Here is a 69,590-nt window from a genome sequence, read left to right on the forward strand (position 1 = left end):
AACCCTCAGAAAACACCCAAAAAGAAACAAAAATCCTGCGCAAAAATGGTTTATAAACCCCAAAAAAGCCTCGGAAAAAAACCCTCAAAAAACCCCAAAATTGGAACCCAGAAACCCCCAAAAAAATCCCAAAAATTTCCCCAAAAATGCCAAAAAAACCCCAAAAAAAGCCCCAAAAATGCCCAAAATCTGAGGGTTGGGTGGAGCCGCCCGAAAATCGGCGCTCGGAGGAGAAATACCCCCACAAAAAACCCAAAAAACCCCCCAAAAAAACCCAAAATCCGAAAATCCCCCAAAAATCCCCCCAATCCGCCCCCAAATGGCCCAAATCGCCCCAAAATCGCCCCGAAAAATCCCCCAAAAAATCCCAAAAAATCCCCAGAATTTCCCCTCCCCTCCCCCGCTGCGCCCCGCCCCCTCCCCAGACCCCAAAATTCCCCCAAAATCCCCAAATTTCCCCAAAATTCCCCCGGAATTCCCCAAACTCGGGGCCCCCCAAGGGCCGCTCGCGGCTCGGCGTGGTGGGCGGGGCTAGGACAGGCCACGCCTATAAGGGCGCGGTTGTGACCATATTTGTAGTTGGTGTCCATATATGGAGTGGTTGCCCATATATGGAAGAGGCCACGCCCGCTCTCAGTACAAAGGCGCCGCTTGTTGGGAGCGCGCGCTGGGCCAGACTGGGACAGAGCGGCTTTGGACTGGGACAAACTGGGACAAACTGGGACAAACTGGGAGGGACTGAGATGGACTGGGACAAACTTGGAGGGACTGGGGGGACTGGGACAAACTGGGAGGGACCGGGAGGGACTGGGGGGACTGGGACAAACTGGGAGGGACTGGGACAAACTGGGGGGGACTGGGAGGGACTGGAGGGACTGGTGCAAACTGGGAGGGACTGGGACAAACTGGGAGGCACTGGGGGGACTGGGAGGGACTGGGACAAACTGGGAGGGACTGGGATGGACTGGGGGGGACTGGGGGGACTGGGACAAACTGGGAGGGACCGGGAGGGACTGGGGGGACTGGGACAAACTGGGGGGAACTGGGACAAACGGGGGGGACTGGGAGGGGATTGGGGGGGACTGGGACAAATTGGGAGGGACTGAGAGGGACTGGGGATACGGGGAGGGACTGGGAGGTCACTGGGGGTCACTGGGACAAAGGGGCTCTGTACTGGGAGCGACTGGGAGCGAACTGGGATAGAGGGGACTTTGTTACTGGAGGGACTGGGGGAGGGTACTGGGAGGGACTGGGACAGAGGGGGCTTTGTACTGGGAGCGACTGGGAGGGACTGGGACAGACTGGGACAGAGCAGCTTTGTACTGGGAGGGACTGAGAGGGAACTGGGGGTCACTGCGACAAAGAGGCTTTGTTACTGGGAGTTGCTGGGAGGGAGTGGGACCACTGGGAGGGACTGAGAGGGACTGGGAGCACTTTGTTACTGGGAGCACTGGGAGGGACTGGGGGGGTTCCCAGTCCGCTACTGGTCCGGAACTGGGAGGGGGCGGGGCCGGGTCCCTCCCATGGCCATTCCCAGTCCGGTACTGGTGGAACTGGGAGGGGGCGGGGCCCGGGGCCATTCCCAGTCTGTTACTGGTCCGTTACTGGTGTAACTGGTCTGTAACTGGTGTAACTGGTCCGGTACTGGTCTGGTACTGGTGTAACTGGGAGGGGGCGTGGCCCGGGGCCATTCCCAGTCCCATACTGGTCCGGTACTGGTGCAACTGGTGCGTTACTAGTCCGGTACTGGTATAACTGGGAGGGGGCGTGGCCTGGGACCCTCCCCAGTCCCTTACTGGTCCGTTACTCGTCCCTTACTGGTGTTACTGGTCCCTTACTGGTGTAACCGGTCTCTAACTGGTCCGGTACCAGTAGAACTGGGAGGGGGCGTGGCCTGGGCCCACCCCCCGATGACGTCACTGGCTATAAATAACCCCGGGCCGGAGCCGCGCGGGGGGAGCCGGAGCGCCCGGGCAGGTACTGGGCAAACTGGGACGGACTGGGGGGGACTGGTATGGACTGGGAGGGACTGGGGGGGGCAGGGCCGGGCCCCCCCCGACCTCGGGGTGACCTTGGGGTGGAGGGGGCACTCCCAGTGGCTCCCAGTAAGTCCCAGTGGCTCCCAGTAAGTCCCAGTAACCACCAGTGACCCTCCCAGTAACCCCTGAGGGTCTCCACCAGTGATTCCCAGTAACTCCAGTTTGTCCTCCCAGTCTCCCCAGTGACACCTCAGGGGCTCCACCAGTGGCTCCCAGTAAGTCCCAGTAACTCCCCCAGTCCCTCCCAGTAACTCCCAGTACCTCAGTAACTCCTGAGAGGCTCCACCAGTGCTCCCAGTGACTCCCAGTAACTCGTTTGTCCTCCCAGTCTCCCCAGTGACACCTCAGGGGCTCCACCAGTAACTCCCAGTAACTCTCCCAGTAACTCCCCCAGTAACTCCCAGTAACTCCTCCAGTCCCTCCCAGTAACTCCCCCAGTCCCTCCCAGTAACTCCCAGTAACTCCCAGTTCCCTCCCAGTAACACCCAGTAACTCCCAGTTCCCTCCCAGTAACTCCCCCAGTAACTCCCAATAACTCCCCCAGTAACTCCCCCAGTAACTCCCAGTTCCCTCCCAGTTCCTTCCCAGTCCCTCCCAGTTCCCTCCCAGTTCCCTCCCAGTCCGTCCCAGTTTCCCAGGCTGGGCTGGGGGAGGGGCCAAGGTAGCGTTTCCATGGCAACGGCCCCGCCCCCATTTCCCGGTGCCCCAGGCTGGCCCAGTTTAACCCAGTCTGACCCAGTTTAACCCAGTCTGTCCCAGTCCAAACCAGTTTGTCCCAGTTCAAAATGGTCCAGGCTTGGATTTTCCCCATTTCCCCCAACTTCCCCCAAATTTCCCCCAAATTTCCCCCAACTTTCCCTCAAATTTTCCCCAACTTTTCCCCAACTTTTCCCCAACTTTTCCCCAACTTTTCCCCAAAATTTCCCCAAAATTTCCCCAAATTTTTCCCCAATTTTCCCCAAAATTTCCCCAAATTTTCCCCTTTTTTTCCACCATTTTTTTTCCAAATTTTCCCCAATAATTCCCCCTAATTTTCCCAATTTTTTCCAAATTTTTCCTTTTTTTCTCTATTTTTTCCCTTGAATTTTCCCCATTCCCCATTTTCCCCAATTTCCCTGAATTTCCCCCAATATTTCCCTTTTCTCTGGGATTTCCCCCAATTCTCCCCAATTTTTTTCCTTTTTTTCTTAGAATTTTCCCAATTTTTCCCTTGAATTTCCCCCCCATTTTTTCCTTTTTTCATGAATTTCCCCCATTTTTCCATTTCCCACAAATTTCTCCCAATTTTTCCCTTTTATTTTTTGATTTTTCCCAATTTCCCACTTTTTTTACTTCGATTTTCCCCAATTTTTTCCAATTTCCCCCCATCTTTTCAAAATTTTTTTTGATTTTTCCCATTTTTCCCTTTGGATTTCTCCCAATTTTCCCATTTTTTCCTTGAATTTTCCCATTTTTTCCCAATTTCCCTGAATTTCTCCCCATTTCCCCCCTTTTTTCTTGAATTTTCCCCATTGTTCTCCTTTATTTTCTTGAATTTTCCCCATTGTTCTCCTTTATTTTCTTGGATTTTTCCAAATTTTTCCATTTTTCTTGATTTTTCCCAAAATTCCCCCAATTTTTCCGTTTTTCCTGAATTTTTCCCATTTTTCCCAATTTTCCCCCAATTTTTCCTGTAGACACAAATTTTTCTGGAATTTCCTTCAAATTCCCCCATTTCCCCCCAAATTTTCCCCAAATTTTCCCCAAGTTTTCCCAAAATTTTCCCAAATTTCCCCAAATTTTCCCCAAATTTTCCTCAAATTTTTCCCCAAATTTTCCCCCAAACTTTTCCCCATTTTTCCCCAATTTCCCCCAATTTTTTTCCCAATTTTCCCACAAATTTTCCCCAAATTTTCCCAAGTTTTTCCCACATTTCCCCAAATTTTCCCCAATTTTTCCTCAAATTTTTCCCCAAATTTTCCCCGATTTTCCCCCAAATTTTTCCCAAATCTTCCCCAAATTTCCCTGAAATTTCCCCCAATTTCCCCCCAAATTATCTCCAAAATTTCCCCCAAATTTTCCCAATTTTTCCCCAATTTCCCCCGAATTTCCCCCAAAAGCCCCAAAATCGGGAAATGGCCAAAACTGGGAAAAAGAGGAAAAATTGGGCAAAGGATTGGGAAAAATGGGAAATTTTGGGGGGAAAATTGGGAGGGAAAGGAAAAAATGAGGGGAAAAAGCAGAAAACTGGGAAAAATGGGGGAAATTGGGAAACTGGGGGAAATTGGGGAAAAATTGGGGAAATCTGCGGGGAAAATTGGGAAAATTTGGGGGAAAATTTGGGGGGAATTTCGAAAAAATTGGAAAATTGCAGGAAAATTTGGGGAAAATTGGGGGGAAAATTGGGGAAAATTGGGAAAATTTCGGGAAAATTGGGGGAAAATTGGGAAATTTTGGGAAAAATTTGGGGGAAAATGGGGGAAAATTTGGGGAAAATGGGGGGAACTTGGGGGAAAATTGGGTAAATTTGGGGGGGAATTGGGGAAAAATTGGGGAAATTTGTGGAAATTTGGGGAAATATTGGGGGGAAATTTCAAAAAAATTGGGGAAAATGTGGGGAAAAATTGGGGAAAATTTTGGAGAAAATTTGGGGGAAATTGGGAAAAATTTGGGGGAAATTTGGGGAAAATTTTGGGGAAAATTGGGAAAATTTGGGGGGACATTTGGGGAAAATGGGGGGAAAATTGGGGGAATTTGGAAAAAATTGGGGAAAAATTTGGGGAAAATTGGGGGGAAAATTTGGGGGAAAATTGGGAAAATTTGGGGGGACATTTGGGGAAAATGGGGGGAAAATTGGGGGAATTTGGAAAAAATTGGGGAAAAATTTGGGGAAAATTGGGGGAAAAATTTGGTGGAAAATTTGTGCCCCAGGTGTGCCCAGGGTGAATTCAGGTGTGCCCAGGTGTGCCCAAGATGGTTTCAGGTGTGCCCCAGGTGTGCCCAGTTGTATCTCAGGTGTGCCTAGGTGCCCCCAGGTGTGTCCAGGGTGGGTTCAGGTGCCCAGGGTGGGCCCAGGTGTGCCCAGTTGTATCTCAGGTGTGCCTAGGTGCCCCCAGGTGTGTCCAGGGTGGGTTCAGGTGTGCCCAGGGTGGGCCCAGGTGTGCCCAGGTGTATCCCAGCTGTGCCCAGGGTGGGTTCAGGTGTGCTCCAGGTGTATCTCAGGTGTGCCCAGGATGGGTTCAGGTGTGCCCAGGTGTGCTCAGGTGTGCCCCAGGTATGCCCTGGGTGGGTTCAGGTGTGCTCCAGGTGTATCTCAGGTGTGCCCAGGTGTGCCCAGGATGGGTTCAGGTGTGCCCAGATACTCCCAGGTGTCTCCAGGTGTGTCCCAGGTGTATCTCAGGTGTGCCCAGGTGTGCTCTGGGTGGGTTCAGGTGTGCCCAGGATGAGTTCAGGTGTGCCCAGATGTGCCCAGATGTGCCCAGGGGTATCCCAGGTTTGCCCAGGGTGGGTTCAGGTGTGCCCCAGGTGTGCCCAGGTGTATTGTGGGCTGGTTTTGGTGGTTTTGGGGTCTCACCTGTCCCAGGTGTGGGATTGGGGTCCCAGGTGTGGGGTTGGGGTGTTTTGGGTGGTTTTGGGGTCTCACCTGTCCCAGGTGTGGATTTTGGGGTGGTTTTGGGCTGGTTTTGGTGTTTTGGGTTCTCACCTCTCCCAGGTGTGGGTTTTGGGGTGTTTTGGGCTGGTTTTATGGTCTCACCTGTCCCAGGTGTGGATTTTGGGGTCTCACCTGTCCCAGGTGTGGGTTTTGGGGTGGTTTTGGGCTGGTTTTGGTGTTTTGGGGTCTCACCTGTCCCAGGAGTGGTTTTTGGGGTCTCACCTGTCCCAGGTGTGCTTTTGGGGTCTCACCTGTCCCAGGTCTGCTTTTGGGGTCTCACCTGTCCCAGGTGTGCTTTTGGGGTCTCACCTGTCCCAGGTGTGGATTTTGGGGCCTCACCTGTCCCAGGTGTGGGTTTTGGGCTGGTTTTGGTGTTTTGGGGTCTCACCTGTCCCAGGTGTGGTTTTTGGGGTCTCACCTGTTCCAGGTGTGGGTTTTGGGGTGGTTTTGAGCTGGTTTTGTTGTTTTGGGGTCTCACCTGTCCCAGGTGTGCTTTTGGGGGTCTCACCTGTCCCAGGTGTGGTTTTTGGGGTCTCATCTGTCCCAGGTGTGCTTTTGGGGTCTCTGCTGTCCCAGGTGTGGTTTTTGGGGTCTCACCTGTCCCAGGTGTGCTTTTGGGGTCTCACCTGTCCCAGGTGTGCTTTTGGGGTCTCACCTGTCCCAGGTGTTCTTTTGGGGTCTCACCTGTCCCAGGTGTGGTTTTTGGGGTCTCACCTGTCCCAGGTGTGCTTTTGGGGTCTCACCTGTCCCGTCCCAGATTACGACTCTCTGCGCCTTGGGGGTCTCATCGTGGCCGGGATTTCCTTCATGCTCGGGATCCTCCTCATCCTCAGTGAGAGACACAAAATACCCAAAATATCCCAAAATACCCCAAAATATCCCCAAAAATATCCCAAAAGTATCCCAAAATATCTCCAAAAATACCCCCAAAATATCCCAAAAATACCCCAAAATATCCCAAAATTGCCCCAAAAAATTCCCCCAAAAATATCCCAAAATTATCCCCAAAATCCCAAAATTTCCCAAAAATATCCCAAAATCCCCCCAAAATCCCAAAATGTTCCAGAAAATTCCCTAAAATGTCCAAAAAATTTCCCTAAAATGTCCCCATAAATTCCCCAAAATCCCAAAAAAATTCTCCCCAAAATTCCCAAATTTTTCCCCAATTTATCCCAAATTCCCAGCAGGGACCCCCTGGCCCCTCCCAGTACAAACCAGTACCCCAAGTTTCCCTCCAGTCCCTCCCAGTATAACCCAGTACCCCCAGTCCCTCCCAGTCCATCCCAGTCTGTCCCAGTCCCTCCCAGTTCCCCCCAGTCTGTCCCAGTTCCCCCCCCTGACGCCCCTCCCCCCCCGGGCGCCGTTGCCGCTGCAGGTTCGACCAACAGCCCAAGTAACTGGGGATACTGGTTTGTACTGGGAGGGACTGGGAGGGGAACTGGGAGGGACTGGGAGGGGATTGGGAGGGACTGGGGGGGACTGGGGATACTGGTTTGTACTGGTTTGTACTTGTTTGTTCTCGGGGTGACTGGGAGGAGGGTCGGGGAGCACTGGGGGGGCATTACTGGTTCGAACTGTCTGGAACTGGTTTGTACTGGTTTAACTGGTTTGTACTTGTTCTAACTGGTCTGTACTCATTCACACTGGTCTGTACTGGTTCTAACTGGTTTGTACTGGTTTTATTGGCCTCTAACTGGTCCGTACTTGTCCGTACTGGTCTCTAACTGGTCCATACTGGTTTATACTGGTCTCTAACTGGTCTGTACTGGTCCATACTGGTCCCTGCTGGTCTCTAACTGGTCTGTACTGGTCCGTACTGGTCCGTACTGGTCTCTAACTGGTCCATACTGGTCTCTAACTGGTCCGTACTGGTCCGTACTGGTCCATACTGGTCCGTACTGGTCCATACCGGTCCCTACTGGTCCATACCGGTCCCTACTGGTCCATACTGGTCCATACTGGTCCCTACTGGTCTCTAACTGTTCCGTACTGGTCCCAGGACGGGGGAGCCGGATGAGGCCGAGGGCGCGCTGCGGCAATTGATGAGACGTGAGTGGGGGAGGGGCAGCGACCCCGAAACACCCCAAAATCCCCAAAATTCCCCCAAAAATCCCCAAATTCCCTGAAAATCCCAAAATTCCCAAAATCCCCAAATTCACCCCGAAATTCCCCCCAAAAATTCCCCAAAATTCCCCAAAATCTCCAAAATTCCCTAAAATTCCCCCAATTCCCCCCAAAATTCCCCTTCGAAAACCCCAAAATTCCCTGAAAATCCCAAAATTCCCCCAAAATTACCCAAAATCCCCCAAAATTACCCAAAATCCCCCAAAATTTCCCCAAATCCCCCAAAATTCCTCAAATCCTACCAAATCCCCTAAAATTCCCAAATTTCCCTCCAAAATTCACCTGGATTTCCCCAAATCCTCCAAAATTCCTGAGAGTTTCCCCCCAAATTCCCATAAAATCAAAACCAATCCCTCGATCCCTCAAATTCTCCTGGAATTCCCCAAATCCCCCAAAATCCGCCCAAACTTTCCCCAAATTTTCCCAGAATTCCCCAAAATTTCCCCAAAATTCACCCGAGTTCCTCCAAATTGCCCAATTTCCCCAAAATTTCCCCTAAATTCTCTCAAAATTTCCCCCAAATCTCCAAATTTCCCCAGAATTTCCCCCAAATTTTCCCAAAATTTCCCCAAAATCTCCAAATTTCCTGAGAATTCCCCCAAATTTTCCCAAAATTTCCCCCAATTTCCCCCAAATTAATCCCAGTTCCTCCAAATTCCCCAAATTTTCCCCAATTTCCCCAAAATCCTCAAAATTCCCCCAATTTCCCCCCAAATTTCCCCCAAATTTTCCCAATTCTCCCCAAATTTCCCACATTTCCCCCAAATTTCCTCCAAATTTCCCCAAATTTCCTCCAAATTTTTGCCCCAAATTCCCCCAAAATTCCCCCTAAATTCCCCCCAAATTTCCCCAAATTTCCCAAATCCCCCCAAATTTCCCTGAAATTTCCCCAATTTCCCCCAAAATTCCCCCAATTTACCCCAAAATTCTCAAAATTTTCCCAAATTTCCAAAAATTCCCCCAAATTTTCCCAATTCTCCCCAAATTTCCCACATTTCCCCCAAATTTTCTCCAAATTTCCCCAAATTTCCCCCAATTTTTTCCCCAAATTTCCCCAAATTCCCCCAAATTTCCCCAAATTTCCCCAAATCCCCCAAATTCTCCCCAACTCTCCGCAGGTCTCTCCACCCGCATGAGATGAAATTTTGGGATCCCCGAAATTCCGGGGGGGCCCCGACCCGGCCGGATGGAGCCGCCGAACCCAAAAATCCCCCAAAACCCCCAAAATACCCAAAAATCCCCCAAAATCCCCAAAAATCCCCAAAATCCCCCAAAATCCCCAAAAACCCCAAAAAATCCCAAAATCCCCACCTCAGACGGCCCAAAAATCCCAAAACTCCCAAAACTCCAAATCCTGACCAAAAAAATCCCCAAAATTTCCCCCAAAATCCCAAACGCTGACCCCAAAAATCAAAAAAAAATTTAAAAAATCCCAAAAATCCCAAAAAAATCCTCAAAATCCCAAACGCTGACCCCAAAAATCCCAAATCCCCACCCTAAAAATCCCCAGATTTGACCCAAATATCCCAAATCCTGACCCCAAAAATCCCCCAAAATTCCCTAAAAATCCCCAAAATCCCCCAAATATCCCAAATCCTGACCCCAAAAATCCCCAAATCCTAAATGCCCATCCCCAAAATCCCCAAAAATCCCCAAAATCCCAAATCCTGACCCCAAAAATTCCCAAAATTCACCCAAATTCCCAAATCCCCACCCCCAAAATCCCCAAAATCCCAAAATCCCAAATCCTGACACCAAGAATACCAAAAAATCCCAAAGAAATCCCCAAAATCCCCCCAAAATCCCCCAAATATCCCAAATCCTGAACCAAAAATCCCCAAATCCCCCAAATCCCCTCAAAAATTCCCCAAATCTCCCCAAAAAATCCCAAATCTCCCCAAATTTCCCCCAAAATCCCCAAATAAAGGAAGCCCCGTTCGGTCCTGGTGCCGAAATTTGGGGATTTGGGGGGATTTGGGGGATTTTTGGGGATTTTTGGGGATTTTTGGGGTCAGGATTTGGGATTTTTGGGGGATTTGGGGATATTTTGGGGATTTTGGGGGGATTTTTGGGATTCTTGGGGTCAGGATTTGGGATTTTTGGGGGAATTTTTTGAGATTTTTGGGAATTTTGGCGATTTTGGGGATTTTTTGGGGTTCTTGGGGTCAGGATTTGGGATTTTTTGGGGGGTATTTTGGGATCTTTTGGGGATTTTTGGGATTTTTGGGATTTTTAGGGGGATTTTGGGGCTCAGGATTTGGGGTTTTGGGGTTTTTTGGGAATTTTGGGGAATTTTTGAGGTCGGGATTTGGGATTTTGGTGAATTTTGGGATTTTTGGGGGGTCTACGGGGTCGGGATTTGGGGTTTTCGGGTTATTTTTGGGATTTTAGGGGAGATTCGGTGACAAATTTGGGGGATTTGGGGATTTTAGGGGAATTTTGGGCGAATTCTGGGGAAATTTTGGGGATTTGGAAGAATTTGGGGGAATTTTGGGGGATTTAGGGAAATTTGGGGGGAATTTTCAGCATTTGGGGTAATTTTGGGGGATTTTTGGAGGATTTTGGGGGATTTGGGGGGAATTTGGGGCCAATTTGGAGCAATTTTCAGAGGATTTTTGGAAATTTTGGGGATTTAGGGGAATTTTGGGGAATTTGAGGGGATTTTGAGGGGATTTGAACGAAATTTTGGGAATTTTGGGGAGGATTTCGGGGATTTGGGGCAAATCTTGGGGGACTTGAGGGGGAAATTTGGGGAATTTTGGAGGGAATTTGCGAGGAAATTTTGGGGAAAATTTTAAGGATTTTGGGGGAATTTCAGGAGGAAATTTCTGGGATTTTTGGGGGGAATTTGGGAGAAATTTTGGGGGAAATTTTGGGACTTTTTGGGGGGAATTTTGGGGGATTTTGGGGAGGATTTTGGGGAATTTTAGAAGAAATTTTGGGGAAATTTCAGGCATTTGGAGGAATTTTAGGGAGATTTTGGGGAATTTTAGGGGGAAATTGGGAATTTCTGGGTGGATTTTGGGGGAATTTTTGGTTTTTTTGGGGATTTGGGGAAAATTTTGTGACTTTTGGGGGGAATTTGGGGATTTTTAGGGAAATTTGAAGAAATTTGGGGGGAATTTCTGGGATTTTCAGGGGAATTTGGGGAAGATTTTGGGGGGAATTTGAGGGAATTTTTGGGTTTTGGGGGATTTTGGGAGGAATTTGGGGATCTTGGGAGAAATTTGGGGAAAAATTGGGGAAAATTTGGGGATTTTGGGGGAGTTTTGTGCCGATTTTGGGACTTTGGGGGAAATTTGGGGAAATTTTCTGGAATTTGGAGGAATTTTGGGGAAATTTGGGGGATTTTGGGGAAATTTGGGGATTTTTAATGGGGATTTTTGAGGGGGATTTTGGGGAAATTTGGGGGAAATTTGGGATTTTAGGTGGATTTTGTAGAATTTGGGAGGATTTGGGGTTTTTAGGGGGATTTTTGGGGTCTTTTGGGGAAGTATTTTTGGGGTTTTTTGGGTTCTTTTTTAATTTTTGGGGGGTTTGGGTTTTTGGGGGTTTTTGGGGTATTTTGGGGGTTTTCTTTGGGGGTATTCTCATGAATTTTGGGAGATTTTATCCTATTTCAGAATTTTTTTTGTGTATTTGGGGATTTTTGAGTTTTTTTGCTATTTTGGAGTATTTTAAAATATTTTGGGGGATTTTTGGGAGATTTTCGGGCCTGTGAAAAATGCGTATTTTATTATTGGCTTTTCGCAAATATTAAAATGAATATTATATGTGTTGTGTTAGAAAGTAATGCTGTATTAATTCTCTTCAGTAGTGTGTTAAATATAGTTTTAGATTATAAAAATTGTTAAAATAGAAACTGTGCTATGTAGGATAATTTTTTTTTTCAAAGAAAGGACTTGCAGTGAGATAGCAGCCACAGGACACCTAAATCTTTCGGAGAAAAAGAATTTATTGCTCCCTTATCAGAAGGAAGGAACTTCTTCCCGCCTCGAAGGCACTGTTAGGATTAGGAGGAAGAAGTTGACGATGACCAGGCCGAATCCTGTGTTTGAATGGAATTTATGCATTATGTATGAAGTGTATGAATATGCAACAGGCTGTTGTTTCTAAGGGTTAGTCCTTTGTTAACGGGTGTCCTTTTTCGGGCTTGTGCTGCCCAGAAAAAGGTACCCGGACATCCATAACTCTTTGTTTTTATTGTCTCATATTGTCTTAATTCAAATTGTCTAAGTTATTATTACTCTAATTGTACTATTATTTTTAAACTTTTTTATTACTATTAAATCTTTAAAATTTTAAAAAACAAGTGATTGGTGTTTTTCACAGGCCATTTTGGGGTGTTTTGGGGGGATTTTTTGGGGAGGTTTTGGGGTGTTTTGAGGTAATTTTTTTTTTTTATATTTTCAAATTTCTGTGTAATTTTGGGACGGATTTTTGGGTGGTTTTGGGGGGATTTTTTTGGGTAAATTTTGGGGGATTTTTTCCAATTTTTTGAGGCATTTTTTGGCTATTTCTGGGTGGTTTTGGGGGATTTTTAGGGGTAATTTTTGGGGGATTTTGGGGGATTTTTTTTCAATTTTTTTGGGTACTTTGGGGTGGTTTTGGGGGGATTTTTGTGGTTTCTTTTGGGAGTATTTTGGGGAATTTTTTTCAATTTTTGGGCTATTTTGGGGGTAATTTTGGGGCATTTCTGGGTGGTTTTAGTGGGATTTTTTTGGTAATTTTGGGGTGGTTTGGGGGGATTTTTTTTCAATTTTTTGGGGTATTTCTGGGTGGTTTTGGGGATTTTGGGGGGATTTTTTTCTCACTTAGCAACTCCAAAAAGGATCATTCAGGGGAGGGAAGAAGCCTCACAAACCAATCAACCATAGAGACATAGATAACTGACACAGAACATTTGAGAATACAAGGGGAGTGACTACAGAGACTGACAAGAGTCAGTTTCTCACCTTTTTGAAGGTGAGAAACCTTCTTTTTCTCACCTTTTTGAAGGTGAGACCACCTGGAGACCAGAGGAGACCAGTTGGAGCTCCAGGCACAGCAGATGATTGGCACAGCTGAGCCTGTGGGAAGCTCCCATAGCTCCCACCTTCTCCCTCCCTGTAGACAGCTCCCTCCCTCCAGCCCTCAGACCCTGCCTGTGGTAGTTGGTGTTTACAGTAGTTTTAATATAAAAGTTAGATTTCCTCTGTTAGTCAGTTATAATGGCTTCTACCATGTACCCTATTTTGTTCCCCCTAATGGTTCAGTCCTAAGTTGTTTACCACAAAGTTTTCCCACCACTTGTCTGCCCATCAGTGTGTCAGTCTCCCTGCTCCCCCCTCATTCCCTTAGAAGCCCTTGTCAATCTCAGTTGTACTACCCCTTACTCTTGTCAGTCTCCGTAGTCACTCCCCTAGTATTCTCGAATGTTCTGTGTCAGTTAGCTATGTCTCGATGGTTGATTGGTTTGTGAGGCTTCTTCCCTCCCCTGAATGATCCTTATTGGAGTTGCTAAGTGATCTGTTCCTCCCCTAAGATCCCCTCATTGGGTGAGAGTTGTAGCCACCCCTTGTACCATCCCCTCTTTAAAAATGCTACTCAGACCCATTTTCTTTGTCACATGCACTGGACCCCTTTCAGAAATAAACGTTCCTCGGAAACTCAGACAAGTGATCCTTCCTTGTTTCCTTCGCCTCTGATTTCTCATGCCGTGCTCCTGCTGTCACCCACGCCGTAGCAATTACTGCCACCCTCGAAGGTCTCAGCAGAGATCAGGGGGCGGCTACTCTCGTGTGTGCCGTCAGCCACCAAGGGTGTGCTGGCCAGCAAACCTCCATCCCGTGGCTGCAGAGTGCTTCCACACCTGCCCATCCCCTTTCTTCCCTCCCAGCTCATCCCTTTCCTTCACCTTCCATTAATAAACTGTTTGGCTTCTTTGCTTTACCTGCATCTCTGTGGAACTGGAATGATAAAAATCTGGGGCCCTGGGACACACAAGCCCCTCCTGCCATTCTCTTCCACACCGTGTTTTGTGTACAGACACAGGAACAAGGGCAGATCAGGCTGGAAAGTTCCCTGTGCTGAAGATCCATTTCCACGACGCTGTGGAGGTACAGACCTTGCTGAGCATCCTGGAGCCCCTGGACTTTGGAAGAGCCAAGCTGAGGATGCTCTGAACCCAGCTGTGAGGCATTCCATGGCAAGCATCCACAGAGGGCAAAGGAGCTTGGAATGCTGGAAGGTTTCAAGAACAGCTTCCTAAAAGCACAGCACTGCTCCATCCCTGCACAGGATCAGGAAGAGGGCAGAACCAGAGACCATCTGGGCTCAACAGAGAGCTTTGGGTGTGCCTAAGAGCAAATGAAGCAGCAGCACGGTGCCCGAGACTCAGACGCATGACCGTGCCAGTGCCCGGAGCGCTGCCTGGCAGTGCTGGGATCTCGGGTGTGGTTCTGGTCCCCAGAACCAAGGAATGGCAGCCCCAGGCTCAGACCCAGTCAGAAAGCCAACCAAGTGAGACCAGAGGGAGGGCACCCTTCCAGTTTCTCTTGGGCATGGCCGCAAAACAGCCCCTGCTGCTTCTTCCTCCACCTGTGTTTGGGGCGTGCTGGTGGCAGAGCCAGCCAGGTTGTGCTCTGCATTCCAAAGCCTGTTGGGAGCAGACATGAAAAGCGCTGCGTGCACAGCAGAGAGTTCTGGAAGGTTCTGGCAAGAGCGTCCTGTGGGGACAGGGCTCTGGGCTCTGGCTGGGAACAGCCTGGTTTTCCTGCCGTGAGCGCAGGCAGGAGTTGAGGCAGGTGAAGAGGCAGCAGGCAGCTTGTGTTTGTAGAGGGCCTGCGGCTGCACCTCTTAACCTCCACCTGGAAACACACTTGGGGGAATAGGAGCTAGAGCTGGAGTACCTGTCCTGAAAGGACCTGAAGTCATTCAGCCTTGCCAGCTTTTCTTAAGAGTGCATTGGTGTTCCCCAGAAAAGCTACACATTTGGGGAAATGCCTTTGGAGGAACGGGGCTTGCTTCTCAAGGAAATTGCTTCCCAGGGAGCTCCCAGTGAGGTAGGTGCAAGTGTCCTACTTTGGCTCTCTGTGCTCCTTGCAGTCCTTGAGGCCCATTGCACTTGGCAGAGGGGCAGGGCAAGGGAGAAGGCTGTGAGGAGCAGGTTTGGCATCCACCTGGACCTGCAGAGACCAACCCAAACACCTGCAGCAGGGTGTGTTCCCCCTCTTTGGACAGAGGTGTGAGCAGGGGCATCTCTGTCCAGCCACGAGCCCCAGAGCTCTCTTTGAGAGCTGGGAATTAAAAGGCCTTTACAGACACACTTTTCACATCTTCCCTGTCTGCTGTGTTTCAACTCTTAGCAATATGCATTTGCCTCTTGCTTGGTGGAAGCTGCTGTGGCCCAGGGCCAGCACAGAGCTGGGCTGGGTGGGCCAGGCAGTGTGGAGAGCCTTGGCTGATCTTGGTGTGTCCCTGGCCTCAGAAAAGGTTTGGAAGGTTTGCCTCTCCAGGCGTCCTGCTCATTGGCTCTCCCTGTGCATCTTGAAGAGAACAAGGTAGGCATTTCTGGCAGCTGGGCATCAGCAGGCCTTTAAATGGGGGTGTGTTGTGGAGCCAGCCCAGCTGAGATACCTGGAGAGGAGCCCAGTGCTCCTTGCTCCCCTCTGCTGACACGTGAGTGTTTGTCGGGTTTTGGGATGACGCTGTCTGTGTCAGGGGTGCTACGTGGACATGAGACAGCCGGTCCTGTCCTGCTGGGTCCCAGCAGTGCCTCGCAGCAGCCCCGCATCCATGTCAGGATGCTGGCCAAGAGAGCTCCTGGGAGCTGAGACAGCTGATTTTAATCTTGTGCAGGTGCCTACAGGTCAAGGCCAAGGGTGTTCCCTCAGGATATAGCAGTCCTGAGGGCTTTCCCTAATTCAGAGAAATCGGCAGACAAATGCATTGTCTGCCAAAAGCCCTTTTACTGACCTGGCTGGAGGGCAGGAGTCTGCACCCCACTAAAATATTTCTCTGCCACTTAGAAATTTCAGTGGAAATTTCAGTATGTTGGAATTGTATCAAACGTACCATCCATCTTTACACTGCTGAGGTGATTCGATAGGCAGGGGGTTAGAAATACATTGTGTCAGATTCCTAGACTTGAAGCTGATGTCCAGGCACTGGCCAGGAGCAATCTCGATGCCACAAAGCAGCACAAAGTCTTCCTCATGGCTTCCCTGCACAGGGCTGATTCCATACTTGCCCTTAGTTCTTCTGGCAGACTATGTCTAAAGCTTTTTGTCAAGTCACTCTCATGTCAAGTTAGGTTTTTCTTATGCTAACTGGTGCTAAGTACTTTGTCTGTGCTAAGTATTTGTTGACTAATGTGAATTGCTTGTGCTTGCTTATGTCAAACAAATCCTTGTTTCATTGCCAAAGGTGCCTGAGGCCGCCTGCTCCTTGTGGCACCAGTTGCTTTCCTGTGGGATGTTCTACCTCCCCAGAGAGTAAAGAGGGAGCTGGAGAAAAGAGCTTGTCAGGCTGCTCTGGATACTTTACCAGCAGCACTGGTTGAGTGGAGAAGTCCGAGCTGGGCACAAAGGTGCAAATGGAACAGCCGTGCACAGGAAGGCTCGCTGGGAAGGGTGATCCAGGAACCCCAGGCCTGGCAGCCTGAGCTTGCTACAGGGAAGGCCTTGGAGCAGATCCTCCTGAGTGTCATCCCACGGCACCTGCAGGGAACCAGGGCGTCTGCTGGAGGGTAGGAAAGCTCTGCAGAGGGACGGGGTCAGCTGGGGATCCTGGTGGGGTGTTGAGGGCTTCTGGGTGGGAGTTTGGGAGGGATGGTGTTGGTGAAGTATTGGGGAAGGAGTTGTCTGGAAGGTGAGAGGTCTAGGCTGGAATTTGAGTCAGTTTGAAGGCAGCATCTGTGGTTTGGCATAGCTTTGCTTACAGAGGGCAGAAAGAATATCTGTGACTCTTCCTGTTCATGGTCCTGATTCTCCTGCAGGGAACAAGAAGGGAGAGCTGTACTTTACTGGCCACTTAGATATCTGTACCAGGGGGAGGATTAGCCCTTTTGCCATCTACTCATTTGTTTGGGCTATTTTTGCAACACTGAGTGGACTTTCATTTCTGGACAGCTTTTTTTACTTAAGAGAATTAGGATATTATCATGCCTTCATAGAAAACCATTTGCAAACCAAAGAATGGCCTTTTTTTTTGCCTCTGTGTAGTGTTATGTTCTGTAAAGTGACACTCAGTGGGTGACATTAGGGCAAATGAGTTGCTGCTTTGAGATGGGAATCAAACTTCCAACTCTCCACCTTCTCAGGCCATCCCAATGAATTGGGGAAGTTTGCAACTTTTTGGAACTCCTTGAGTTTAGCAATGGGAAGTAAAGCTCTTCCTGAAGTGAGGAGTCTTAAACGCCAGATTCTTCTGTGCCTTCACCACTAAGGTGTTTCTGTGCTAAAGGAAATTACTTCAATAGAAAATAATTTCAGCATGGAGTGAGAGCTTCTGACCGAGACCAAGTGTGGCCAGCATTTGCTCCAGGTGCTCCTGCCAACAACCCCTGCAGGAAGGAGCACAGCCCCCAATGCACGTGGGCTTTGGCTCCCTCTGGCACAGAAGCCCCCCGGGGGCACAGGTCTCTGGGGCAGGAGATGGGCACCAGCGCTGCCAGGGCTCAGGGGGTGGCAGGTCTGCTTGGGCAGCGACTCTGCCACACCTGCTGATGTCAGTGCTCCCTAGTCCCAGGGGTCAGAGCAGCATTCGTGCCCTGGCCCACACGTTCCCTGTCCATGTCACACCCACAGGTTTAGGATGGCCACCCGCCGGGATGTGTCCCAAGGAGGCCGTGCCAGCTTCTGTGGAAGGCCCCGTGCCCTTCCCAGAGCGGCTGCCTCGGCAGCCCTGGGGTCTCCTTCTGCTGCCCTGAGCCCGCAGAGCAGGACAGCATTTGCTGATGCTCTGAGCCCTTCCTTAAGACCCTGTCAGGCTGGCTTAGAAACCTGGGACCAGGGATTCCTTCCAGCCTGGGCCACTTTGGTTCAGCTGGGGGCAGCCCCAGGGCAGGGGGCAGTGTGTGCAGGGGCCCTTTGTGACATGGGGCAGCATGGTCAGCATAGAACCGGTGTCCAAGGGCTCTTTGTGACACGTGGTGACATAGGAGCTGGTGGTGACAAGAGCAGGCCACAGTGCTCGGTGCACACAGCGGGACAGGACAGCACAGAGCGGTGCCGTGAGGAGCCCCTGCACAGCGCGTTCGATCGTGTCTGACCCAGAGCCTTTCCGAGGCATTGTTCCTGCAGCTGACCTCGAGGCCAGACCGCAGGACTTGCTGACCTGTGGCCGTCCGAAGCTTCTATTCTGCACTGCCCTCAAGGGCAGAGTGTGAGATTTGGTGCCGCGGAGCTTTTCCAAGGCATTTCTCCTGCAAGTAGCTCCAGTCACTGACATGGAGCAGAGACGCCCGAAAGTGCCCAAGCTGGCCTGGGTGGAAGGGGAGGAAGAAGGCCTTGGAGCTGCCCCAGCAGAGGAGACTGAAGAGGTGGTGCCGTTCCATCCACAGCAGGAGGGTGAGTGGCAGAGCTTGGCCACAGGACTGGTGCCTGCAGCCAGCTTGACCCCATGCCATGCCATGCCATGCCATGCCATGCCATGCCATGCCATGCCATGCCATGCCATGCCATGCCATGCCATGCCATGCCATGCCATGCCATGCCATGCCATGCCATGCCATGCCATGCCACCCCCTGGGGACATGCCTATGGACAGGATGGAAGAGCGGCTGGGCAGACACCCTGCAGTAACCATGCTCCATCCCCCTGGAGCATCCCAGGGCTCTCCCTGCCTGGGGAGAGCAGGGCTGGGCTCTGTTCTCCAGCCCCTCCTGCATGCCCTCAGCTCTGCCTGTGCTCGCTCTTTGCCCGATCCAGCCCTGGAGCTCACACAAGAGCAGGAATCCAGCCGTGGCTGCTTCTGCAGAACAGCGCAGGTACCTGCAGCCACCCCCACCTGGGCTGGGCCTGCTGTCCCTGCTCAGCCGAGCACCGTGTGTGCAGCACTCCATGGAATACTCCTGGCTTCTTGACCTTCTCCTACAGTTTGTCTGTAAATTCATCAAGAGCATTCGGCAGGAAGAGACCAGGGCCATGGGCACGGGCCTTAGAGCACATTCAGAGGTCTTCAAACATGAGACCAGTGCTGCCATCCTGTGTATGCTTGTAGAGGAAGTTTTTTACAATCCAAAGCAAGTAAGCAGCCTGTGGCCAGGGTTTGATCCTCCCAGGAATTGCTTGGCCTCCCAAGCCATGCCTGCTGGTCCCTGTGAGCATTTGAGGCCACATGGCAGTGTGGTGGGAAGGGCAGCACTTCTCTGGGGAAGCTGGGGACATTCCTCCCTCTGGCAGCTTTCAAAATCTCCCTGTGCCTTCTCCAGGTGCCCACCCTGGTCAGGTACATCCACCAGCGGATCATGGCCAATGATTCTGCGGAGCACAGGCTGGACAAGCCCCTGCTGGATCTCACTGAAGCACAGCCAAATGATGCAGTAATGACACTCCTGCGTGTGTCCCCATCCTGTGACAGGTATGGGGCCCACCTGCTCAGAGGGCTCAGGGCTCCCCAGCCCATCAGCCTCTACAGCCTGTCCCAGGTGTCTGACCAACAGAGAGTTCCAGGGCCCTCTGGCTGCTCCCTTTTCCAGCCCTGGCGTGTCAGCCCCTGAGCCTGAGTGCTGCTGGCAAGGGCCAGTGGGCAGAGGCAGAGCCAGCGGTCCACCTGGGCCCCTAGAGACGCCCAGGCCACGGTGCTGTGTCTGAGACCCCCCTGAGACAGAGCTCTAACCCCATAGAGCTTCCATGGCCATGTGGAAGACCGTCATGGGCTCAGCCAGGACTGTGGAGCTGGCACAGCTGATACTCCTGGATGTGCTGTGGAGCTGGCCAGAGCACAGCATGTGCACCTCGGATGGGGACAAAACGGGTGTCTTTGCCCTGGCTGTGAGTTTCTGCAACTGGCCTTTGCTGGCCTCAAGGCTGCCTCTCCAGCAGCTCTCCATCTTCCTCCCCCCACTGTATCTCCCTGACTCGGGCACTCGCCTGAAACCTGGCCCAGCTTCAGGCCCACCAGGCCCGGTGCTCCCCCTGCGTCTCTCCGGGCCTCTCCCTGCCACACTTGGGCCCTGCCACACAGACACCTCGGCACTGAGCACTGTCTTGGGGGGCTTTGTCCTTTGCAGGCAACCGTGGTGATGTGGAAGATCCTCCAGGAGCCTTGGGTCCCATGTGTAGTGATGGCGTATTTCCCCCGCCTCTTTGTGCATCTGCTCTTCCAAGTGTTCTTCAGCACTCTGGATGTGCCAGAGGAGGTCGATACCTTCTGGATGGGATGCCAGGAAGAGCATGGCCTTGCCACCAGCCCCAACAGGTGCTCCATCCCAGTCCTCCTGTCCCTGCCACATGGCCGGTGAAGGAGCCAGTGCTGCCAGTGTGACCTGGGCTTTGCTCTGCACGCAGGTTTGCAGTGCAGACTCTGAAGTCCCTGCTCTGCCGAACGCAGCAGAGGATGTGGTGGTGGCAATGGAACGCAGGTGTGGCTGGGACACGCTGCTCTCTGTTGACACCAGCCACTATGCCGTGGGTCTGCTGGCCAGGTGAGACCCCCTTCTCCCCACTGCCTCTGACATTTGTGCTCTGTGTCCAGGTGCCCCACACAGTCCCCCTGGTTGTAGCCCAGAGGGCCTTGTCACTGAGGGACGGCCGAGCAGACGGAAAAAGGCTGGGAGAGGAGGGTGGACAAAAGGAGCCACCTCCGAAATAGCCCAGGTGCACTTGCAGGATGCTGGGGAAAGACCAGACCTCTGTGAGTCAGTCCTGCGAAACGTTTGTCCCCTTGGCTCACAGTCTTAGTTCCTTTTTCTCCCTCCAGGGAGATGTGCTGTGTCTCCATCCCCTTGTGTTCCCGTATCTTTCGCTACCTGCTCTGGCTGCTCAGCACACAGGAGCCACACTGGGATCTGCCTGCCCTGGTGTTCCTTGTGGAGGTGAGCCTGATGGCCAGCACTGTCTCGCTCAGCTGCCTCCCAGCTCTCTGCCTTCTCAGAGCCACAGCTGCCTGGGACGGTGCTCGTGCCCTGTGCTGCTGCCTGGGCCCAGCCCTGTGCGGTTCTGGGCTCCTGCCGGCCAGGTCCCCTGTCACTGCCCTGTGCCTTTCAGGTCCTCGAGTTCCTGGACCTGAGTGAACGCGGTGCTAACAGATTCCTGGAAATCTTGTCAAGGCAGTTGCAGAGCGAGTGCAGGGAGAGGCGTCTCCTGGCATTCAAGGCCCTCCTCAGGCTCACTGACAATCCCTTGATGGTGAGAAGGGGGTAGCAGCTGAAGCTGCACTGGAGAATGCAGTCGCTTGGGCTTGGCTGCGCTTGGGCAGTTGCTCCCAGCTCTCCTGCCTCCCCTTCAGCTGCCCGAGTGCTTCGGGACAGGCATTTGGCCTCTAGGCCCTGCACCAGCAGAGTGGAATTTCATAAACTTGTGATCCACACAGACCAGAAAAATGTGGAGCCTGACTCAAAGACTTGTGAGGCTCCTGTGGGATGAAGATGGAGAGATAGTTAAGATAAAGGTCATGGTACTCAGCTTTATAATCTTGGACAAGGGCATGCCAATACCCAGCCTGATTGCACTGCAGCTGGCTGAGGCGCTCCCGCCTCTCTTTGACCATGTAAGGCTCTGTGCGCCCAGCCACCCCCACTGGGTGCTGCCTGGACACGTGGTGCCCAATGGATTTACAGGCTTGCACCCAGCTGAGCCCCTTGCAGCCCATGCCGAGGTCTTCTTTTCTTCTCTTCATTCAGAATAATAGTCAGGTGCAGCAGCTCTCCATATTGCTCTTCCAAACATTGCTGACTCTTCCACTGGAAAAGAAAATAAAGGCCCTGAAGACACAAGTGAGCCACAGCCTTCTCCCACTTTTCTTCCACTGCCATGATGGGAATCGGCATGTGGCACAGGTGAGGACTTGTGGGCTGCTGCTGTCCCCCTGGCAGGGGGCTCGGCTGCCTCCTGCCCTGGCGCCTGCCGGGCTGCAGCCTCCTCCAGGCCTTGGCACAGGGACGTGAGTCCTGCGCCCTGGGCTGTGGGGCCATTTGCGTGTCTCTGCTACTTTCCAGGCTTCTCAGGAAATGCTACATTGTTTGCTCAAGTTCCTGAAGAGGAAAGATCTAGAAAAACTGGTGACGAAGGAGAAACTCTGGATTTTCACCAACGGCCTAGTAAGGACAGCCTGCAAGCCCCAGCCTCTGCCTGGAGAAGGCCCCTGAGTGCGGTGCTCAGAGTATGGGGCTGGCAGCTGTGCCCCTGCCCGCTGCTGCACCCAGAGGCTGCACGGGCTCTTCTCCAGGCTCTTGTGTGCCCCAGCCAGGGGCCGATGCAGCCCTGGCCCAGCGGTGCTGTGGGGTGGGCCGGCACCGCGGCTCCCCGGGCAGCAGCTGGCCCTCTGCCCCCTCCAGAGCCCGGCACCAGCAGCTGCTGGCCGCGCCACAGGGCTGTGCAGGCAGGGGAGGCCGGGGCTGGGTGCAGGCAGTGCCCGGCCAAGGGGCTCAGCCCGCGCCAACCCTTCCCTCCTGCCGCTCTCTCCAGCTGGCAGACAACGAGGGCAGAGCGGCCGAGCACCTGCGCCGGGCCCTGCCCTACCTGCAGAGCCCACAGGAGTCCCTGCGAGTGGTGGCCATCAGGTTCATTGGTGAGCCACGAGCCCAGGCTCCCTCCCCAGCCTGCCGCAGCTCTGCCCCAGCCCCGCCTGCTGCCGCGGCAGCGCCACCCGGGCCCTGCGCCATCGAGCCCCGCCTGGCCCCGGCGCTGCTGCCGCCCTCTCGCAGCCGTGCCCTGGGGCAGCCGCGTGCAGCAGGGGCTGGACTGAGCCCTGCTGGGCCAGCAGGCCGTGTGGCCACAGTCCCAGCAGTGCCGCTTGCAGGGAGCTGTGCCGCTGGGGCTGTGACAGGCTCTGTGTTCCCAGGGATGGCTGGGCGGAGCTTGACGGGGAAGTATCAAGAGCTCAAGCTTATCTATAGTGGTGAGTGAGGGCAGCAGGCTGGCAGTGGGGGCTGGCAAGGGGAAAGCTGCAAGCCCTGTCCCGGCTGTGGAGGGCTCTGCTCCTTGTGCGGACGAGGGCTGGCCTGGGTGGAGCACACAGATTTAAGGGCCATGTGGGGGATTCATGGCTGCTCTTCAGGCTGATCCCCTTGGACCCTGCTCCATCCTGGCCATGGCTAGTGCGGGCCGGGATGGCCCTGGCAGGGCGCTCTCCTCAGCTCCCTGCAGATGTGGCATCTGACCATGGCTCTGTTCCTCTCTGTTACAGCCTTGGAAGTAATGGCAAATGACATCAGCCCCTCTGTCAGCAGCCTGTCAATTCAAACTTGGCATATCCTCAGGGCATTAGACAGACCTCGATATTCCACCTTCAGGAATCTGCATGGTGAGCTCCATGGGCCATGGAGGACAAGGCTTCATCTGCTGGGGCTCAGCTGCCTGCGCTGCTGGAGCTCTGCACAGAGATGAGCCCAGAGGCTCTGTCTGCTGGGGCCACCTGAGCCAGCAGAGATTTTCAGTTTGTTCAAGACTGTTCTTTTCTTCTTTTTGTTTTTCTTTAGTATATAAATATAGGATGTGTTATAATAGACAGACACCCAGGCTCTTTCTTTTGCTGCCAGGACCTGCAGGGCATTGAAGAAGAGGGGAAAAGGGTGCTTGTGCTCAGTGAGCTGCCCAGGCGTGCAGTGCTGCAGGAAAAATGGCCAGAAGCCTCTTGGCCTTTGGTGGTTCTGCTGAAGCCTTTGTGGTGCCAACAGAATAGTTGGGCAGGGGCTGGAGCTGTGGGGATCCCTGCGAGAGCGGTGCCTGGAGATGGTCACAAGCCCTGTCCCTGGTAGGCACCGCTATCTGTGTCCTCCTGCCTGTGTGCTGCTCACTGCGTTGCTGAGGGCTCCGAGGTGCCTCTGGATGGGGCTCCTCTGGAGCTGCTGTGGGGCTGCGGCGCTGCTGCCGGGAAGTTTGGCCAGGCTGGGGGAGACCCTGAGGGGCTGGGGCACTGGGAAGCTGTCAGCAATTGTGTGCCAGAGGCCGCAAGCAGCCCCCTGGCAGCCGCCTTGTTCCTGGCACCCGGCTGCTCTGGTGCTTCCTCAGTGGGCGGTTGGAGGGACCTCCTGGAATCAGGCATGGAACCCTGGTCCCGGTCTTTCAGGGCTGTGGGGCCAGGAGTTGTGGGGCTGGGCGTGTGCCCTCCCTGTGCTTGAGACTGGAGCCCCAGGCCCCTCAGCCTTAGGCATTGAGCTCCACTGCCTGCTTGCTGAGTCTTGTTCCTGTTGCTGTGGGGGAGGCTGAGCTCTGAGCTTTAGGTGCCATTGAGCCAGAAGAACAGCAGCTTTGAGCCCAGAGGGGCCACAGAAAGGCCTGGACAGGGCATTCCTGGCATTCCCAGGGCAGGGACACATGGTAGTGTGGCAGGCACCTTCAGGGTGCCACGCTGGCTTTGCACTGGGCCACCTCCCTGTGTGTGCAGGGCTGGCTCTTTGCTTTGCTGTGCTTGGCCTTTTGCCATCGTGCTCCTTTGGCTGCCTGCAGAGAGGGGCAGCCCTATAAGGAGGGGGAAAGGCCCTGTCTCCAACATCTCAAAGGGGGAAATGGAGCTCTCCCGGCCCTCAGCCCACGCTGTAAGCAGAGCAGAGCCTTTCCCCCAGCTCTGATGGCTTTCTGCCTGCTGCTGGGCCCTGGCCACCATGACCCACTGCACTTGCTCTGAGTCACCTAAAGGATGGCTGGTGCCTCTTGATTTGCTGACAGGATGTGAAGGTCACTGAGGGAAAGGTGGGTGTCCCAATGCTGAGGGCACACATGGGTCACTGAGCAGACTTGAGGCTTCCCCAGCAGGTTGCAGGTGCCTTATGTGTCACTGAAGGGAAGGCAGATGCCCCATGTGTGGCCGAGGTGTCATGAAGGTCTCTGAATGGCATGCAGATGCCCAGCATGCCACTGAGGGCACATGAGAGTCCCTGAGGGGAGGCGGGTGTCTGTCGTGTCCCTCAGCGTACAACGTCGGTGTCACTGAGGGAACCTGAGCGTCCCTTGAAGGGGACACAGGCACGCCACGTGTCGCCGAGCGCACATGCCGCTCGCTGAAGAGCCACCAGGGCCGCTGAGGGGACGTGGGCTCGCCCTGAGGGACACGGCAGGGCCGGGCCGGTCCCCGCTGCGCCGCCGCCGCCCGCTCCCCGCCGCAGGGAGCGTTTCCCGCCCAGGCGCGGGCGGCCCCGCCCCCCCGGTCCCCTCAGCCGCGGGCGGGAACTCCAACCCGCTGTGGCCGCCCCTCGGGGCCAGGCGCCGGGCGGCCTTCCAGAAGCCGTGGGGGAGCTGCCCTGGGGCTGCCCTGCGCTCATACACACCGAGGAGGATGGGGCAGTGTTGTCTCAGGACTAGGGAGTGTTTCACTTTGAGAGGGGTAAAGCTGCAGTAGCTTAGAGCAAGAGAACTTCACAGCACAGGAATGCTGGAATTGCCTGGTGTCACCTGTAGGGCACGCAATGAACATTTGGGCTTTAAAGCTGAGGTAGTCACTGGACTGTGAGAATAATGAAATTGGAGGTCATCTGTCGAGTACATGTAGTGGGTGGACATTTCAGCAGGAAGATTTGAGGTCATTTCTAGGGGACAAAATTACTTTTGAGGAGAAGTCTGAGTAATTTCTAGAGGACACATAGAGATCATTTTGTGACAAAACCTGAGGGAAATGTTAGGGCAAAGACAGAACATTTGGGGGGTAAAACCTCAGGTTCTCTGACTTCCCACTACCTCATCCCATGCCCCAGCAGGGGAGCTTTGCCCTCCCTGTCCCCAGCCAGCCCAGCCTGGGCACCTCGGGGGTGCCCCCACCCTCCTGCTGAGGCCCGGCCTCAAGGGCTTCTGCCGCAGGCCTGGGAGACGCTCTGGGGAAGCGCCAGAGCAGCCGGGTGCCAGGGACAAGGCGGCTGCCTGGGGGCTGCTTGTGGCCTCTGACACCCAATTGCTCAGGGCTTCCCACCGCCCTGGCTCCTCAGGGGCCTCCTGGTGTTCTGACAATTGACAGAGGTGATTTAATGGACACACCACTGGAAATATTGTTCTTATTTTACTGTCAATAAGAAGGAACCACAGAGTAAGATGATACATTCAATAAAAATGTGCGCTTGGTTTTTGTGACAAGCAAAAACAAGCAAGATAGTGCACCTAAATAAGTACTATAAGAGAGAGAGAGAGCTATTTAGAAAGAATCATCACCAATTGCCTAAATTGTTTATCATCTTGCAGATCTGCACTTGCTGGGGAGCCGCATTTTACACCAAGGACCTGGGGAACCGTTCCCAGCAATTGGGAAAATCCTAGGTCATCCATTCACCCAGAGATGAGGTTTCCAAATTTGCCCTGAAAGTGGATCCAGCTTTTATAGGCCAAAAAGAGCAAGTCAACGTGACTCAAATATATTTTTAGCCCAGAAACCCCTGCAGCTGATGGTATCCTTCACAGCCAGCAGGGACACAGCTAGGCCAAAGCCCAGACCTCTGCTGGGAGGGTTTCCACTCAAATACCCTACAAACAAACCTCTATTCAAGTCAGTTGGGAAAGTTTCTTAAAATGATACATTTCTGGCACCTAACTACACAGGATTATGTGAAAGTTTCTGAAGCAGCTGGTTTGGAGTCAAAGAGCCAGCAATAAGAGTCCTTGTCATCTATTTGTAGCTAAATCACACTTCGGGGAACTTGAAGAAGTTTGGAACGAGTTAGAGACCAGACCTCTGAGTTTTTTAGATGTTGCCATTTCTTTTTCTTCTACATAGACAGGAAGGATGAGTTTGGCTCACATCTCCACCGCAAGGCTCAGAAGGTCACAAGACTCCTAGTTACAAGACCTTTTTAAGGATTTATTGGCCAATCAAACACTGCCAACAAGGATATTTATGTTTGTCTGGGTTTGAAAAGACAGGTGTCTGCTAAGGAAGGCAGGAGCCTCCCCTGAAATGGAAAATGTGAACCCCCTCCCTCTGAATTGTTATAAGTTTGAAATTAAGGGGCTCTAAGGCAAAGATATGGGACAAGGAATAACTTCTTTAGTAGGAAGGAAAAAAAACCCCAAAAAAACAATGCAGTAATACAAAACAACACTGGCAGAGTCAGAATATGGTCTGACTCCCTATGTGTAAGGGTGTTGGTAGTAATCCCATTAAATGGTGGCTGCAGTTCTCCTGGAGAGACAGGTGAGGTTCTGTTAAAGCAGTGATCCTGTAGAAGGGTGGAGTTTTCCTTTGAAGATCCAGTGGTGGTGTCGATTGGTCTGGTCTTCCTCTGGGAATCCAGTGGGAAAAGTGCTGTCGTGTTCCAACTGTCAGATTACATCCAGGAAGGAATGCTAGGCTCCATCCCCTGGGTGGAGCTTCTCCCAATGGGATGATGTAATTTTATCAGTCATGCAGTCAGCACCCGCAGAGCCCGGCTGCAAGGAGAGAAAGCAGAAACCGCCCGTCAGCTGAAGGCTCCTGTGCCCTTGTCCCAGCCGCCCACGGTGCCCAGGCCATGCTGGCCATGCTCAGAGCGGTGCCCAGAGCTGCCCATCACTGCTGCTTTTGGCAGCAGGGCAGGAGGGCAGGACGTGTGCCCAGCCTGCAGCCAGCCAGGGCATATCCACCTCCTCAGCAGCTGCCCAGAGCAGGATGCTCCGGTGCTCGCTGCCATCTCTCAGAAGCTCTGATCCCACCATGCCAGGCAGACGGGAACCCACCTCATGCCCTCCCCTGCTGGAAGAAAAGCTGGTCCCAAACAATGTCCTCAGCCTTCTCCAAGGGCAGGCCCATCCACACTGCAGCTGGTCCCAAGCACTTCCTGATCCAGACTGGACCCCACCTGGAACACTTCCTCTAGAAAAACAAACAACAAATTATTGAAAAGAGATTACAGGCAAAAATGGGAAACAAGAAAAGAGTTAAAAAAATCTTCTCTGTGTGGGGCTTAAGGAAGGCCACCCCCTGCATGCAAGGAAAAAACCCACGCACAGGTGAGGGAAGCCCAGGCTTTCTCCCTTCCCCCCTGCACTGCCCCCCACAATAATGCTGATCCCAAAGCAAACAAGGGCAGTGGAGCAGCCCAAGCCCTTCCTTACCTGCACAGCAAAGCAGCCTCAGCACAGGTTCTGGAGTCCCACCTCTGCTCCTGCCATGGGGGATTGTTTGTGTTGGGCTGGCTGCCCCAGCCCCAGCCCGGGGCACGGTGGGTGCTGGGGGCTATAGGCAGGGCCAGGAGCCCACTCCCATTTCATACCCAGCCCAGCCCACCCCCCCAGCCCTGCCAAAACCTGCTGGGCAGGCGACTGAAGGATCAGCTGCACCCACCCTAGCAAAGGGTGAACCTTTGGTTCCCGGCCAGGTTGTGCAATGGCCAAATGTGGGAGCATCCCCCTGGGTGTGGACTCATCTGAAAATTCGCTGTGGAGCCTGGCTTTGAAGAAGGTGCCACAATCAAAGTCCATCACCTTCAGCTGGCCAGTGGCCAGGTCCAGGAAAAGGTTGCCATCCTTGATGTCATCCTCGCTGTCTCCAGCAGCAGCAGTCCCACCTGGTACAGCTTCTCCAGGGGCTCCTTCTCCTTCCCTGGGGTGAGACCAGGCTCTCAGGTTCTGCCCAAGGCCCCAGCTGTCAGGGAACCAGGACAAGCAAAACCAGCTCGGAGGGTGGATACCAGTGCTGGGCAGAGCAGCTCAGCTCCAGCACAAGGGCTCTGTGTTCCCATCTGATGAGCCCTGGGCAGTGACACAGGCACGACAAAAAATTCTGGCTTCCTTTGCTTCTTACTGCCAAGGCATGTATGGAGCTGTAACTTACCAGGGCCCTGCATCACAGTGTGCCTGTGGCTCTCTCCCTTCTTCTAGGGCAGATGAATATCCTGCATCCACGGATGACAGAGCAGCTCTTCTAATGAGGGTCTTTCCAAGTCCAGCATGGATAAACACCGCCTGATCAGATCTTGGCACTCTGGGCAGAGAAACCACAAACCGCTGGTCAGTTGGAGAAGGCTCCTGTTGGCTTTGCCCCACTATTCCCGTGCCCGGGCCATGCTGGATGTGCTCAGAGCTGGGCCTAAGCTTTCCCATCCATTCCCTGTTTTGGAGGAGAGCAGGAGAGCAGGACATGTGCCACCTCCTCAGCAGCTGCCAGAGCGGGATGCTCACGAGCCTGCTGCTGTCTCCCAGCACTGGTATTCCCCCGTGCTCAGAGATGAGGATCCACCTTGAGAGAGCCCTTGTGGCAGCAAGAGCTGATGGTCCCAGCTGATGTTCTAGCCCCTCCTGAAAGGGTGCTCCCCACAGACCATCTGGTGCAGCAGGATGCCCAGGGACCAGATGGTAGCTGGCCTGCCATAGTACCAGCCAAAGTGGGTCCATTCCAGGGGGGCTGTATGACCGTGTTCCTATGGAATACAGATGGAGTTCATCAGGGGGATGCTGCTGCTCCCAGAGCCTGGCCCCAGCATCCCTGCTCCAGTGGCACATGGGGTGTGACGCACTGCCCTCTCACCAGCACCTGGGACTTGTGTAACGACTTGGGGTTGGAAAAGAAGCCACTGGGGTTGGAAGAGGGCAGTGGAAGCCCTGGCAAGGCCCCACCATAACAAGGAAAAAACCACTCAGTGCTGGGGGAAAAACCATGCTTGCATCCTCCCTGCCTGCATTGCTCCAAAAAACATTATGAACCCAAAGCAAACCAGGCGAGTGGAGCAGTCCAAGCCCTTTCTCACCTGCACACCAAACTGGCTGGGGCACTGGTACCGACCCCCCTCTCGGCTACCCCCACCCCCGGTGTTTTTGCTGGGCTGGCTGCCCCAGCCTCACTTATGGGCAGAGTGGTGGGCAAAGGCTGCCTGCAGGGCTGGAAGCTGGCTCCACACCCAGCCCTGCTCAAAAGCAACTTGGCTGAAGTCTCAGTGCCATGAAGGGCTGCAGAAGGGAGAATCCCCACTGCCACACCCAGCTTGGGCTGTGAGATGTTGGGCCATGAGATGCTGGGACCAGGAGCACACCCTGTGTGGGCTCACCTGCAAAGTGAGTGTAGGCTGTGTCCTGCAAGTGCGTGCCACAGCCAAAGTCAATCAATTTGGCCTGCCCGGTGGCCAGGTCAACCAGGATGTTCTCTGGTTTGATGTCCCTGTGCAGGACCCCGCAGCTGGTGCAGTGCCGCACGGCCTCCAGCACCTGGCGGAACAGCTCCCGCGCCACCTCCTCGGGCAGGAACCCCTGTTCCCGAATGAAATGCTGCAGGTCCTGACACCGCTCCGGGCGCTCCAGCACCATCAAGACGTCGTTGGGGAGCTCAAGCCACTCCAGCAGCTGGACCACACCAGGGAAGCCAGTGGACACCTTGGCCAGCAGCACGATCTCCGGGGTGCACTGGTGCCGTCGGGCTGCGGGAGGAGCACGATGCCGTCAGTGGGGCTGATGCCGTGCCGGGGCTCGGGAAGCCCTCAGCCAGCCTGGGATGCTCTGTGCCCTGCGCTGGCCCCACGCCCGCTCTCCCTCGAGGCGTCCTGGCGGCTTCCACCCTGCCGGGCCTCGGCTCATCCCCGCCCGCCACGGCCCGGCTGCTCCCGCTGGCCCCGCTCACTCACCAGCTCGCCCCAGTGCCGGACGCGCTCCCGTGGCACCCTTTTGATGGCCACCTGCAAGCCAAGGGCAGCAGCGGGCTGAGTTCGCCGCCCGCCTTGCTCAGCCCCATCCTCCGTCCTCCTCCTCCTCCGCCCCCTCCTCCTCCTCCTCCTGCGCCCACCGCCGGCCCCGCCGCTCACTGGGGCACAGTCCGAGAGCCGCGTGGCCGCGAAGACGCTGCCGAAGCCGCCGCTCCCCACCAGCGAGCCCAGCCGGTACCGCTCTTTCAGGCCCTGCTGCGCCTTCCCTGCTGGCGGGACACGGCTGTCAGCGCTCGGCCCGGGGCCGGCAACGGCCCCCGAGCGCCCCTCAAGCGCCCCGGGCCGGCTATCCCCAAGCGTTCGTTCCCTGCAGCGGGACAGCGGCGGCTCGGGGCCAGCGGCCGCGCTGCCGAGTGGCGGAGCTCGGGCCGGGCAAGCGGCAGCGGAGGCGGCGGGAGCGGCCGAGCCGCCTGTGTCCTCCGCGGGCCCTGGCAGGAGCCGGGGCCGGGGCCGGGGCCGGGCCCGGGGCCGGGCTCGGGCCAAGCGGAGCCAAAGGGAGGCGATGCCGCCCCAGCCCCAGGCACTGATGCCCGCCCAGCAGCGCCAGCGCCAGTAGGGCCAGAGCCGGCCGGAGGCGAGACCGCGGCGGGACGTCTGGGGCCGGGGACGAGGCAGCCCCGCTCGGGGCCGGGGACGGCCGGGGACATGGCCCGACCGGGCATGGGGAGAGAGACTGGGAGAGGAGGGGACCCCGGGATAGGGAGACCGGGAGAGGGTGCGGGACTGCTGGAGAGCGAGAGGGAGTCGACAAAGTTGCTGATTCCACTGCTTTAGCTGCTGCTGCCGCTGCTGCCGCTGCAACTGAAGCGCCGGGGCCGTTTGTCCCCGTGTCCGTTTGCCCGTTGCCCACTCGCCCCCGCCCCGAGCCCCGCGCTCCCCAGGGGCAGCCCCTGAGCCTGTCCAAACACGGGAACTTGGCCGTGTTCAGCCAAGACCCAGAGTCTGGAGTCCTGCACAGCGGCACAGGATTCCCCTCTGTCCCTGCTGTGCATTGTCCCTGCTGAGGGTCAAACACTATCAGAGTGCATTCCCTGAATGCTGAATTTGTACGTGACCCAAGCACTGCACTTACCTCTCCAGCATTGCTTTCCAAAGAAAACCAGGGGAAGGCAAACTGGGTGTAGCTCATGGTATTTGACAGTGTCTACCACTTGCCAAGTCATGGATCTTCGAGGTAAGATCCATTTGGAATTAATGGGAAGGAGAAGTAGTGCAAGATGGGAAAGGGGAGCATAAAAATAAATCGAGTAAAACATCTCAGATGGTTTCTTTCTGTTTTCTTTTAATTTCTTAAAAGCTCTTTCAGTTTTCCCATCATCTGCTCCTCAGTCCTCTTTGCTCTTTCCAAGAATCTTTCCTGGAGAACGAGGTGCAGCTTCTGTCACATGATGTGCCACCAACTGCAGCTTCTCTTGGCTTTCCACACCGTGTGTGCAGCATGACTCTTGCAGCAAAGCAGGACAAATATTTGAAGAACTTGACAGCTTCTTCTTTCTTTTCCTTGTGGGCTGGGCAGTTATGCCATTGGTGAGGTTTTCATTGTTACTGTTCTACCCTCAGAAAACATGATGGGCTACCAGGAATTGTTAGGGAATGCAAACCTGACTGAATGCAGAGAAAGAATCTCCAGAGCCTGCAGCCAGAAATGGAGAGCTGTGGGATAATCATTCCAACATGCCTGTGGACATACAGAAAGTGATCTAGAAGATGAAAATGGGCTGACGGAGTTTGTTTCAGTGTTCAGTTCAGATGCTTCTACATCTCATGCATTGATATGAATCAAGAGTACAGTCAGTTCATGAAAAGTACTAGAACATGCTGGACCTGTCAGGAGATCACTGAAAGAATCTGATAAGAAGAAATGCAGGGAATTAGTTGATGAACTTTGTGTATAAGAAGGGTCATTTTTTCCTAATAATTTCTGATCAATCCCCTCTGCTTTTGTGCTTCCTAACAGGTCCATTTTCATCCCAGATTGCCCATGAAATGGCAGCCCTGAGCTTGTGGAAGTGCCTGAAAGATGCCCTGTTCCTCTGCAGGGACCCTGAGGCTGAAGCAGGAGCCTGAGCCCTCTCTGGGGAAGCCTCCTCCGAGCTGGAATTTGTGCCGTGCTGGGAGAGGAGGAGGAGGGGGAGAGCGCTGGCGCTGTGTGGCAGGAGCAGGAGGTTTGGGCCGCAGGACATTCCGTCTGCGCCGCTGCCCAGCAATGGGTGGCCGTGCCTGGGGCTCTGGGCCTGGCCCCGCGTGCGCTGAGCTCCCGACACTGCGGGAGCTCCCCGGGCTGGGCTCAGCTTCCCGCTGGGACTGGGCAGCAGGCTGGGCTCCAGCTGGGATCAGCAGCAGCTGGAAATACCTCTGTGCATCTCCATTTACTGCTGCTGCTGCTCAGAAGAAAAATGGAGTGGGTCAAGAAGTTCTGGTTTCTCTTTCTCCTGGTGGATTTTTTCATTTGATTTGACACTTGAGAGGCAATTTCTGTGGTTTTATTTCAGCAGCAGCAGCAACAGGGCCATGTTTGAGCACTGCAAATGTGGTCTGTGTGGCTTTAATTCTCCTTGACTTAGTGCTCAGGGACTTAAGGGGATTTCAAGATCTGCTAATCATGATGCCAGTGACCAAAAGCCTGAGTTCACCTATTGCCAGCCGGGGGTCTATGTACAAAATCACAAACAGGACTGGACTGCTGAGGAATGTGTCTCGAGGTGTTTATTTTCCAGCATCAGTCTCATTACATGGTTATGACAATGGGAAGATGCTGGCAGTTTATCTCCTCGGGAGCAGACAAAGAACTCAATGTTACAACTTTGTAAGTTTTTTGACCAATCACGCAAAGCAAAAGCATATTGACAGTAGTTCTATCCAACCATTATAAGCACACGTACCTTTGGTTAAAACAATGCCTGATTATTTTGAATACAATACCTGCTTGTAAGCCTTAAAACACAATGCTCAGAGCTCATTTATTAAGCTCAGTATTTCCTAATATCAGCCTAGAAATACTTTTCTGCAGCTTAGGGAGTTTTTCTAGCCAAGCATTAATACACAAACCATTGTTCTATTTGTCCATACTTTCCCACTTCTTATTTAACTTTTCTGCTGCCCTATCTCATGGTTACAGCTCAGCTCTAATCACAGTTCTGCTGTCTCTGAGGCCTGCCTTTTGCAGCTTTCCCAAAACCCTCTGATTTTAAGGATTCCCACATTCACTGTCACAAAAGCACTCTGGGTAGCACTGATCGAAAAAGGCAATTGCAGTTTTACAGATAAATTTCAAGTGGCAAGAGCAGCCATGATCTCCAATTCCCAAGGTAAAGGCAGCAGCAGCCTCCTGCTGTCACCTCAGGGTGAGTAAAGCAGTGCTGAAAACAGCGCTGGAACCTGATCCTTTCTTTCTCTGCGGGCTGGGGCAGGGCAGCACAGGCGGGCCCTGCGCAGTCAGGGCTGTGTGTGGGTGATTGCTGCTCTACTCCAGAACTGAGCTGGAAAAAGCCCTCGGGAGCCGAGGCAGGAGCAGGCGGGAAGGTGCCGGCGCTGCTGCTGCTCCTGGCCGGGAGCCCTGGCTGGGCCGGGCCGGCGCCCCCTGCGCTGCGGCTGCTGCTGCTGCCAGAGCCGGGCGGGACTCGGGGACAGGGAACGGACACGGGGGGACAGCAAAGGCCTGGCAGCTGCAGGGATGGTGGCACTCGGGCCTGCGCCAGCACAGAGCTTCAGCCCGCAATGAACCCTGAGGGAAACGTTGAGGAAAGGCTCCATTTCAGCCTTTCTTCACTCGTGGCTGTGAAGGGACTGAAATAAAAGGAGAACAAGCAGGGCCCGACCCCTTCTCCTTTGGGAGGAGCCCCAGGCCTGGGGCTGTGAGGGGCCGTGAGGGGGAGAAGGGTCTCTGAGAGGCTGTGGGAGGCCTGGCACCTCATGGAACCAAGGGTCGGTTATGACACTGCAGAACCAAGGTGATTCCTGCTGACAGTTCAGAACCTCGTGGAACCAAAGGCCAATTCTGGACAGCAGGGCCATGGAACCAAGGAGTCCATTGGGACATTACAGAACCTCATGGAATCGAGGTGTCCATCTCACTCTACTGAAGCTCATGGAACAAAGGGTCCCTTGTGACACTGTGGAGCCATGGATACTGCTGTTGGCTGTACGAAAGCTCATGGAACCAAAAGTCCATTGTAACATTCTGGGGCCTCATGGAACCACGGAGACCATTATGACACTTCAGGACTCACTGGAACCAAGGGGCCATTTAACCTAAGGGTCATTGTAGCACGGCAGGGCCTCATGGAATCAAGGGGATCTTAGTGGGGCTCCGTGAGACCACCGAGAGATTCTGACTCTGTGGAACCAAGGAGACCATTGTGACACTACAGGGTGCGGTGGAACTAAGAACTTGTGTCACAGGGAGGAGCCCAATGGAATCAAGGGGCCATTCCCTATTTCAGGGTTTCATGGAGCCAAGGTGTCCTTGTGACACTGTGGGGCATCATGGAATCCTGGAGACCATTCTGGCACTTTGAGGCCTTGTTGAATCAAGGAGCTCTGCAGGCTTTTGTGGAACCAAGGAGCTCTTTGTGACACTGCAGGGACTCATGGAAGCAATGAGACCAATCTGGCACTCTGAGTCCCCATGGCACCATGGGCCAGTGTGACACTATGGGTCCCCATGGAACCAAGGGGCCAGTGTGACACTATGGGTCCCCATGGAACCAAGGGCCAGTGTGACACTATGGATCCCCATGGAAGCAAGGGGCCAGTGTGACACAGCCATGCCCTGTGGAACCAAGGGTCCATTGTGATCTTGGGGAGCCCAATAGAACGTAGAGGCCATTGTGGCACTCTGCACAGTCCCATGGAACCAAGGAAACCATTTTGGCACTGCATGGCCTCATGGAAGCAAGGAGCCATTGTGCCAATGCAGAGCCGAGGAGATCCTGGTGGTATTGCTGGGTCTCCTGGAAATAAAGATCTCTTGTGATACTACGGGGCCTCTTGGAACCAAGGGGCAATTGTTCTCCTTCATGTCCCAAAGAATCCAAGAACATGGAACAGGTCTGGCTGGCTTGGCATCCCTGTGGCCACCTGACTGCTTCAGCTGACCTTGGCATGTTGAGGGTTGCTTCTCCTCTAGCCCTGGAGTTCCGTGCATTCCTTCCTGTTGGAAAGAACTCTCCTCCTCCTCCAGGGGTTCATGGCTAAAATTGGGATTCTACCTCCATATTTGATAAAATCCAAAGATTGTTCCATATGAAACAGGCAGATCTGGATGGCCTTTGGCATCTGGGTGGGCCACCTCTCATCTGCCTTGAAAACACTGCAGGGCTGTGCTTTTCTTTCCATGGAAAAAGCCATCTTTCCAGTCCAGGTGTCCATAGCCAAAACTGGGAATTGCCTCCAAAATTCCTTATATCCAAGGATAACTCTCAGACAAAACTTGCCAGGACTGTCTAGGTTCCTTTGGCTTCCTGAGGGCCAGCTCTGATCTGCCTGTGAAACACTGGGGCTCTCTACTTTCCTTCCTAAGGAAAAGAACTGTCCTTCTTGTCCAGGTGCCCATGGAGAAAACGGAGATTTGGCCTCCAAAATCCATCTGTACAAGGATTGCTCCCAGACAAAAGCTGCCAAGACAAACAGGTCTGGCTGGCCTTGGCCTCCTTGGGGCTGCCTCCAATCAGCCTTTGAAACATTGGGGCTCTGCCATTTCCTTCCTATGGAGAAGAACTGTCATTCTGGTGCAGGCACTCATGGCTGAAATGGAATTCCACCTCCAAAACTCCCCAAATATCCAAGGGTTGCTTTTAGACAAAAGCTGCAAGGACAGACAGGTCTGGCTGGCCTTGGCCTCTGGTGACTGCGTCAGTATAGGGACAAAGGAGCTCTGTGCTCAGTGGGGTGGAGACTGAGGACAGCAGAGGAGATGCATGGGAGGCACTCAAGGGTGGTTTCAGAGATGGTGGATCCTTTTGATGTAGTAGAGTACAGCCAGAGAAAGAAAGAGTTAATGCAAAAGGCAGCTTGGGAGGCCCAGATTGGGAAAAAAGAGCAAGGAATTTCCCTGCCAGGGCAGGGCTGAGGTGCAACACATCCCTCAGAAGGAGCCTGGGTCAGCCCAAGGCTTTGTGTGGGCAGGCAGAGGCAGGCAGGAGGCAGAGCTGTCAGCAAAGGAAGGGGCCAGCCAGGTGGGGCAGCCGGGGGATGAGCACAGCCTGCAGGGACAGAGGCGCAGGGCAGGGACACCGTAGCACAGCCTGGGCTGCACAGGGCACAGGCATGGGCAGCAGCTGCCAGGCCCTGACAGAGCCAACTTGGGCAGCACTTTGGCCATGGCTGCTGGGCCTGGGCCTGAGCCAGGAGCAGGAGACAAGTGACCCTTGCAGGCCTGGGGCCTCATTGCCTCCTTGTCCCTGCTCAGCAGCCTGGCAGGGGCCGCCCCATGCTCCTGCCCTTGGCACTGCACATCCCCCCATGCCAGTGCCCATCCCGGGAAGAGCCCTGAGCAAGGAGGGAGGGACAGGATCTGCCTGGCCAGGGGCTGGGGCTCAGGCCTTGGCCCTTTGCATTCCTGAAACACATCCAGCTTTGCTCAGCACCAGAGACACCTTTGCCTTGTTTGTCCCCAGCTGTCATCACTGTCTCCAGTGTTCTGCTCTAACTGGAACCTGGGGACACTTTCTCAGTCATGTCCCTCAGTGGGACCCATTAAAACTTCAAGAGACTTTGGAGTTTAAATTTAACTTTGAGTTCTGGAGAAGTTTCTTGAAGACTCTCTCAGGGATTGAGTCTGATGTAAACAACAGAAAAGCCCTGAGAGGGTTATTAAAGTTTTCTTAGTCCAGTTATGGAGAGAGATTTCAAAGACCTTTTAAGAAATACACATTCCTATTTTAAAGGATGTATTTAGTTTTATTTCTCTTTAGAGCAGAGGTGATTGCAGCATTCTGTGTCTGATATTGACCCAGGGTCTCTCCTCAGCAGCTCTGGCCTGATCACAGAAGGTGTCCCTTGAGCTGTGGGTGACACTGGGACATACTGGGAGTGACGCTGGGGAGGACTGGGACAAACTGGGGACACTGGGAACACTGTGGGGAAGACTGGGGACACTGGGGCATCCTGTGTATGACACTGGGGGGCAACTGGAAGGGACTGGGAATAAACTCAGGTCTATTGGTAGGGACTGGAATGGCACTGGGGTTGTACTGGGTTCTGCTTGGGATGAACTGGTCTGTAATGGGGTTGTACTGGTCTGTACTGGGGATGAACTGGGTTGTACTGGGAGGGACTGGAGGGGTTGAATGGGCTCTTGCCGCCTCCCCCGCCTCCCATTTGCCAAGGCTCCCGCCTATCACCGCACGCAGCCAATCAGCGCCGGAGATCGGTGCTTCGGGGGCAGTGCCTAGCATGGCCGCTGTCTTCTGTTTCTAACTACAACTCCCGTCATGCCCCGCGGCCCGATTGAGCCCCATTGGAGCCGGGACTACAACGCCCGTCATGCCCCGCGCTCCACAGACCACCCACCCCTCCAGGGTCCGCCCTCATCTGTCCCGTAAGTGTCCCCCAGACAATCCAGGATCCCTCAGTGCCCCCTCAGTGCCCCCTCAGCGCCCATTCGGGACCTCCCGAAAGCGTCCCCGGACCCCCTGAGTGCACCCGCACCCAGAGATGGTCGGCACAGCCATTTTTGGGAACTCATCTCCCGCGGCCCCAGAGGCCCTCAGAACACAGTCCCGCGGCTAAAACTCCTGCCGCGCCCCGCGCCCATAGGAGCACGGATAGAGCTCCCTGAGCTCCCCCGCAAGGGGTCCCGAGCCGCTTAAGCTCCCCCGAGGACCTCAAGTCGCGGCTCGGACGCAAAAGTGTCCCCCAAGAGCCTTCCCGGACCTCCAAACATCGTGTTCGAGCCACTTCTGGGACTACAGCTCCCATCATGCTCCGCTATTCCAGCAGGGACTTTATCTCCCGTCATGCACCGTGTCCCGGCGAGAGCCATTGCAGCTGCGTCTCGAACTCCCGTGATGCTCCGCGGCTCTGTTAAACCGTACCGTGCCCCCGCCTACAACTCCCATCACCCCCCGCGCCCCAGAGAGCCCCGTTCGAGCCCCCCAAGGGCCCGCCCGGACCCCGAAGGGCCCCAAATTCCCCTCTCTGACCTCCAAGGGCTCCCCTGTACCCCCAAGTGCTGCCCTGGACCCCGAAGTGTCCCTCAGAATCCCTGAATGCCCCTCAAAGTTCTCACCTGGCTCCCCCAAGTGTCCTCCAGACCCTGATGTTCTCTCTGAATTCCCTCCCCAGACCTAAAACAGCCCCAAATGTGACCCAGAAATGTCTCCAGGCACCCCAAAGTTCCTCCCCTTGACACTATCGGAGAAAAAGATTATAAAAATGATGCCAAAAGGACTACAAATATTACTAGTTTCCATAAAGAGGAAGAAATATATAGCCAATAGACATGAATTAATTAAGGAAGTTGTGTTACTTATAAACAATGACCAATAAATTTTTTGTTGCTAAAAATGTATGGATTTTTAAATATAAATATTGAAATTTGGTAATAGAGACATAGAATAATACTAATATAAATAAGAAAAAATAAATATAAATTTTTAATTCATTGCATTTTTTTTTAAGGCAAAATGTATAATTTTTTTATGCTTTGGGATGTCAGTCTGTAAGAGAGTCCAAAGATCCGTCATTTGCCTCACAACCGCCATCGAGGACGGAGATTGAAGCCCTTCCCAAGGACTGAGACTGAGATCCTTAAAATTCTAACAGGGGGTGCTGGGCTGACTGAAGCGGGATGTCTGCCATTGGGAGCGGGATGTTTCCCATAGGAACCAGTCCTGAAACAATGGGCCCCGCTCACTGCTGGCACCGGTTTGTCCTGTTCAGAACTGGACTGTCTGTACCTGTGTGAGAGTCTGTCTGAAATATCCTCCAATCTGCCTCACAACTGTCACTGAGAGATCGCTCAGAAGACCCCCTTTGTCCCATTCCTGGCCCTACAGTGGAAAGTTCCCCGCCAAGCCAGGGGCTCTAAGACCTGAGGGAATTGCTAAGTTACTGTTTCCACAGGTGCATTTTTCTGCATGCTACACTGAGCCCAATGAGAAGAAGGGGGCACTGAGCCCTTTTTGCAACAATAGCCTTGGAAGCTGTCCCACCTCTTGGCCTGGCTGAACTTCTCCTGAGCTTTTGAGTGGTCTCCCACAGAAGACCCCTCTCGTTCATCTGCAAGCACTGTGACAGACAAGCTGAGATGACAGAAGCCTCTCCACCAGAGAAAAACCCGAGAAATCCCCACGTGAGAAAGGCCGCTCCTACACTCCCCAAGGACTGGGACTGAAGCCCCCAGCCCGGGGAGGTGCGCGGGGGAGGCGAGCTGACCAAAGCAAGATGGATGTTGCAGGTGTGGGCATTGGACCACGAAAACAATGGCCCTCGCCCACTGATATAAACTGTGTGTACCCCTTTTCCAAATACCATTATTTTACAGATGATACAATAGATTCAGTTTTGAAATAATCCCCCTCCCCCCTCAACAAAAAGTGTATAATTGGAGTCCAGATGGACTGCATCTCGGAGATCTCCCCAACGTAACAGGTAGATCCTCACCTGGACTGGACCTAAGGAGTTTGTCTCTACGTTTGGTAGCTCTATTCCCCTTTTTCTTTCTCTCTCTCTTTCTCTGTCTTTCTCTCCCTTAATCCCTCCATCGCATTTTGCTGTGGTCATTCAATAAAGGTGCATTTGTTTGGATTATTGCTGCAACACCCCCCTGTACCGTGTTGGTTCTTTTTGCACCCTGAGATCCCTTACGAACCATCATGAAACCCATTCATAGGGACGGATCGTGACAACCTGTTCTCAAGGGACTCATTCTCCACTGTCCTGTACCTGTTCCCTCGATGTGCCGTCCTGCTCCCCTCCCAGCAGTAGATTATAAAAGACCCCAAGTTAACCAAAGACTTTGAGATTCTCCCCGAGGTTTCAAGATGGATCTATTGGCCGGACCACGAGTATTTCGTGTCTATATTGGTAGCTATTCACCTCCCCCCGCTTTCTCTCTCTCTCTCTGTCCTTTATCTCCTTTCTAATCCTTCTATCACATCTGCTCTGGGCACTCAATAAAAGGTGCATTTGTTTTGGTTAATACTGAAAGTCCCCTGCTGTGTGTTTGCACTCTGAGATTGGTAAAACGAACCATCAGGACCCCCCTTGTCCCAGCGGATTGTGACACGGCCTGATGGGGTTGCTGCCCACAGCACGTGAACGTGATCTTCTTGGTGGTGGCTACAGTGGTTCATCTGGTCTTGCTTTCCGGTCTCCCTATCCCAGAATTACCTATGCCACCTGCTTTTCTCATACTGTGGTTCTCTGTAGTTCCTTAAATAGTCAGCCCTTATTAAGTTCACTCTTGGAATAGGGGATTATCAGCTCCCCATCATATCGAGTGCATTTGAATGCACTTGAATACATTTTGCCTGCATTCAAAATATGGTCCCTGTTTTTGATTTACTGTGGAATCTCTGTTTGTATTTTGTGCCTCTGTTGAGGATGGGATTGAAGGTACTTGAGATGATATTTCAGACTCAGGTATTTATTGTTTCTTACCAGTGAAACAGCCTCACAACCATGAGTTCTGCAGCCTTTCATTAGCAAGGCAAAAAATGGCTCACTGTCTCTTGTTACAAGGCCTGGATGGTACCAAGGAGACCATGGTGATACTGGGGATCCAAGAGACCGTGGTGACACCATGGAAACTCATGGAACCGTGGGCATTGTAACACAGCAAGGCTTCATGGAGCCAAGAGTCAACTGCGACTCTACCAAACCTCATGGAACCAAGGGCCCATTGTGACACTGAAGAACTTCAGGGAACCAAGAGTCGCTTGTGACACGGGGGGTACTCATGAAACCATGGAGACCATTTTGAAACTTCAAGGCCTGATGGAAGCAAAGGGTCATTCTGGCACTTCTGAGCCTTGGAACCAAAGGGACCATAGTGACACAGTGGGGCTCTGTGGAACCAAGGGGCCATGGTGACATTGGGGAGCGTCATTGAACCAACTGTCCATGGTGACACTGCAGGGCCTGATGGAATCATGGACACCATTGTGACACTACAAGGCATCATGGAAGCAAGGGGCCACTGTCACTCTATGGGGCCTCTTGGGGCTCAGGGGCAGTTGTGATACCATGGAAATTATGGCAACATGTGGCACCATGAAACCAAGGAGACCCTTGTGACACTACAGGAACCCATGGCACTAAGGATCCATGGAACAGTGCAGGACACATGGAACCGAGGGGCCATTGTGATGCTGTAGAACAAAAGGCCCCATTGTGACACTGTGGGCCCCGATGGATCCAAAGGTCCAGTTTGACATTGCAGGGCCTCATGGAATCCTGGAGACCACTGTGAAACTTTGAGGCCTTGTTGAATTAAGTGGCCCTGCAGGGCCTCATGGAACCAGTGAGTCCCCTTAGAACCAAGGGTCCATTGTGACCCTGTGGTACCAAGGTGTCGTGGGTTGACCCAGGCCAGATGCCAGGCATCCATGAGAGCTGCTCGCTCACTCCCCTCTGCAGGACAGAGAAAATTTAATAAAGGACTCATGGGTTGAGATAAGGACTGGGAGAGATCACTCATCAAATACTGTCCTGGGAAAAACAGGCTTAGCTTAGAGATATGAAATTCATTTATTACTAACAAACTCAGAGCAGGAAAAGGGGAAATAAAATAAGCCCCTCTCCTCCCTCCTTCCAGCTCTACCTCCTACCCCGGCAGTGCAGGGAGACAGGGAAAGGGGGTTATGGTCAGTTCATCACCCATGGCTTCTGCCCTTGCTCACGGAGAGGGGTGGTTCCCCTGCTGCACCGTGGGTCCCTCCCGAGGGAGGCAGTTCTGCAGGAACTTCTCCAATGTGAGTCCATTTCAGGGGCAACAGCCCTCTGCAAACTGCTGCAGTGTGAGTCCATCCCAGGGACAGCAGTCCTTCCCAAACTGCTGCAGCATGGGTCACTCTTCCATGGGGTGCATTCCTCCAAGGACAGGCTGCTCCAACCTGGGAGCAGGGGCCCTCTCTCCACGGCTCTCCTACAGGGTGTCTGGGTCTCCAGTGCCTGGAGCACCTCCTCCCCCTCCTTCTGCACTGACCTTGATGTCTGCAGAGTTGTTCTTCTCACATGTTCTCCCTCTGCTCTTTTCTGACTGGAGTTAAAACTGCACGACAATCTCTATTTTAGTTTCTTTTTAAATCTGTTATCACTGAGGCGTTACCACCGTTTGTAACTGGCCCAGCCTTGGCCAGCAGCAGGTCCATCCTTGAAGCCATCAGGGACTGGCTGTGCCAGACACGGTGGAAGCTTCCAGCAGCTTCTCACAGGAGCCATCCCTGTGCCCCACCACTGCCAAAAACTAGGCCATGGTACCAAGGGGCTCTTGTGACTCTGGGGGGGCACATGGAACCAAGGGGCAAGGGTGGCACTGTGGGGCTTCATGGAACCAAGGAGCCACGGTGACACTGTGGGGCCTCATGGAACCAAGGAGCCACGGTGACACTGTGGGGCCTCATGAAACCAAGGGGCAAGGGTGACATTGTGGGGTCTCATGGAACCAAGGAGCCACGGTGACACTGTGGGGCCACGTGGAACCAAGGGGCAAGGGTGGCACAGTGGGGCCACGTGGAACCAAGGAGCCACGGTGGCACTGTGGGGCCTCATGGAACCAAGGAGCCATGGTGACACTGTGGGGCCACATGGAACCAAGGAGCCACGGTGACACTGTGGGGCCTCATGGAACCAAGGAGCCATGGTGACACTGTGGGGCCTCATGGAACCGAGGGGCAAGGGTGACACCGCAGGGCTTGGTGGAACTCAGGTTTGATGTGACACTGCGTGGCTTCATGGAGCCAAGGAGAGCACTGTGACACTATGGAACCTAATGGAATGATCAGAAATGATACAACTTCTGGTTTCTTTTAACGTAACTTCAGTCAGGGGCTTGTTTGCCCAGGTAGAGGGGAATTGAAGTTTCTCTTCAGAGGACTCTGTTCACCAAGGCTGGGTGAGGCCTGATGAGCTTAACATCTACAGATTGGGAGTGGCCAGAAGATGCACAGGAGGTAAATGAACATTAATGAACATCACCCCCAGTGTGCAGAGACACCTGGTGTGGGAAAAGATTGAGAAGGGAATCAAAGAATGAGGACTTAATTGACATCAAAGGCGAACGGATCAATCAGCAATAGCAGATGGAATACTAAGAATTGGATAATTTAAGAGCAAAGAACATTAATTTCTTTGGTTTTTTTCTGTATAAATATGTGAAAAGCGTAGTAAAGAACAATGTGTGATGGAATGATTTTCACTGTGCAACCCGGACACGTGTGGATGGAATAATTTCTGTTGCATGTGATGGCCGCAATGACATCCTGGCAAGAATAAGGTAATGCATAAATTCTGTAACACTGAGAAGATGTTGTTGGAGTTTCTGTTTTTCATGCAGTTTCAGTGTCAGTCCAGTGAGGTCCATCACCAACACAGGCTCTTTCTGGACTCTTTAGAGAAGAGAACCGGAGGCCACGATTGCACAAACCTCTCAGAGACTCCCAGGCAAAAGCAAAACCCAAAGTCCCTGGGAGCATTAAGGAGCCCCCAGGGCCATTCCTGAGCAAGGCTCCCCAGGGACTCCTTCCAGCAGATCCCTGAGGCCACTGGGATGTGGGGCAGGGGGGGATGCTGAGGGCAGGACAAGGGGCTGACAGTGCCCAGCCTGGCTGGGGCTGTGCCAGGAGGCCCCAGTGCCTCAGGACAAGGTGTCTCCTCCCAGCCCTTGGTGGCACAGACCCTGCTGTGCCCAGGGCACCAAGATGTGGCTTCTCCTGGGCACTGCAAGCCCCGCCAGCGCCCTTGGCCATGTCCAGCACAGCTTGTCCTGCGCTGTCCCACAGCTGCTGCTGTGTCCCTGCAGGCTGCACACTCCGATCTCACTGCCCCCTGGCTCTGCCCTGCCACTGCCAGCCCTGCCCTGACCTCTGCCCACCCTCACCCTCTGTGTCTGGGGACACACACACATGCACTGAGCTCATCCCCCTCCTTCTGGGTGCTGCTCCTGCCACAGCACTGCCCTGGGAGGGTTCATTCCTCACAGGAGCTGCTGTGTTTGTACTGGAGCATTTTATAGCTCTGCTTCTGCCTCTCTGGCAATTGTCTCTTCACAGAGCTCTCCAAGGAAAAGATTCATTCAATTGTGGAATAGCAGAGGTGGGAAGAGCCCCCTGAGCCCCCTTGGCCTGGGTGTGGCTGGGATGGAGTTCCCTTTGCCCAGAGCACCCCTGTCCTGCTGTGCTTGGCTCTTGTGGCTGCAGCAGGGCTGGTCCCAGCCCAAGGCTTTGGCTGTCCCTGAGCAGGGCTCGCCCCACATGAGGCTTCTCTGCAACCTGCTCCCCCAATGGGCTGGGGGTGGGCAGGTGTTCCTGGGGGCACAGGGATGGGACAGCTTGGCTGGACTGACCCAAGGGCTCTTCTATTCTATGTGATGTCCAGATCAGCAGGGAAATAAGGGGGACAAGAAGGCCTCTGGATTTTCTGTATTAATACATTTGTCTTCCAAAGCAACCACTACATGTGCTGAACTCTTGTTTTCCCATGGTTTTCCTTGCTTCTGCATTTGGCCTTTGCTTTTTGGTCCCTCCAGTATTAATCTCTCTTTATGATGACCCCCAATGTTTTCACCTTATTTTCTCCTGTCTTCTGATGAAGGAGGGACAGTGACACAGACACTTGGCTGTCACTTGATGGCCAGAGGGGTTTAACCACAGTCACCTTGCCCAACTCTTCTCTTATGGGCACAGCCAGAAATGTCAGGGCTCTGCCAGGTGCCCACCCCTGAACTGGGCTCATGCCCTCCTCCCAGCCCCAGGGCTGCCCAGGGACACGAGTCCTTCCCTTGCACACACACACAGAGTTCATTGCAGCACGGGCAGGGGCTCCCTGGGCTCTGCTGCCACTGCCAGAGCATGGCAGGGACCTCAGCCCTGCGGGTGTCACCCTGCCCTGCTCTGCCCTGCCTGAGGTGTCCCACGGCCAGAGGGATGGACACAGGGAGCTCTGTGCTCAGGAGCTCGTCCCAGCCCTGCACTCAGGGGTTCCCAGGGGATGTTACTCTCTGGAAAGTCCAGGAGCAGCTGAAGGAGTTTGTGCTCACTGGGTTTATGTCCCCTCACACACACAGGATGTTCAGGGCTGTGGAGTGTCCGTGCACTGCAAACACAGACTCCTGACCCGGGCACTTGATGTCCCTCCATGGAGAGAAGAAGAACCTCTGTGACCTGGGGTGAGAGGCCACTGCTGTAGCAGTGCTGGCTTTGCACTGCTGGGACAGCCCCCACCCTGATCACTGCCACACTTCTGCTGGGCACTGCTGGTTTCCTCTGCAGGGCACTGTGCTGGGCACATCCCTGAGAGTAACTGGGAAGGAGATTGAAGCTTTCAGGCCCTGCACTGGGGAGATGCCCTTGCATGATGGAAATGCTGCTGCAGAGCCCAGCTCTGTCCCAGCAGTGCCCACAACCTGTGCCTGCCTGCAGTCCTTGGACAGGCACACAGCATGACAGGGACTGAGCTGGCAGAGCCCTGAGGCCCTAAACCAGCACAGGGGTTCTGAAGGTGAGTGTGGGAGTGAAGGAAGGGGAGGCTATGGAGGAGAAGCCCTGGGGCTCCCTGGAAGTGAGGAACACTGGGGTTCCTTTTTCTCCTCCAGCTCTGCCCAGAGGCACGGACCCTGCAGCTCTAGAAATCAGGGAGGAAAGATGTCAGGCACACATGGCAATACAGAGTTCTTTAATTTGTGTTAGCATATATGTGTAGTACATATATGCTGGTTTTCCAGTATCTGGGTGCAAAAAGACAGATAAATATTAAAATAAAAATACTGGAGTCAAACATTGTTCTGTGAACAAATTCACAAAAGTTTAACACCTGTGTAAACGGCAAAAAAGACAGGACACAGAGTGAGAATTAAAGAGTAACATCATAAGAGATATGCAGAAGAATGAGAGTTTATTGCTTCTGAAAACCATTTGTTATCATTTTCGTCAGGCTATTCCTGAGCTCCTGGTTCCTCAGGCTGTAGATAAGGGGGTTCAGGGCTGGAGGCACCACCGAGTACAGAACTGACACTGCCAGATCCAGGGATGGGGAGGAGATGGAGGGGGGCTTCAGGTAGGCAAATGTGCCAGTGCTGAGGAACAGGGAGACCACAGCCAGGTGAGGGAGGCAGGTGGAAAAGGCTTTGTGCCGTCCCTGCTCAGAGGGTATCCTCAGCACAGCCCTGAAGATCTGCACATAGGAGAAAACAATGAACACAAAACAACCAAAAGCTAAACAGGAACCAACAGCAAGAAATCCAAGTTCCCTGAGTTGGGAGTGTGAGCAGGAGAGCTTGAGGATGTGTGGGATTTCACAGAAGAACTGGCCCAGGGCATTGCCGTGGCACAGGGGCAGGGAAAATGTATTGGCTGTGTGCAGCAGAGCATTGAGAAAGGCACTGGCCCAGGCAGCTGCTGCCATGTAGGCACAAGCTCTGCTGCCCAGGAGGGTCCCGTAGTGCAGGGGTTTGCAGATGGACACGTAGCGGTCGTAGCACATGATGGTCAGGAGGGAAACTTCTGCTGAATAGAAAAGGACAAACAGAAACACCTGAGCAGCACATCCTGAGTAGGAGATGTCCCTGGTGTCCCAGAGGGAATTGTGCATGGCTTTGGGGACAGTGGTGCAGATGGAGCCCAGGTCGCTGAGGGCCAGGTTGAGCAGGAAGAAGAACATGGGCGTGTGTAGGTGGTGGCCGCAGGCTACGGCGCTGATGATGAGGCCGTTGCCCAGGAGGGCAGCCAGGGAGATGCCCAGCAAGAGGCAGAAGTGCAGGAGCTGCAGCTGCCGCGTGCCTGCCAGTGCCAGCAGGAGGAAGTGGCTGATGGAGCTGCTGTTGGACATTTGCTGTCTCTGGCCATGGGGAGCTGTTCAAGGAGGAGACAGTGACAAGTCAGGGCAGACTTTCCTGAGCAATGTCCAAGCCCTTTCTCCCAGCCCTTCCCCTCTGTTCCCCCCAGTTTTCCTTCTCTCAGCACCCTTCCCTTCAGCCCTGTGCCTGGAGCTCTGCTGGGATCTGGCCCTGTTGCTGTGATGAGCAGGGGCTCTGTCCACAGACCCCGAGGGGTCAGCTCTACTCTGCAGCAGTGGGGTCATGGGAATGTGGACAGGGGCCACTCCTGGGATTGGATTCCATCAGCCCAAACTGCTCCTGAGGCAGAGGAGCTTGGCAGAACCTCCTGTCCCAGGTTTAAGGAGCCGTGATGGCCAAAGGCAGTTTGAGAGGGTTTCCCGCTGAGCCCAGAGAGAGCAGAGAGAACTGTGCAATGCAAGAGCCTTGGCTGTAACTCAGTGAAGGGTGAGGGGAGCTGTTCTGTCGCTTCATCTGTCCCCAGCTGCCTTTTCTGAGATGGAGGGCAGTCCCTGGAAATCAGCATGATACAGCTGAGAGCAGAGGGACCCAGAGCAGAGCAAACTGGCTCAGCCTTTCTTAGAGTTTTAACCCCACTCTGGCCAAGGACTGTCCCCCAGTGTCCTCCGGAGGCAGCTGACAGCTTGGATGACATGCCGAGGACACACCAAAAGCTCCTGTCCAGGGCACTCCTTGAGGAGAGTGGGCTCATTGCCAGCCCCCAGGCTGCCCTGCCCAGAGCTCCCCGGGCACAGGGAGCTGGGACACCCCATTGCTGTGCTCAGCCTGCACAGGAGGAGCCCAAGGGCTGGGCCTGACCCTGCAGCTGGAGCTGCCATTCCAGAGAGCCCCTCAGCACTGCCAGGAGCACCTGGACAAGGCAAGGAGAGGGAGAGAGCCGGGCCTGAGGAAAAGCCTTTCCCTGCCCAGCCCTTCCCAGCCCCTGCCAGGCAGCAGCAGGGCAGGACAGTGGCCCTCAGGCCCTGGTCAGCAGGGAATGGGCACATGGCCAGAGAGATGCCCTTCATCTCTTGAGCTGCTCTGCCGGCCCAGGAGGGACTGAGGGCCCCGAGCCCCCGGGCTGAGGGCTGTGCTGGCTGGGAGGGGACACAAGAGCTGTGCTGCTCAGGGCAGTGTCTGCCCTGCAGGGCAGGGCCAGCAGGTGCCACATCTGCCTGCAGCAGGGCTTCCCTCAGCACTGCCTCCCTCCCTCCCTGCCCACGGCTCTGCTGCTGGAGCTGTCCCAGCCCGAGCTGCTCCTGTGGCCCCGGGCTCCTTCCCTGCCAGAGCTGCCAGAGCCCAGCCCAGCCCCTGGGCCAGCCCTGCCCTGCAGCTGCTCGGGGCTGCAGGGATGAAAGAACAGCTCCCCCAGCCTGGGCACCATGGAAAGGTGATGCTGGATGGATCTGGAGGCTGGGCAGGTGCAGGCACTTGCTGAGATCCCCAGGAATCCTCAGTGCGGTGGTTTAAGAGCCTCAGCCCCTGCTCTGCCCTGCACAGCTGAGTTTTCATTGCCACCAAGCTGAGCCAGGGAAAAGTGCGGGCACAGATTCAGGAGAGCAGACAGGGAAGCAGGAAAATACAGCCCTGATTGAGCTCCTGAAAAGTCCCCTCAGAAATGAGCTGGGCATGAGCTGGAGCTCTGAGCAGCCCACACAGCACCCTCTCCACAGCAGCAGGACCTGCCCTGGCAGGAGTCACTCCTTGCACCCACAGCTGCCCTGCACCATCCATGGGGAGCTGCCAGGCAAGCTGAGAGCTGCCCCTGGCAGGTGGCACATGCCCGGGGCTGGCCAAGAGCCCTGAGGGCTGCAGGAGCTGCTCTGCAGGTCAGCCCTGGGCAGCCCTGGATGCAGCCCCAGCTTCACCCCCTGCAGCCATCCCTGGCAGCAGGAGCCATCCTGCCCAGTCCCTCTGACGGTGCCCAGGGCAGCCCTGCTCTGCAGCACATCCTCCCCCAAAGCAGAAACAGCAGCAGAGCCATTCTTACAGTCACATCAGTCCTGTCCTGGGTCAGCTTCAGGAGATCCCTGCAGCCAGAGACTGACTGTGTCAGAAGTAGTGAAGATTTCTCCATGAATGAGCTCAGAATTGTCCTTCTGCTTTGAGCCTCTGTCTGCTTCACTGCTCTCAGGTACCTGCAGGCAGTGCCCTCAGCCCTGCTGGGCTGGGAGAGGAGCTGCTCCTCAGGAGAAATGTCGTTTTTTCAGCTCTTCTGGGTTTGCCAGGAGCTGCCTCTGTGCCAGGAGCCCGGCCCAGCTCAGCAGCATAGACACAGCACAAGGACTTTAATGACCCTCTCAGGGATTTGGTGTTGTTTACATCAGACTCAGTCCCTCAGAGTGTATTCAAAAAACTTCTCAAGTACTCAAAGTTAAATTGAAACTCCCAAGTTTCTTGAAGTTTTAATGCACCACACTGAAGGACACGACTGAGAAAGTGTCCCCAGGTTCCAGTTAGAGCAGAACACTGGAGACAGTGATGACAGCTGGGGACAAACAAGGCAAAGGTGTCTCTGGTGCTGAGCAAAGCTGGATGTGTTTCAGGAATGCAAAGGGCCAAGGCCTGAGCCCCAGCCCCTGGCCAGGCAGATCCTGTCCCTCCCTCCTTGCTCAGGGCTCTTCCCGGGATGGGCACTGGCATGTGGGGATGTGCAGTGCCAAGGGCAGGAGCATGGGGCGGCCCCTGCCAGGCTGCTGAGCAGGGACAAGGAGGCATGAGGCCCCAGGCCTGCAAGGGTCACTTGTCTCCTGCTCCTGGCTCAGGCCCAGGCCCAGCAGCCATGGCCAAAGTGCTGCCCAAGTTGGCTCTGTCAGGGCCTGGCAGCTGCTGCCCATGCCTGTGCCCTGTGCAGCCCAGGCTGTGCTACGGTGTCCCTGCCCTGCGCCTCTGTCCCTGCAGGCTGTGCTCATCCCCCGGCTGCCCCACCTGGCTGGCCCCTTCCTTTGCTGACAGCTCTGCCTCCTGCCTGCCTCTGCCTGCCCACACAAAGCCTTGGGCTGACCCAGGCTCCTTCTGAGGGATGTGTTGCACCTCAGCCCTGCCCTGGCAGGGAAATTCCTTGCTCTTTTTTCCCAAGCTGGGCCTCCCAAGCTGCCTTTTGCATTAACTCTTTCTTTCTCTGGCTGTACTCTACTATGTCAAAATGATCCACCATCTCTGAATCCACCCTTCAGTCCATCCCAGGGCTCTCCCCTTCTGTCCTTAGTCTGCACCCCACTGAGCACAGAGCTCCTCTGTCCCTATACAGTGCTCATGTGCTTGAGGACATGGGCGCCTGGACAAGAAGGACGGTTCTTTCCTACAGGAAGGAAACCACAGAGCCCCAGGGTTTTGTAGGCAGATGAGAGGCAGGAACTGGAGACCAAGGTAAGCCAGACTTGTGTGTCCTTGCAGCTTTTGTCTGAAAGCAACCCTTGGATATTTGGGGAGTTTTGGAGATGCAATTCCATTTTCAGCCATATGTAGCAGTGTATTTCTATAGCCATGGGTGCCTGGACCAGAATGACAGCTCTTCTGCACAGGAAGGAAAGGGCAGAGCCCCAGTGTTTCACAGGCAGATGAGAGCTGGTCTTCAGGAATCCAAGGGAACCTAGACAGTCCTGGCAGCTTTTATCTAGGAGCTCTCTTGGATATAAGGAATTTTGGAGGCAGATTCCCAGTTTTGGCTATGGATGCCTGCACATGAAAGATGTTTCTTTCCATGGAAAGAAAAGCAGAGCCCCCCCAGTGTTTTGACGGCAGATGCTAAGGCCATCTAGAGCTGTCTGTTCTGGCAGATTTCATATAGGTACAATCCTTTGATATAATCAAATATGGAGGTAGAATCCCAATTTCAGCCATGAACCCCTGGAGGAGAAGGAGAGTTCTTTCCCAGAGGAAGGAAAACATGGAGCTCCATGGCTTCAGGGCCAGATGAATAGCAACGCTCAACATGCCAAGGTCAGCCGGACCAGTCAGGCTAAGCCAGCAAGACTTGTTCCATGTTCTTGGATCCTGGGGGCCCTGCAGCAGAACTTTGTTTCCAGAAGGCCCAGCGATACCACAGTGGTCTCCTTGGCTCTGCAGTGGCACAATGGCCCCTTGCTTCCATGAGGCCATGCAGTGCCAAAATGGTTTCCTTGGTTCCATGGGACTGTGCAGAGTGCCACAATGGCCCCTTGGTTCTATTGGGCTCCCCAAGATCACAATGGACCCTTGGTTCCACAGGCATGGCTGTGTCACACTGGCCCCTTGGTGCCATGGGGACCCATAGTGTCACAATGGCCCCTTGGTGCCATGGGGACCCATAGTGTCACACTGGCCCCTTGCTTCCATGGGGAATCATAGTGTCACACTGGCCCCTTGGTGCCATGGGGACCCATAGTGTCACAATGGCCCATTGGTGCCATGGGGACTCAGAGTGCCAGAATGGTCTCATTGCTTCCATGAGTCCCTGCAGTGTCTCAGAGAGCTCCTTGTTTCCACAAGGGCCTGCAGAGCCCCTTGATTCAACAAGGCCTCAAAGTGCCAGAATGGTCTCCAGGATTCCATGATGCCCCACAGTGTCACAAGGACACCTTGGCTCCATGAAACCCTGAAATAGGGAATGGCCCCTTGATTCCATTTGGTTCCTCCCTGTCACACGAGTTCTTAGTTCCACCGCACCCTGTAGTGTCACAATGGTCTCCTTGGTTCCACAGAGTCAGAATCTCCCTGTGGTCTCATGGAGCCCCACTAAGATCCCCATTGATTCCATGAGGCCCCGCCGTGCTACAATGACCCTTAGGTTAAATGGCCCCTTGGTTCCCGTGAGTCCTGAAGTGTCATAATGGTCTCCATGGTTCCATGAGGCCCCAGAATGTCACAATGGACTTTTGGTTCCATGAGCTTTCGTACAGCCAACAGCAGTGTCCTTGGCTCCACAGTGTCACAAGGGACCCTTTGTCCATGAGCTTCAGTAGAGTGAGATGGACACCTCGATTCCATGAGGTTCTGTAATGTCCCAATGGACTCCTTGGTTCCATGGCCCTGCTGTCCAGAATTGCCCCTTGGTTACACGAGGTTCTGCACTGTCAGCAGGAATCACCTTGGTTCTGCAGTGTCATAACCGACCCTTGGTTCCATGAGGTGCCAGGCCTCCCACAGCCTCTCAGAGACCCTTCTCCCCCTCACGGCCCCTCACAGCCCCAGGCCTGGGGCTCCTCCCAAAGGAGAAGGGGTCGGGCCCTGCTTGTTCTCCTTTTATTTCAGTCCCTTCACAGCCACGAGTGAAGAAAGGCTGAAATGGAGCCTTTCCTCAGCGTTTCCCTCGGGGTTCATTGCGGGCTGAAGCTCTGCGCTGGCGCTGGCCCGAGTGCCACCATCCCTGCAGCCGCCAGGCCTTTGCTGTCCTCCCGTGTCCGTTCCCTGTCCCCGAGTCCCGCCCGGCTCTGGCAGCAGCAGCAGCCGCAGCGCAGGGGGCGCCGGCCCGGCCCAGCCGGGGCTCCCGGCCAGGAGCAGCAGCAGCGCCGGCCCCTTCCCGCCTGCTCCTGCCTCGGCTCCCGAGGGCTTTTTCCAGCTCAGTTCTGGAGTAGAGCAGCAATCACCCACACACAGCCCTGACTGCGCAGGGCCCGCCTGTGCTGCCCTGCCCCAGCCCTCAGAGAAAGAAAGGATCGGGTTCCAGCGCTGTTTTCAGCACTGCTTTACTCACCCTGAGGTGACAGCAGGAGGCTGCTGCTGCCTTTACCTTGGGAATTGGAGATCATGGCTGCTCTTGCCACTTGAAATTTATCTGTAAAACTGCAATTGCCTTTTTCGATCAGTGCTAGCCAGAGTGCTTTTTTCATTATGGTGAATGTGGGAATCCTTAAAATCAGAGGGTTTTGGGAAAGCTGCAAAAGGCAGGCCTCAGAGACAGCAGAACAGTGATTAGAGCTGAGCTGTAACCATGAGATAGGGCAGCAGATAAGTTAAATAAGAAGTGGGAAAGTATGGACAAATAGAACAATGGTTTGTGTATTAATGCTTGGCTAGAAAAACTCCCTAAGCTGCAGAAAAGTATTTCTAGGCTGATATTAGGAAATACTGAGCTTAATAAATGAGCTCTGAGCATTGTGTTTTAAGGCTTACAAGCAGGTATTGTATTCGAAATAATCAGGCATTGTTTTAACCAAAGGTACGTGTGCTTATAATGGTTGGCTAGAACTATTGTCAATATGCTTTTGCTTTGTGTGATTGGTCAAAAAACTTTTAAAGTAAGTTGTAACATTGAGTTCTTTGTCTGCTGCCGAGGAGACAAACTGCCAGCATCTTCCCATTGTCATAACCATGTAATGAGACTGATGCTGGAAAATAAACACCTCAAGACACATTCCTCAGCAGTCCCGCCCTGTTTGTGATTTTGTACATAGACCCCCGGCCGGCAATAGATGAACTCAGGCTTTTGGTCACAGGCATCATGATTAGCAGATCTTGAAATCCTCTAAAGTCCCTGAGCACTAAGTCAAGGAGAATTAAAGCCACACAGACCACATTTGCAGTGCTCAAACATGGCCCTGTTGCTGCTGCTGCTGAAATAAAATCATCTGACAGAGGCCATCACAGAAATTGCCTCTCAAGTGTCAAATCAAATGAAAAATCCACCAGGAGGAAGAGAAACCAGAACTTCTTGACCCGCTCAATTTTTCTTCTGAGCAGCAGCAGCAGTAAATGGAGATGCACAGAGGTATTTCCAGCTGCTGCTGATCCCAGCTGGAGCCCAGCCTGCTGCCCAGTCCCAGCGGGAAGCTGAGCCCAGCCCGGGGAGCTCCCGCAGTGTCGGGAGCTCAGCGCACGCGGAGCCAGGCCCAGAGCCCCGGGCACGGCCGCCCATTGCTGGGCAGCGGCGCAGACGGAACGTCCTGCGGCCCAAACCTCCTGCTCCTGCCACACAGCGCCAGCGCTCTCCCCCTCCTCCTCCTCTCCCAGCACGGCACAAATTCCAGCTCGGAGGAGGCTTCCCCAGAGAGGGCTCAGGCTCCTGCTTCAGCCTCAGGGTCCCTGCAGAGGAACAGGGCATCTTTCAGGCACTTCCACAAGCTCAGGGCTGCCATTTCATGGGCAATCTGGGATGAAAATGGACTTGTTAGGAAGCACAAAAGCAGAGGGGATTGATCAGAAATTATTAGGAAAAAATGACCCTTCTTATACACAAAGTTCATCAACTAATTCCCTGCATTTCTTCTTATCAGATTCTTTCAGTGATCTCCTGACAGGTCCAGCATGTTCTAGTACTTTTCATGAACTGACTGTACTCTTGATTCATATCAATGCATGAGATGTAGAAGCATCTGAACTGAACACTGAAACAAACTCCGTCAGCCCATTTTCATCTTCTAGATCACTTTCTGTATGTCCACAGGCATGTTGGAATGATTATCCCACAGCTCTCCATTTCTGGCTGCAGGCTCTGGAGATTCTTTCTCTGCATTGTCAGGTTTGCATTCCCTAACAATTCCTGGTAGCCCATCATGTTTTCTTAGGGTAGAACAGTAACAATGAAAACCTCACCAATGGCATAACTGCCCAGCCCACAAGGAAAAGAAAGAAGAAGCTGTCAAGTTCTTCAAATATTTGTCCTGCTTTGCTGCAAGAGTCATGCTGCACACACGGTGTGGAAAGCCAAGAGAAGCTGCAGTTGGTGGCACATCATGTGACAGAAGCTGCACCTCGTTCTCCAGGAAAGATTCTTGGAAAGAGCAAAGAGGACTGAGGAGAAGATGATGGAAAAACTGAAAGAGCTTTTAAGAAATTAAAAGAAAACGGAAAGAAACCATCTGAGATGTTTTACTCGATTTATTTTTATGCTCCCCTTTTCCATCTTGCACTACTTCTCCATCCATTAATTCAAAATTGATCTCACCTCGAAGATCCATGACTATGTAACTTGTAGACACTGTCAAATACCATGAGCTACACCCAGTTTGCCTTCCCCTGGTTTTCTTTGGAAAGCAATGCTGGAGAGGTAAGTGCAGTGCCTGGGTCACGTACAAATTCAGCAAAGTTCCCGTGTTTGGACCAGCTCAGGGGCTGCCCCCCGGGGAGTGCGGGGCTTGGCGCGGGGGCGAGTGGGCAACGGACAAGCAGACACGGGGACAAACGGCCCCGGTGCTTCAGTTGCAGCGAAAGCAGCAGCGAAAGCAGCGACTTTGCCGAGTACCTCTTGCTTGTCCTCTCCCTCTCCCGCAGTCCCGCTTGTCCCGCAGTCCCGCTTGTCTCTCCCTCTCCTGGTCTCCCTTTCCCGGGGTCCCCTCCTCTCCCAGTCTCTCTCCCCATGCCCGGTCGGGCCATGCCCCCGGCCCGCCCCCGGCCCCGGGCGTCCCGCCGCAGTCTCGCCTCCGGCCGGCTCTGGTCGTGCTGATAGTGGCGCCCTAGAAAATGCTAAGATAAACTCTGAAATGTTAAGCCTTGTGTTTTACCTGCGTAAGTAGTATAATTGCTAGCTGAAATGATTGTTCAGTGATTAAAATAATTATTGTATAATCATAAGAAGAACACTGAGAAACTGTATGTTCCTAGTCTAAGGTGGCCATGCTTGGCTGAAATCTATGTATACTATAGAACAATGTAAGTTTAATAATTAACATGAAAGTTATATAACGATAGAATATAAAAGCATATCCATCCCGAACCTATGTCGGAGTCAGATTTGGGTCTTTACCCTTGACACCCAGAGCTCTTCAACAAAAGCACCTGCATATAATCATTTCTCGTGATTATGTGTTCCTGAACGCTAACATTTTTGGCGACCCAGATGGGACCCTGTGAGTGCTGCTGGGCGAGTTCGCGACTCGATCACGCTCCAGCCGGCACTGAGGGATTCTCGGGGAGCCCATCGGCCGCGACCGCCTCTGCTGCTCACAACGACCCTGGGAGAGAGGTAAGGTGCTTTTATTCTGGTTTGGGTGCCTGCCAGTAAGACGCAGCGAAAGCTACGCTTGGTTGGGCTAAGGAATTTCTGGTGGTATTGCCTAGGCACCGTCCGTAAGACAATCGCGAAAGCGTTGCTGGTTCGGCTTTGGTATTTTTGGATGGAGAAGCTCAAAGGAATTTTGGGCAGCAATGCCTCTATTCCACAAACTTCTCCTTTGGGGTGCTTAATAGCACATTGGAAACAGGGTAATTTTGGGGAAGAATTATGTAAAGCTAAGTTGATTAATTACTGTAATACATAGTGGCCAGAATGTGTCTTGGAGAATGGCGAAAAATGGCCAAAATACGGGACTTTGCAATATAACAGTATTTCACAGTTAATGTTGTTTTGTAAGCAAGAAGGAAAAATAAAAAGAAAAAAGAAAAAAAAAAGAAAAAAGAAAAAGAAAAGGAAAAGGAAAAAAACAAGGAAAAAAACCCCAACAATGGATGAGGTTTCGTATGTTGATTTGTTTTTCTATTTACAGGAAAGCCAGAATGGTGGGATGAATGTAGATTAATGGTGGTTAGAGCAAGTGATAAGTGTGGAGTTTGCGAGAAACATTGTCTAAAACGTTTGGCGTTGAATAGGGAAAATTATACAGATATTGATTTACAGGTAGCTCCAATAAGACTAAGAGAACCTAACCCTATCCACCTGCTTCATCTGTCCTTGTCCCACTGCCTGCCCCTACCTCACCTGATCCTAAACCTGTCTCATCTAGTACACCTTTCTCTCTTTAATCCTCCTCTCCCATAGTCACCTGATTCCTCTTCCTCGAAAGTTGGGCAAAGCCTGGCTATGATAGAAAGGAGGGAGAGGGATGCAGGTGAAAAAGATGGTGGTGGTAATGAATCAGCGACCCCAGTGGCCCGCGGAACCCGAAGCCAGTTAGGGCTTGCCCTGGTTGTGGAAGAAAAAGACACAAGCAGACAAAAACGGACTGTGATTGCTCCCTTGCGACAAGGTGTGGGAGTGGAGGAGTCAGTGTTTGTAGAAGTGCCTTTTTTTCCCTGCAGATTTGATTATTTAGAGGCTGTCAGCTAGAACTTGTAGAGAAGGTCCTGGTAAGGTGGCACGAGTAGTGAAAATAGTTATGAAAACTCAGAATCCTGGGGGTGGCCTGGAGGGTGTATAATAATTGCGAAAGAGAAGCTGGTGGGGGGCAGCAGCAAAATCTTTGGCAGTGGTAGAAGGAAAAGAGAACCCAAGTTTCGGGGGACGTTGTGGAGGTAGTCGTGGTAGAGGACCAGTTATGCAAAGGTTAAGCCTAAATCAATGTGTGTATTGCAAGCGAGAAGAGCATTGGAAACGAGAATGCCCAGACATGTTTCACCAGGGCAATCAGTTACGGCAGGAAAACGCTACCAAGGCAATGGTATTGAGAGAATATAACAACTGATTAGACATAGAATTTGTAAAATAGGTTAGGACATAATATTTCCAGTAAAGGAACCAAATAGTGAATATAGATTAGTGCAAGATTTGAGAGCAATAAATAAAATAACAAAAGACATTTAGCCAGTGGTAACAAATCCCTACACATTGTTAACATCTGTAAAAAGAGATATATAAATAGTTTAGTGTAATTGATTTAAAAGATGCCTTTTTCTGCATCCCCCTTGACAAAGAAAGTAAAAAACAGTTTGCCTTTGAGTGGAAAACCCAGGGAACGGAAGAAAGACCCAACTCACCTGGACACGACAAGGGACAGGAACTCACCAACCGTATTCAGAAACCAACCAGCAAAGAAGCTGGAGATTTAGAATGAAAATGGGCAAGTACCAAGAGACCAATACCTATTGTTGCAAGATGTTAATGATATACTAATAGCTACAGAAGAAAAACAACCTGTATAAAGGTAACCATTGAGATTTTAAATCCACTTGGGAATGGGAGGTTACAAAGTATCCAGAGGAAAAGCACAAATTACCCAACAGACTGTGATTTACCTGGGATGTGAAATTTCACAAGGGCAACGAAAACTAGGTACTAACCGTATCCAAGCTATCTGTGCTATTCCAGAGCCCCAGAACTTACATGAGCTGCGAATCTTCCTCGAGATGGCAGGATGGTGTCGCTTGTGGATCATGGACTATGGACCGATTGCGAAACCCCTGTACGAAGCTCAGAGGATGCAGCCATTCACCTGGGGCAAGCCACAGAAGGAAGCCTTCCTAAAACTAAAAGAGGCACTGACGACTGCTCCAGCATTAGGTTTACCTGATCTGTCTAAAGATTTTCAGCTGTTTGTACATGAAAGGCTACGCCTAGCACTAGGAGTCCTGACCCAACGTCTGGGAAGTTGGAAAAGGCCGGTGGGCTACTTTTCCAAACAACTTGACAACATAAGTGCGGGGTGGCCTCCATGTCTGCGGGCGGTCGCAGCCACCGTGATGCTGATACAAGAAGCCAGGAAGCTTACTATGGGAAGACACATAGATGTCTATGTGCCACACATGATAACCACTGTCTTAGAACAAAAGGGGGGCCATTGGCTATCTCCAAGCAGGATGATAAATTCCAGGTAGTCCTGACTGAGCAGGATGATGTCACATTAAAAACAACTAACCTTTTTAATCCAGCTTTGTTCCTAGGTACCACAACTGAAGAAGGCCCATTGGAACATGACTGTGTAGAGGTAATAAAGTACACCTGTTCAGCAAGAGAAGACTTGAAAGACGTCCCGCTAGAGCAGCCGGAGTGGGAGCTATTTACAGATGGGAGCAGCTTCATGGAAAACAGAACCAGATACGCTGGATATGCAGTAACAACAGTCAGCACAGTAGTAAAAGCGAAGGCATTACCACCAAATACATCTGCCCAGAAGGCAGAACTGGTTGCTCTAACCAGAGCACTAGAATTAAGTGAAGGAAAAAAGGTAAATATATGGACTGACTCAAAATATGCCTTTGGGGTGGTGCATGTACACGGAGCACTGTAGAAAGAAAGGAGATTATTGTCTTCTCGAGGTACACACATTAAACACCAAGATGCAGTCCTGCAATTGATAAAAGCAGTACAAAAACCTGAGCAAGTGGCAATTATACACTGTAAAGCACACCAATCAAGAAACTCCAAAATCTGTGAAGGAAATCGAAAGGCAGACTGGGCAGCCCGACAAGTTGCTCGGGAGGTGCAAACAACAATGGCATTGATACCTTCAAAGCTCAATATATCCCAATTTAATCTGCCTCCAAAACCAAGATATTCAGTAGAAGATGAGAGACTGGCACGTTTACTAAGTGCACAAAGAACTCGGAAGGATGGTAGTATTTGACTGCACAAGGACAAATAGTGGTACCCCCCTTGATAATGAGAGAAGTTCTACAAATTAAACACAACGAATGTCATTGGGGTGCAGAGGCATTGGTAAAATTGCTAAAGCAGAATTTAATTTCGGTACGGATGTTAACAATGGCAAAATCAGTCATATCAAAATGTGATATCTGCTTGAAAAACAACCCAGTGGCTAGGCAACAGGCACAGCTAGGAAGGATTCGGATAGGAATAGAGCCAAGAGACTATTGGCAGGTAGATTTCGTAGAATTGCCAAAAACTCAAAGATACAAATACCTGTTAGTAGGGGTTGACACATTTTCTGGATGGCCAGAAGCCCTTCCCTGTCGCACAAACCAAGCAAAGGAAACAGTTAAGTGGTTACTACAGGAAATTATTCCCAGGTTCGGGGTACCCCTAGGGGTATCATCAGATAGGGGGCCCCATTTCATAGCTACAGTAGTAAAAGAAGTAAGTAGATTTCTGGGGATAACTTGGGACCTCCACACACCATGGAGACCCCAGTCAAGTGGACAGGTAGAGAGGATGAATCAGACACTAAAAAGGCAAATCAGTAAAATATGCCAAGAAGCCAAGCTGCAGTGGCCCCAGGCTTTGCCAATAGCACTGTTGAAGATTAAGATAAAAGGAGTGGGATGTCAGTCAGTCCGTATGAGATATTGTATGAGAAACCATATGAATCTCCCGAGCCTAACACTAATGTACACGTTATAGGAAAACAGGAAGTGTATAATTATGTTCTGTCTCTTGGGAAAACTTTAGCTCAGCTCCGGAGCATCCTTGTGTAGAATAGACTAATAACTCTCAAGAACCCAGTTCATAACATACTTCCAGGAGACGAGGTGTACATTAAAAACTAGAACGAAGAACCGCTGAAAGAAAAGTGGAATGGACCCTATCAGGTACTGCTGACCACCTTTACAGCAGTGAAAGTAGCCGGTGTAGACCCCTGGATTCACTATACCCGAGTGAAGAAAGTACATCCTGGATCACAGACTGTGTAAACTGTGGAGCCGAGACTGCAGATAAGTTGTGTTTAATTACTTTGAGAATGTTATTAGTAATTGTGCTAATGTTATGGTCATTAACGTCTTTGGGATGTGAGATGCAAAAAGATCAACTAACCACTCTTCATTCTAGAATGAAGAGAGAGGCAGAAACACAAGTGATAAAATTTCTAACGCAGTTTGAGCTGAGAATGTAATGACTGGATTAGTTAAAGATTTTGCCAAAATACAAAACACCAGTAGAATAACTGCCTGTCTGCCAATACCTAAGGCAGCAGGAGATCCAGTAAATTGGGGAATCATAACATCAAAACTACCTGAAATACAAAAGAACAAAACAATTGCATGCAAACATGTACTCGAACCGAGACAGGTGGTCAAAGAAACTTGGGAGAAAGTAGGAACATGGATGAGACCTATGAGCCAGAAAGACTGTATTCTAAGTGATGGCATACTAGGAACCCCTTTGGGACAGTCAAGAGGCATCACACAATGGCAATGCTATTTGCCACACTATAAAAAGATCATAGAAAATGTTACAGAAACTACTCTGGTATGGAAGTGTGAGGCCGAGGATCAGAAAGATCAGATAGAGCCTTGGGATAGTGCGTGGTCTGTGAGTATACTTCAAAAATTCCAATATATGGCAAACACCCCTTGGTGTATTAAGTGGGAAAGTTCTGAGAGTGAAACAGATCCAGCAGTAACATACACTGCCACGAGTAGCAGAACATGGGCAGACAAAGTAAGTTGGTGGGCATGCAATAAAACTTAGGACTGCACTTCTGATGATGCAGAGATAAAACAGATACCACCCCTGGCAATAGCCCTACAGATTGGTTGTGCTTAGAGAGAGATCAAACATAAACAAGGCAAAATGAATTATAAAGGGATTATAGGATGTACCAAGAGTACAATTAAAAGTCCAGGACAATTTGTATGGGCAACAAGCGATGGTACCTGGACAACACATCTGCCTGTAGATGAGAAAGTTAGGGAAATTACTTTAGGCCTCCCAACCTTATGTCCAATTTAGAAAAAGTCCCCATTTAATGGAAAACATGAACTTCTGCAAATAAGAGCAAGACGAGAAGTTCTAGACAACAAAAATCCAGATGACACTTGGCAAGAACCCTCTAGTGGAATGAAACTTGGGTGAGCCCTAGAGTCTTTACTCGGTCCTATAGCAAACTATCAGAATAGAGAGATGCTGTACAAACTTACAGGCCAAGTAGATAGACTAGCAAAAATCACCCGGGAAAGATTAAAAGAATTAAACGTACAATTACAAGCCACCACAAAAATGACTTTGCAAAATCGATTAGCCTTAGATTTGTTACTCCTGAAGGAGCATGGAGTATGTGGATTTTTAAAAGGACGAGTTGATCATTGCTGCATTCACATCCCAAATGTAACTGCAGATGTAGAATATGACATCAATCAGTTGAAACAAATAGAGCATGAGGCACAAGAAGAGCAAAAAGATTTGACTACAAGCTAGTTAGGAAAAATCTTTAAAAGGTTAGGGTGGAATGTGAGTTCATGGATTAAATCTATCATTGAGAGTGTGATAATCTTACTAATTGTATTCTTAGCAATTTGGTTAGTTTACAGCATTTTAAGGAGAGAAATACAGAAGAAAACGTCCTGGAACCAGAAAATAATAAAGGCACTGACACGAGATCCACACCCACTATCTTCTGGTTCTCCAGCCCATAATAGAATCCACGACAACTTTTACATCAACCCTGGATTTGCAGAACATCAAACATAAATTGAGAAGTAAAAGACTATATCAAGTGAAAACATTTACACCTATAGTGAAGTGAAAATGCTTTCAAAGGGGGGATAATGATAGTGGCGCCCTAGAAAATGCTAAGATAAACTCTGAAATGTTAAGCCTTGTGTTTTACCTGCGTAAGTAGTATAATTGCTAGCTGAAATGATTGTTTAGTGATTAAAATAATTACTGTATAATCATAAGAAGAACACTGAGAAACTGTATGTTCCTAGTCTAAGGTGGCCATGCTTGGCTGAAATCTATGTATACTATAGAACAATGTAAGTTTAATAATTAACATGAAAGTTATATAACGATAGAATATAAAAGCATATCCATCCCGAACCTATGTCGGAGTCAGATTTGGGTCTTTACCCTTGACACCCAGAGCTCTTCAACAAAAGCACCTGCATATAATCATTTCTCGTGATTATGTGTTCCTGAACGCTAACATTTTTGGTGGTGGCGCTGCTGGGCGGGCATCAGTGCCTGGGGCAGGGGCGGCATCGCCTCCCTTTGGCTCCGCCTGGCCCGACCCCGGCCTCGGCCCCGTCCCCGGCTCCTGCCAGGGCCCGCGGAGGACACAGGCGGCTCAGCCGCTCCCGCCGCCTCCGCTGCCGCTTGCCCGGCCCGAGCTCCGCCGCTTGGCAGCGCGGCCAAAGGCCCCGAGCCGCCGCTGTCCCGCTGCAGGGAGCGAACGCCTGGGGATGGCCGGCCCGGGGCGCTTGAGGGGCGCTCGGGGGCCGTTGCCGGCCCCGGGCCGAGCGCTGACAGCCGCGTCCCGCCGGCAGGGAAGGCGCAGCAGGGCCTGAAAGAGCGGTACCGGCTGGGCTCGCTGCTGGGGAGCGGCGGCTTCGGCAGCGTCTTCGCGGCCACGCGGCTCTCGGACGGTGCCCCGGTGAGCGGTGGGGCCGGCGGTGGGCGCAGGAGGAGGAGGAGGAGGGGGCGGAGGAGGAGGAGGACGGAGGATGGGGCTGAGCAAGGCGGGCGGCGAACTCAGCCCGCTGCTGCCCTTGGCTTGCAGGTGGCCATCAAAAGGGTGCCACGGGAGCGCGTCCGGCACTGGGGCGAGCTGGTGAGTGAGCGGGGTCAGCGGGAGCAGCCGGGCCGTGGTGGGCGGGGATGAGCCGAGGCCCGGCAGGGTGGAAGCCGCCAGGACGCCTCGAGGGAGAGCGGGCGTGGGGCCAGCGCAGGGCACAGAGCATCCCAGGCTGGCTGAGGGCTTCCCGAGCCCCGGCACGGCATCAGCCCCACTGACGGCATCGTGCTCCTCCCGCAGCCCGAAGGCACCAGCGCACCCCGGAGATCGTGCTGCTGGCCAAGGTGTCCACTGGCTTCCCTGGTGTGGTCCAGCTGCTGGAGTGGCTTGAGCTCCCCAACGACGTCTTGATGGTGCTGGAGCGCCCGGAGCGGTGTCAGGACCTGCAGCATTTCATTCGGGAACAGGGGTTCCTGCCCGAGGAGGTGGCGCGGGAGCTGTTCCGCCAGGTGCTGGAGGCCGTGCAGCACTGCACCAGCTGCGGGGTCCTGCACAGGGACATCAAACCAGAGAACATCCTGGTTGACCTGGCCACCGGGCAGGCCAAATTGATTGACTTTGGCTGTGGCACGCACTTGCAGGACACAGCCTACACTCACTTTGCAGGTGAGCCCACACAGGGTGTGCTCCTGGTCCCAGCATCTCATGGCCCAACATCTCAGAGCCCAAGCTGGGTGTGGCAGTGGGGATTCTCCCTTCTGCAGCCCTTCATGGCACTGAGACTTCAGCCAAGTTGCTTTTGAGCAGGGCTGGGTGTGGAGCCAGCTTCCAGCCCTGCAGGCAGCCTTTGCCCACCACTCTGCCCATAAGTGAGGCTGGGGCAGCCAACCTGACAAAAACACCCGTGGGTGGGGGTAGCCGAGAGGGGTGTCGGAACCAGTGCCCCAGCCAGTTTGGTGTGCAGGTGAGAAAGGGCTTGGACTGCTCCACTCGCCTGGTTTCTTTTGGATTCATAATGTTTTTTGGAGCAATGAGGCAGGAAGGATGCAGGCATGGCTTTTCCCCCAGCACTGAGTGGTTTTTTCCTTGTTATGGTGGGGCCTTGCCAGGGCTTCCACTGCCCTCTTCCAACCCCAGTGGCTTCTTTTCCAACCCCAAGTCTGTACAGAAGTCCCAGGTGCTGGTGAGAGGGCAGTGCATCATCCCGTATGCCACTGGGGCAGCCAGTGCACACCCAGGGATGCTGGGGCCAGGCTCTGGGAGCAGCAGCATCCCCCTGATGAACTCCATCTGTATTCCATAGGAACACGGTCATACAGCCCCCCTGGAATGGACCCACTTTGGCTGGTACTATGGCAGGCCAGCTACCATCTGGTCCCTGGGCATCCTGCTGCACCAGATGGTCTGTGGGGAGCACCCTTTCAGGAGGGGCCAGAACAGCAGCTGGGACCATCAGCTCTCGCTGCCACAAGGGCTCTCTCAAGGTGGATCCTCATCTCTGGGCACGGGGGAATACCAGTGCTGGGAGACAGCAGCGGGCTCGTGAGCATCCCGCTCTGGCAGCTGCTGAGGAGGTGGCACATGTCCTGCTCTCCTGCTCTCCTCCAAACCAGGGAATGGATGGGAAAGCTTAGGCCCAGCTCTGAGCACATCTAGCATGGCCTGGGCACGGGAATAGTGGGGCAAAGCCAACAGGAGCCTTCTCCAACTGACCAGCGGTTTGTGGTTTCTCTGCCCAGAGTGCCAAGATCTGATCAGGCGGTGTTTATCCATGCTGGACTTGGAAAGACCCTCATTAGAAGAGCTGCTCTGTCATCCTTGGATGCAGGATATTCATCTGCCCTAGAAGAAGGGAGAGAGCCACAGGCACACTGTGATGCAGGGTCCTGGTAAGTTACAGCTCCACACATGCCTTAGGAGTCAGAAGCAAAGGAAGCCAGACCTTTTTTGTCCTGCCTCTGTAACTGCCTAGGGCTCATCAGATGGGAACACACAGCCCTTGTGCTGGAGCTGAGCTGCTCTGCCCAGCACAGGTGGCCACCATCCGAGCTGGTTTTGCTTGTCCTGGTTCCCTGACAGCTGGGGCCCTGGGCAGAACCCGAGAGCCTGGTCTCACCCCAGGGAAGGAGAAGGAGCCCCTGGAGAAGCTGTACCAGGTGGGACTGCTGCTGCTGGAGACAGTGAGGATGACAATCTCTTCCTGCACCTGGCCACTGGCCAGCTGAAGATGACGGACTTTGATTGTGGCACCTTCTTCAAAGCCAGGCTCCACAGTGAATTTACAGATGAGTCCACACCCAGGGGGATGCTCCCAGATTTGGGCATTGCACAGCCTGGCTGGGAACCAAAGGTTCCCCCTTTGCTGGGGCAGATGCAGCTGATCCTTCAGTCGCCTGCCCAGCTGGTTTTGGCAGGGCTGGGGGGATGGGCTGGGCTTGGTACGAAATGGGAGTGGGCTCCTGGCCCTGCCAACAGCCCCCAGCCCCCACCGTGCCCTGGGCTGGGGCTGGGGCAGCCAGCCCAACACAAACAAACCCCATGGTGGCAGCAGAGGTGGGACTCCAGAACCTGTGCTGAGGCTGCTTTGCTGTGCAGGCAAGGAAGGGCTTGGACTGCTCCACTGCCCTTGTTTGCTTTGGGATTAGCATTATTGTGGGGGGCAGTGCAGGGGGGAAGGGAGAAAGCCTGGGCTTCCCTCACCTGTGCGTGGGTTTTTCCTTGCATGCAGGGGTTGGGCCTTCCTCAAGGCCCTGGCAGAGATCAGATTCTTTTACCTTTTTTCTTGTTTCCCCTTTTTGTCTGTAATCTATTTTCAATAATTTGTTGTTTGTTTTTCTAGATGAAGCCTTATAGGTTGGGTCCAGTCTGGATCAGGAAATGCTTGGGACCAGCTGCAGTGTGGATGGGCCGTGCCCTTGGAGAAGGCTGAGGACATCGTTTGGGACCAGCTTTTCTTCCAGCAGGGGAGGGCGTGAGGTGGGTCCCCGTCTGCCTGGCATGGTGGGATCAGAGCTTCTGGGAGATGGCAGCGAGCACAGGAGCCTCCTGCTCTGGGCAGCTGCTGAGGAGGTGGATGTGCCCTGGCTGGCTGCAGGCTGGGCACACGTCCTGCCCTCCTACCCTGCTGCCAAAAGCAGCAGTGATGGGCAGCTCTGGGCACCGCTCTGAGCACGGCCAGCATGGCCTGGGCACCGTGGGCAGCTGGGACAAGGGCACAGGAGCCTTCAGCTGACAGGCGGTTTCTGCTTTCTCTCCTTGCAGCCGGGCTCTGCGGATGCTGAGGCTGCTCTGGGCTCTGCCAGGGCTTTTCTGGAGATCAGCACCGGGCTGGAATCAGCCAAAGAAGAAATGGTGTGACCTGCAGTACAGACTTGCTTGAGCATTTTGGCAGCACAGCTCAAGTTTGCAGAGTGTACACCTCCAAGGGAAAACATGACACCCCCCAAAAAATAAATTTGTTCAATAACTTCTGAAATGAAATCAATCTGGGATGCCCCTCAAATGACATTTCTCAGCTTGCTCAAGTTGTAGCTCAGCCCTTCTCTGAACAGTTCTCTCCCCCACCTGCCTTTTACTACTGCTCCCTCTTTTCCCTCAGTTAGTTCCCAGCCCATTGCAGCCTGTATCACACTGTTGCCTTTCATTGGTGCCCCTCACCACGAGGAAGGCTGAGCCCCAGGCTTAGGGATGCATCCTGTCACTGGCTGAGGAGCAGCAATGTCTCAGAGGTCCCATGGGATTTTGGTGTTATTGAGAGCCACTCTGCAGCCCTCAGCTCTGCTCACGGCTGAGCTCCCACTCCCTTTCCCTTGTCCTTCCTGCAGGATGAGCTCTCTGAATCCCCTTGAGCCTCTTCACCCTTCCCAGCCCACACACCCACCTCAGTTAGACCGAAGCTGAAGCTGCTCTGTCTCCTCTGGTGTACAGGGTGATCTTGTCCCCAATGAGTTGCAGCTGGACCAGTTGCTGAAGACTGGAGGCGGGCCTGACCTTGACAGGCCACACCTGCAACAAACAAGCACTAGTGATATATAAGAGTAAGGGAAGAGGAGTGACAGGAGTCAGATTACTGCTGCAAGGAGCTGGAACAGTCAGTGTGTAGAGGGACTGCCTGTGAGGAACATCAAGAAGGTATGAAGCTCTGACAATATGAAATCCTTGCGCTATGATGACGCTAGAATTTGTGTTATCTAAGCCAACACTCTGACACACCATCCAGTCCCCTGTGCAGGCAGCCCCAGCCCCAGAGCACAGCACACAACAGTGCAGTCCGGGCTGGAGCAGCTGCCCTGCAGCCCTGGCTTGGCTCTTTGAGGCAAGGGAATGCTCCCTGTTTCCAGCTGCCCCTGTAGGATGGCCCCAGGGCAGAGCCCAGCCGGGCTCCCACTGCAGCCCCTGGAGCTTGGGGCAGACAGTGCTCCCAGAGCTGAGGTTCCTGGGGAGCACCCAGAGCTGTGCCTTGCACTCTGCTGCCATGTGTCACAGTGCAGGCTGGCTAGTGCTGTGTGAATGCACCAGCCCCTGGTTTGACTGACAGGGGCCTCGCCCAGTCACATCTCTGCCAAGGCTGCAGCATTTCACTGGCCAGAACCTGACAAGGCATAGAGAGCAGAGCAATGAAATTATCCAGACTGGGTTTTTCAAAGGCCCTTTAGAAGGAAGGGCTTGAGAATAAATGCTCTCTGTTTGCCACATGAAGATTGGGGTAAGTTAGTGTCTTTGTCTTCAACCCACTCCCCCTCCAGCCAACGTTACAGCCACCCACTCCCTCACACATCCCCCTCATGCCTTCCCACTGCTGTGTCCTCTCAGGGCTTCCGCAGCCCCTCATCCCTCCTTGGCCCCGTCCCCTCAGGGTCTCCCCCAGCCCGGCCAACCTGCCCGGCAGCAGCGCCGCAGCCCCACAGCAGCTCCAGAGGAGCCCCATCCAGAGGCACCTCGGAGCCCTCAGCAATCCAGCCAGCAGCACACGGGCAGGAGGACACAGATGGCGCCTCCTGCCTGGGACAGGGCTTGTGGCCATCTCCAGGCACCACTCTCACAGGGATCTCTGCAGCTCCAGCCCCTGCTCACCCGCTCTGTTGGCAGACAAAGGCTTCAGCAGAACCACCAAAGGCCAAGGGGCTTCTGGCCATTTTCCCTGTAACACAGCACGCCGGGACAGCTTGCTGAGCCCAAGCACCCTTTTTCCCCTCTTCCTCTATGCCCTGCAGACCCTGGGAAGCAAAAGAAAGTTCCCGGGAGTCTGTGTATTATAACACATTCTATATTCATATAGTAAAGAAAAAACAAAAATAAAAGAACAATCTTGAAGAAATAGAAAATTCCCGCTGGCTTAGGTGGCCCCAGCAGACAGAGCCTCTAGGCTCAGCTCTCTGCAGATCTCCAGCAGCGCAGCCAGCCAAGCCCCAACAGATGAGGCCATGTCCTCCATGCCCTGCGGAGCTGATCCTGCAGCCTCTGGAAGATGGAAGATCGCTCACTCTGGAGTGCCTGGAGGACATTCAGTGTATGAAGTGCCATGTGTGACGTGGCACTGCTGGTGTCCTCTGTCAGGTGTTCAAGGGCTGAAAGAGAGAGGAACAGAGCCACGGTCAGATCCCGAATCTGAGAGAACCCGAGGAGAGTCCCCTGCCAGGGCCATTCCAGCTGGCTCTAGCCATGGCCAGGAGGGAGCAGGGACCAATGGGACCAGCCCGAAGCTCCTGGCCATGAATCCCCCATGTGGCCCTGAAATCTCTGTGTGCTCTGCCCACGCCGCCCCTCGTCCACACAGGGAGCAGAGCCCTCCGCAGCCGGGGCAGGGCTTGCAGCTGCCCCCGCCAGCCCCTGCTGTCCGCCCGCTGCCCTCACTCACCGTTGCAGATGAGCCGGAGCTCTTCCTTCTTCCCCCTCAGGTGCCGCCCAGCCATCCCTGGGAACACAGAGCTTGTCACAGCCCCAGCGGCACAGCTCCCCTCCAGCATCGCTGCCGGCACTGTGGCCACACGCCCTGCTGGGCCGGCAGGGCTCAGCCCGGCCCTTGCTGCACGCTGCCGCCCCAGGGCACGGCTGCGAGAGGGCGGCAGCAGTGTTGGGGCCAGGATGG

General features: G+C 53.2%; 1 protein-coding gene, 3 long non-coding RNA genes and 1 pseudogene across 4 annotated transcripts; 2 read left to right on the top strand and 3 right to left on the bottom strand.

The window, feature by feature from the left end:
• Positions 1 to 7,061: 7,061 nt before the first annotated feature.
• On the top strand, positions 7,062 to 9,764 carry LOC132335044 (uncharacterized). Its single transcript, XR_009488579.1, has 2 exons — positions 7,062 to 7,719; positions 8,913 to 9,764. It is a non-coding gene; the product is annotated as an uncharacterized LOC132335044 (long non-coding RNA).
• Positions 9,765 to 22,640: 12,876 nt separating this feature from the next.
• On the top strand, positions 22,641 to 23,449 carry LOC132335024 (uncharacterized). The gene is made up of 2 exons (XR_009488576.1): positions 22,641 to 22,836; positions 23,125 to 23,449. It is a non-coding gene; the product is annotated as an uncharacterized LOC132335024 (long non-coding RNA).
• Positions 23,450 to 26,697: 3,248 nt separating this feature from the next.
• LOC132334678 (uncharacterized) lies at positions 26,698 to 27,701 on the bottom strand. The gene is made up of 2 exons (XR_009488430.1): positions 27,573 to 27,701; positions 26,698 to 27,287 (listed from the first exon to the last, which is right to left on the bottom strand). It is a non-coding gene; the product is annotated as an uncharacterized LOC132334678 (long non-coding RNA).
• Positions 27,702 to 28,711: 1,010 nt separating this feature from the next.
• On the bottom strand, positions 28,712 to 31,188 carry LOC132334543 (serine/threonine-protein kinase pim-1-like; annotated as a pseudogene).
• Positions 31,189 to 46,582: 15,394 nt separating this feature from the next.
• LOC132334686 (olfactory receptor 14J1-like) lies at positions 46,583 to 49,604 on the bottom strand. The gene is made up of 2 exons (XM_059860777.1): positions 49,513 to 49,604; positions 46,583 to 47,538 (listed from the first exon to the last, which is right to left on the bottom strand). Exon 2 carries the CDS (start codon positions 47,513 to 47,515, stop codon positions 46,583 to 46,585), a length of 933 nt encoding a protein of 310 aa, XP_059716760.1. The 5' UTR covers positions 47,516 to 47,538; positions 49,513 to 49,604.
• Positions 49,605 to 69,590: the final 19,986 nt, after the last annotated feature.

Source organism: Haemorhous mexicanus, chromosome 16 (genome assembly GCF_027477595.1).
Source record: "Haemorhous mexicanus isolate bHaeMex1 chromosome 16, bHaeMex1.pri, whole genome shotgun sequence".
In the NCBI taxonomy this organism is placed as follows: Eukaryota; Metazoa; Chordata; class Aves; order Passeriformes; family Fringillidae; genus Haemorhous; species Haemorhous mexicanus.

Coding starts and splice junctions, on each gene's coding strand:
- LOC132334686 (XM_059860777.1), bottom strand. CDS start 47,515: ATGTCCAACAGCAGCTCCATCAGCCACTTCCTCCTGCTGGCACTGGCA.